The 72,089-nt window shown below is 39.6% G+C and overlaps 4 protein-coding genes and 1 non-coding gene across 6 annotated transcripts in view; 3 read left to right on the plus strand and 2 right to left on the minus strand.

Moving 5' to 3' along the window:
• The window catches only part of LOC125238870 (dihydrofolate reductase), an 8,986-nt gene extending 1,565 nt beyond the window's left edge, over positions 1–7,421 (plus strand). Inside the window, exon 4 of the mRNA XM_048146341.1 lies at positions 7,070–7,421. Within this exon, the coding sequence (XP_048002298.1) occupies positions 7,070–7,258 (189 nt within the window). The 3' untranslated portion in view covers positions 7,259–7,421. The remainder of the gene's footprint in view (positions 1–7,069) is intronic.
• Positions 2,387–6,044, plus strand: LOC125238868 (uncharacterized protein K02A2.6-like). The gene is made up of 2 exons (XM_048146340.1): positions 2,387–2,595; positions 3,250–6,044. Exons 1-2 carry the CDS (start codon positions 2,591–2,593, stop codon positions 6,035–6,037), a joined length of 2,793 nt encoding a protein of 930 aa, XP_048002297.1. The 5' UTR covers positions 2,387–2,590; the 3' UTR covers positions 6,038–6,044.
• A 4,662-nt stretch (positions 7,422–12,083) lies between the features above and the next one.
• LOC125238652 (ornithine decarboxylase antizyme 2) lies at positions 12,084–39,829 on the minus strand. The gene is given in 8 exon segments (XM_048146031.1): positions 12,084–14,524; positions 17,699–17,811; positions 18,828–18,923; positions 20,463–20,569; positions 30,160–30,256; positions 30,258–30,264; positions 31,617–31,718; positions 39,578–39,829. Coding segments are annotated over 8 exon segments (702 nt in total). The 5' UTR covers positions 39,601–39,829; the 3' UTR covers positions 12,084–14,367.
• Positions 39,830–59,319: 19,490 nt separating this feature from the next.
• Positions 59,320–59,393, plus strand: Trnas-gga. The gene has a single exon. It is a non-coding gene; the product is annotated as a tRNA-Ser (tRNA).
• An 11,062-nt stretch (positions 59,394–70,455) lies between these two features.
• LOC125238862 overlaps positions 70,456–72,089 on the minus strand; it is a 1,832-nt gene continuing 198 nt past the window's right edge. Inside the window, exon 2 of one of the 2 annotated variants that reach the window (XM_048146327.1) lies at positions 70,456–71,896. In XM_048146327.1, the coding sequence (XP_048002284.1) occupies positions 70,799–71,896 (1,098 nt within the window). In that variant the 3' untranslated portion in view covers positions 70,456–70,798. The remainder of the gene's footprint in view (positions 71,897–72,089) is intronic. The other variant, XM_048146328.1, reaches the window with a different exon arrangement.

A 72,089-nucleotide genomic window follows, 5' to 3' on the forward strand; every position in this document is an offset into this window, starting at 1 on the left:
TAACAGCAGGTCTACATAGATCACACATCTTTATGACATAAGAAATAAGGATGTGTATGTGTAGTCTATATCGTGGTGGAATAATCTCATAATAATGTGCTAGTGCTGCATATATGTATTATTATTTATTATTTATTTATTAGAAAAAACATGTTTACATGACATTACAGTAAAACCAATACGTCACGAAACTTAGATAACAAAAACCGGCCAAGAGCGTGTCGGGCCACGCTCAGTGTAGGGTTCCGTAGTTTTTCGTATTTTTCTCAAAAACTACTGAACCTATCAAGTTCAAAACAATTTTCCTAGAAAGTCTTTATAAAGTTCTACTTTTGTGATTTTTTTCATATTTTTTAAACATATGGTTCAAAAGTTAGAGGGGGGGGGGACGCACTTTTTTTTCCTTTAGGAGCGATTATTTCCGAAAATATTAATATTATCAAAAATCGATCTTAGTAAACCCTTATTCATTTTTAAATACCTATCCAACAATATATCACACGTTGGGGTTGGAATGAAAAAAAATATCAGCCCCCACTTTACATGTAGGGGTACCCTAATAAAACATTTTTTCCATTTTTTATTTTTGCACTTTGTTGGCGTGATTGATATACATATTGGTACCAAATTTCAGCTTTATAGTGCTAACGGTTACTGAGATTATCCGCGGACGGACGGACGGACAGACAGACATGGCGAAACTATAAGGGTTCCTAGTTGACTACGGAACCCTAAAAAGAGAGAAAATAAAAAGAACTATAATAATAAGGAGAACAATAAAATTAAGGTAGGCTGCATCAGGGACACAGCCGCGATGGATAACGTGAAACGTTGTGTGGACTACCGCTATTGAGGAGGGCATAGTTAGTAACTAAAATAGCGAGGCCGAAGGCCGAGCTCCGTAGGGCCGAAGGCCCGGAGCGTATCTGAGAGGCTCCCAAGCACGCGAGGCCCCAGTCCGAGCTCCGGACAGACTGCTCCCATGCAGAACAATAATAATAGTGTCTAAAAAGCGACGCGGCGGGCTGGAGGCCCAACGCTAAGATTTGGAACCCAGCGAAGGCCGAAGGCTGAGCTCCGCGTAGGGCCGAAGGCCCGGAGCGTCTCTGAGAGGCTCCCAAGCACGCGAGGCCGCAGGCCGAGCTCCGGACAGACAGTGCTCCCATGCAGAACAATAATAATAGTGTCTAAAAAGCGACGCGGCGGGCTGGAGGCCCAACGCTAAGATTTGGAACCCAGCGAAGGCCGAAGGCTGAGCTCCGCGTAGGGCCGAAGGCCCGGAGCGTCTCTGAGAGGCTCCCAAGTACGCGAGGCCCTAGGCCGAGCTCTGGACAGAGTGCTCCCATGCAGAACAATAATAATAGTGTCTAAAAAGCGACGCGGCGTTCTGGAGGCCCAACGCTAAGATTTGAAACCTGTGATATATGTGTACCAACTTATATGTATGTATGTGGGTACGCCTATATTACTTACTTATGTATAGATAGGGTAGTTATAACCATTCAGTCTCGAATTAAACCTCATACGAATCGCATCACGTGTTTGTGTCTAATACCTAGATTCCAGCTCCCTGTATCCTGGACTTTATAGTGGCGACGAGACGATTAGAACCTACGGTCATTACGTGTGTTAGGTATTATAACTTCTTGTTGTGCGCGAGAGAGCGATAACGCAAGTTTTTTTTTTATGGGTGAGGCGGCGGCGCGAACAATGGCGGTCGGCAAGATACCGGAATTTAAAATTGGAACGGATAATTGGAGGCTGTACATAGACCGCTTAGAACAATATTTTTTAGTAAATGAAATTGAAACGACTTTGTATGTGCCAACGTTAATTACAGTGATGGGGGCTGAGTGCTACGAACTTTTAGTGAATTTGTGCACGCCCGATAAACCGTCAACCAAAACGTTCGCACAGGTGACGTCGATACTTGAAAAACATTTACAGCCTAAACCGAGCATCTTAGCTGAGCGTTTTAAGTTTAGACACAGGAAGCAAAGTGCGAACGAGTCCATTTCGGAATATGTGGCCGTGTTAAAGCGTATGTCGAAAGATTGTGACTTCGGTACTTGGCTAGAGGACAGCTTGCGTGATCAGCTGGTTTGCGGCCTGCAGAGTGAGACTATACGCCAGCGGTTATTTACAGAAGAATCGTTGGACTTTGCGAAAGCGTACAAATTGGCGGTCAGTATGGAGGCGGCGGAAAAAGACTCGGCTCTCGTGGAGGGTCGCACGGGACCGGCGAGTGGAACGGGCACCGTGGAGTGCCAAGCGATGACCCCGCGCTGGGCGGGAGGCCAGGCGGGACAGCGCGCGGGCCGCGGGGCGCCTCGCGCGGGCCGGGGCGGCCGCGCTGGCGGCGGCGGCGGCGGCGGCGGCGGCCGGGGCAAGGCTCCGGCGCGCGGCGCCCAGCGGTGCGCGGCGTGCGGCGGCGCTCACGACAAGGCGGGATGCCAATTTGCACGTTACGTGTGCCGGGTATGCAATAGACAGGGGCATTTAAAGCGTATGTGCCCGAATATGGCGGAGCAATACGAAGTGCATGCCAACACTGTGATGAAGGACGATAATATGTTCAGTGAAGATAGTGATGAGGTAATTATTACAACTTTAAATCAGTTATCAGCTTTAGCATATAAACCGATTATTATAAAAGTGAACGTGCAAGGTTTAGATATAGATATGGAGCACATCTCGGACACTGGCGATCAAATATATGAAAGAGGCGCGTTCCTAGCACACAGTCTAAGCTCGTGTAGGTGAACGCGTACTATGCTTGTATGAGTGAAATATGACAGGTTGACTGTTCGCGTTTTTGACAGGCGGTAACTGTGAGGTAACCGAGAGGGGGTGGGCGGCACTTTCAGCGGGGAGCGGGAGTGGCCATACTGTACGATAGTACTCTTTATTATACTGTGATATGGAGTGCGATACGGGCAGCGCCGTTTCGTGTATAAGTGAGAAAATGTACATGGCAGTTTTTAATAAGTTAAAGATAGAAAAGTGTAACTTATACCTACGTTATTATACGGGTGAGTGGGTGCAACCGGTGGGTTTAATAAAACCATTCGTGCGTTTTAGGGGCGTAGAGAAACACTTAGATTTATTTGTTATACGAAACGGCAAAAGTATATTGCTCGGACGCCAATGGTTATATGAATTAGATATAATTAAGGGTTTGATTCCCGTGGCAGAGTACAGTGAAGTGAATAATGTCATCGATTATGATTTTAATTATAGCGCTTTCAGTTCCAGATTCTCTGAAGTGTTTGCGGACGGCCTGGGGCGGTTCAACGGTGGCAAGGTCAGCATCCACCTGCGCGCGGATGCCCGGCCCATGTTCCTGCGCGCGCGGCCGCTGGCGTACGCGCTGCGCGAGCCAGTGGAGCGCGCGCTGGACCAGCTGGTGCGCGACGGCGTGCTCACCCCCGTCGACCGCTCCGACTGGGCCACGCCTATCGTGCCGGTGGTAAAAAAAGACGGTAACATACGTATCTGCGCTGATTTTAAATTGACCTTGAACCGGGTTTTGGAGGTTGATCGTTACCCGCTACCTAGGGTGGAGGATTTATTGGCACGCCTGCACGGGGGAGAACGGTTTAGTAAGATTGATCTGTCGCAGGCCTACGCACAGTTTGAGCTGGATGAGTCAAAAAAATATACGGTAATAAATACGCACAAGGGTTTATTTATGTATAATCGCTTAGTATACGGCCTATCATCTAGCCCTGGGATATTCCAAAGACATTTGGAACAATTATTTTCTGACCTGCCGCACGTGGGCGTATTTTTAGATGATGTCATTATTACTGGTAGCAATACGAAAGCTCACGTAGACAACTTATATAAAGTATTTGAGCGATTGCAGGCGTACGGGTTGCGGGTAAGGAAAGATAAGTGTGCGTTCTTTGAGGAGTCGATTAATTATTTGGGTCATGTGATTAGCAAGGAGGGCGTCCATACGTGCCCGGATAAGGTAAGGGCTATCGTAAATACGCCCGCACCTAGCAACGTGACAGAAGTTCGGGCGTTCATAGGCATGATAATGTATTACGCGAAGTTCATAAAAAACGTTAGTACAATACTTACACCATTGTATAATTTGTTAAAGGCTGGAGCTAAATTTGTTTGGAGCGCGAGTTGTGAAGAAGCGTTTATCAAGGTCAAACAAGTACTAACTTCGAGTGAAGTTTTGGTACACTATTCGGGTTCCCTGCCATTGGTTCTCACTTCAGACGCGTCAGGGGTGGGGATAGGTTGCGTGATATCGCACCTCACACCGGAGGGCGAACGGCCGATCGCTTACGCATCGCGGACGCTCACCCCAGCCGAGCGGGGATACGCACAGATTGATAGGGAAGCGCTAGCCTTAGTGTACGGTATTCGCAAATTTCATCAGTATTTGTACGGTCGTAAATTTATATTGAGGACAGATCACAAGCCACTCACGTATATTTTTGGCGATAAAGTAGGCATTCCGGTGATGGCGGCGTCCCGTTTACAACGCTGGGCTATTTTACTGTCAGGATACAACTATGAAATTGAATATGTACCATCGAATAAAAATTGTGCGGATGCGTTGTCTAGGCTTCCACAGGGGGTCCAAGACCAGAAACAAAAACAGGATGTGACTTACCTTAATTTTGTCGAAGATTTTTTGCCTGTTACTAACGAACAAGTTAAAACGGCCACGTCACGAGACTTAACATTAAGTAGGGTGTTATCGTATGTGCAGTCGGGCTGGCCGACATCGTGTCAAGACGAGGAGATAAAACCTTTCTTATTAAGGCGGCACGAGATGTATGTAGACCGAGGTTGTTTAATGTGGGGTTACCGGGTTGTGGTGCCAACAATTTTGAGGGAAACAGTTCTTAAGCAGCTGCACGTTAGTCATATGGGCATAGTCAAGACTAAGGCCTTAGCTCGTAGTTACGTTTGGTGGCCCAATATTGACGCCGATGTGGAGGCGCAGTGTAGGCAATGTGAGACGTGCGCCGCGGAGGCGCCTGCACCGGCGCACTCGCCTCCGAGTCCTTGGCCGTACTCGACCCACGTGTGGAGTAGACTACACGTAGATTTTCTGGGCCCTTTTAAGGGTAAAACGTTTTTAGTACTAATAGATTCGACTTCAAAGTGGCTGGAAATATTTGAAATGCTTAGGACGAACGCAGGAGCAGTAATTAAAGAACTAAGAGCAACTTTCGCGCGTTTTGGGTTGCCAAGACAATTAGTATCAGACCAGGGTCCGCCGTTCACCAGTAATGAATTTAAACACTTTCTTGACACGAATGGGATAAAACAGTCTTTTTCGCCAACGTATCATCCGGCGTCTAATGGGGCCGCGGAGAATGCAGTGAAATTATGTAAGCGCGCGATTAGCAAAGCTATTAGAGAACATATCGATATCGACGCGGCACTGCAGACATATCTCATGGCGTACAGAAATAGCATGCATAGTACTACGGGAGAGAGTCCGGCGATGCTTTTGCAGCGGCGGTCGTTACGTTCGCGTTTGGACTTGCTCCGCAGCGAGGGGGCGCTAGAAGAGCGAGTCAGGTCGGTTCAGCAGCGACAGGTCGAACATGCAGGTGGTACGCAACGTCATTTCCGGCCGGGTGATGAGGTCTGGGCTCGCGATTACACCAATAATGATAAGTGGGTTAAAGGTACGGTGCTGGGTGCCGAAGGTTCACGGAGATACACCTTGGATAGCGGTAGCGGTAAACCTATTCTTAGACATATTGATCAGATCAGACGCAGATCTAGGTTATCGACTGTACCCTGCCCTGAGGAACTCAGCGAGACTAGAGAGCGGTCGTCAGGGAATGAGGACGGAGTCGCGCGCTCTAGCCAGCAGACGGAAGTGGGCGAGGAAAACGCACAACCGGGTCAAAACGAGGAAGTAACAAGGGCGGAAGCCAATGAGACAAGTGTTGCTAGTGTGCCTCCCCCACGTCCGTCTCCACCGCCACAGCGTCGATCCCCATTGAACCTCAGGCCTTTACCAAACAGAATTCGTAAACTGGAAATAGATTAATTTTTAGGAGAGAAGCGAAAGCCTAATTCCAATAAGCTTTTGTCCTATTAGTACGTGTCCTACAAGCCTAGTAAATCGCCTTGGTTAGCGACAATCTAAATTACATACATGTAACCTGTGACTCTAGTTTTATCAGTTATTAAATTATTTATCTAAACAATAATTACGTAAGACATTAAGTAACAACTGAAGTAGTAGTATTAGTAAGCCATTTGCACATATTTCTTAATATTTCTTACTCATAGTGTTGTGTTCCTGCCGGTGAGTTAGGCTGCCAGAGCTCAATGAGGGTGCGGTGTGCTGGTGATGGAAGGACCTACGGAACTAATTTGTTCCGTCTATTGCCCTTTGAGTCGTCGGAAACCCAAACCCTCCTTGGAACTTGTACACTCCCTTTTGCTGGGTTAAGGACATTTTTTTTTGTGATGCCATCTATGTGTGGTGTAGTGTATGCGCGTTCTTAGGCGGTCGCATTTTAATGTATGGGATGGTATGATATTCTTATATTTAATCTATGGTATTATATATAGTTGCCTGTGAAAAGAAAAGTGCAGGCAGTGAATACCAATAACGTATTTAAATTAGTTTCCTTTTATTGTGCATTAAAGTATGTTTGGGTGAATCAACTTTTTCTTGCTTTTTGCAAGAATTGCCCATACTTATTATTAGCTCTACTTTTGTGAGTTTTAACCTGGCCATCGTGAATAAAGATCCTTATTTTTATATACATTAAGGGAATAATTAAAAAAAAAAATTACAATTAAATCTATATGTGACCCAGTGGAAGAGACACTTTTTTCATACAAAAGTGAGAGACAGCTATGTCCACTGGGTCACTGCTCGAAATAAAGTAATAAAATAGCAAATCCTATAAAACATGATGTATTGCATAGCTTGTATATCTGTTTTTAATATAATAAGTATAAACTAATTACACTAAATACAAATTAAATTTTCTGACCACATGTAGTCGAAGTATGCGTAATTTTGCTGGCAAAGAAAAGTTGATTCACCCATTTACTTATTTTTCAGGCAGCCATGGAGCACCCAAATTGCGGCAAGATCTACCTGACAGAGATTCAGAAATCCTTTGACTGCGACACTTTCTTCCCTAACATTGATAAGCAGCAATTCCACCTTGTTAATGAGGAAGAAATCCCGGAGGAAAGACAGGTTGAAGGAGATATTAGTTACTTCTTTAGGGTATATAAGAGACTTTAAATATGGTTACCAAAACCAAGTTACCATAGAGGAATAAGGAAGGGAAAAGTTGTAACTCCTAAATGCGAGTTATTTGCAGTGTAGGCTTGTGCCGTTTCGTTCGTTGATCGGAGCGCTCCGATCTCGTTCAATCGCTCCCACGAACTAGTTCGCTCTTTTAGGTCTTTTGTTCATTTAGTTCAGCCAGACTAGCGACCACTGCGGTCGGAAAGATCAGAATGAATGGGACCGAATAGTGTCAAAATGATACGAATAGTCCCCAGATAGTAACATTTCGGGCCGAAAGGTTGTAAGTAACCGAAGTTCAATATGAAAACTTGACTTTTTTTGTTGCTCTGCTAAGTAGCTCTCGCTCTCGGTCGGCACAGTCACACACTCGTTCTCGATCCAAACCGCTTGCGCTCGCCGATCCTATACTGAACTAAATGAGCAAAGACCGATTCTCAGAGCACGGAAAGATTCAGTTCATTTCGGTCATTGATGGGATTTTATTCCTAACAGTTCAAGGTTCGTGAACGACACAAGCCTATTGCAGTGACATCTAACGTCAATCACGCGTCAAATAGCGTAAATTATCAGTACCACTACTCCACACTAGGTGTCAACTGTGTTGTGTCTGCCAAAAATGTAATATTAAAACAGTTTACAACTTATATTACAAGCAGAAGGAATAGGGGACTTGACTGTAGTTAAAATAAAATATTTTATACCAAGTATGAACTAAGCATCCGATAATTATGAGAAAAACATGAACAGAAGTTATTTTTAAATCCAATTTCTATTTAATAAGTCAGGTACAAATATATTAAGTAACTGAGTTGACCGTGACGTCACTCAATTCGATTTCATATAAATTCCATATTAGCAAGTCGTTCAAAACGTTTTGACAGTTCTTAAAAAGCTGATTTGACTAGGAGGCAAATAGCCTATTGAAAACAGAGTACTGATTAATACTATTGTAAAGTTAGCTAAAAATTGTTGAGCATTAGACTTTCTGTTCGTCGCGACATCTATTGACAAGTAGCAGTAGGTACTGACAATTTACGCAAGTTGACGCGTGGATGACGCTAGATGTCACTACAAATAACTTGTATTTACTGATGTTTGAGTTACAACTTTTCCCTTATTCCTCTGTGACCAAAACTCAAAGTTACTCATATAGTCATATACTAGAGAATGTACAGTGAGTGCGAAATTGCATGGAGAAATTATGAATGGGGTCAATCGCGTGCATTTTTACAGCTTACTGTACTTCGGGATAGCCATAACGTTGTTGAAAAGTTATTTATAAAAGACAGACAACTGCAGTCATCGGAAAATGTTACCAAAACCAAGAACACAGTATAATAAAGAGTACTATCGTTCAGTATGGCCACTCCCGCTCCCCGCTGAAAGTGCCGCCCACCCCCTCTCGGTTACCTCACTGTTACCGCCTGTCAAAAATACGAAGAGTTGACCTGTCATATTTAACTCATACAAGCAAAGTATGCGTTCACCTACACGAGCTTAGACTGTGCTAGGAATGCGCCTCTTTCAATATATTTGATCGCCAGTGTCCGAGGTGTGCCAAGAACGGGCACAGCCGTCAGCTTCGTCAATGCTATAGATATTCAGTAAAGCAATATATAAATTCACTCCCTGAGGCCTATTTCTCGAAGCTACTAGTTACAAGTGGTTGTCAATGTCTAATATGACAAGTTGGAAAGAGACTTCCGCTTGTAACTTGTAACTTTCAGTTTTGAGAAATGGGCCCCTGGGGCCCGTTTCTCGAAGCTACAAGTTACAATTTACAAGTGGTAGTCAATGCATAATATCAATAAATATCTGGGCGACCGAGCTTCGCTCGGTTCTATTTTAATATATCACGTCTTTAGATAAAAAAACTCTTATAAATACAAAAACAAAAAAAAAGACAAAAAACAAAAACTTAATTTCTGGCCGGGATTCGAAACCCTGACACCTACGATCTATCTGCGTACATTAGACCGACCTCGTACGACTGAGCTAAGCGGAATCGATGCGCGCGTGTCGAAATTAACGACCATATTTTACGTTTACTAACGCGAAAGAAAAACTCATGAAAACTCGAAAATTCGCGTTTTCCGGGATCTAAGGCTACGCTAGATCGATTTTTCACCCCCGAAAACCCCCACATAACAAATTTCAGCGAAATCGTTAGAGCGGTTTCCGAGATCGTCGATGTATATAAATAAATAAATAAATATACAAGAATTACTCGTTTAAAAGTATAAGATATGACAAGTTGGAATGAGACTTCCGCTTGTAACTTTCAGTTTTGAGAAATGGGCCCCAGGGCACGATATTAGATCTGTGAAATCATATTGTTTCAAGTATTTTTAAGTGTCAAAAATCATTCATTCCCATTTAGGCCACAAGGTGGCCGCCTTAGCTTTCCTTGTATTTATTTGTTAAAAGTACGCTAGCATTTTGATGTTTATAATGTTAAATTATTTATCAGAATGTTGTCATGTGATAAAGTTTTGTATGTTAGCATTTAGCAATAAAGTTATTTTTGCACTGTAATCCCTGTTTTAGTTCTTTTTTTCTTTACAAAAATAGTCTGTTCAGAAAAAACGAATCGTAAAATGTATGGGGCCTATACATACGACTCTTCTCTTTCCGAACAGACTAGTAGAAAACATGCAGGGGTCACTTGTACACTGTACAGCCCCACATAGGGGTATATCACTAAAAAGCTGGCCACTGTCGATATAAATAGATAAAAATAAATTAAAATCAGCATATTTGGATTGACCCAATAGAACTCCTTATAGAATTAATAATCCTGTATATAATTTTAGCCAGTTTTTTTAGTGAAATACCCCTATGTGAGCCTGGCAAAGAGTAGATGGAAACTAATTTTACTCAATAGTTGTTGTTGCTGGTAGCCTAGCGGTAAGTGCGTGCAACTTTCGATCCGGAGGTCGCGGGTTCGAACCCCGGCTCGTACCAATGAGTTTTCGGAACTTATGTACGAAATGTCATTATGCCAGTCGCTTTTCGGTGAAGGAAAACATCGTGAGGAAACCGGGCTAATTCCAATAAGGTCAGATGGCAGTCGCTTTCGTAAATCTAGTGCCTACGCCAAATCTTGGGATTAGTTGTCAAAGCGGACCCCAGGCTCCCATGACCGTGGCAAATGCCGGGATAACGGAAGGATGATGATGATATTTGGATTGACCCAATAGAACTTATAGAAATGTATATAATTTTGGCCAGTTTTTTTAGTGAACTACCCCTATGTGAGCCTGGCAGAGTAGATGGAAACTAATTTTACTCAACAGTTGTTGAATGTCCTAAGGCACCCCATAGGCACAGTATAGTAAAGAGTACTATCGTACAGTATGGCCACTTCCGCTCCCCGCTGAAAGTGCCGCCCACCCCCTCTCGGTTACCTCACAGTTACCGCCTGTCTAAAACATATGTCACTCATACAAGCATAGTACACATTCAACTACACGAGCTAAGACTGTGCTAGGAATGGCTCTTTCAATATATTTGATCGCCAGTGTCCGAGGTGTCCATAGGTGCATAGGGCCTCCACAAGATCCTTCCACGCCTTTCTATCTTGAGCCACCGCCTTGGCCTCGTTCCAGCTCAGTCCATATTCCTGAGCTCGTTCTCTACGCTCCGCCTCAACTCAATAGTTGCCACATGCAATAGTTGACATAGACGGTTGTCCCTATTAATTTCTTCTTCACTTTTTTTTGAGGTTACTGCGACATTTTCAACCATGTTGCTATGTACTCGAGTATTTAAATCGCTCCGGCAAACCGTCGCGAATTAACTTACCTTTTTAACCCCCGACGCAAAAATGACGGTGTGTTATAAGTTTGACGTGTCTGTCTGTCTGTGTGTGTGTCTGGTCTGTGGCATCGTAGCTCCCGAACGGATGAACCGATTTAGATTTAGTTTTTTTTGTCTGAAAGCTGAGTTAGTCGGGTGTGTTCTTAGCCATGTTTCATGAAAATCGGTCTACTATGTCGCGATCGGGGGTTTTTTCAAAATTTTAATTTTATGGTTAGGTTATCCTTGGCAATGTTCAACTTCCGCCCCGCGTTGCTCAATATAGTCAACCAATTGGAACCCTAGGTCACTCTACAACCATGTCAAAACGACAAGCAGTAAGAGATTTCTTAGAATAAGATGTACAGTCACCGGCAAAATAAGTGATGATTTCTGTACCTTGTCGCTTTTAGAGATAGAAGTATTTATTTGCTTTCAAGTACACATAAAATTTACATTAAAATGGTAACATGGACCCTAGTATGGTATTGCAAAATCAGTTACAAACTTAAAACTAGGTTACAGTATAATACTAGGTTAGTTAAATCGTTTTATTTTAAATAGGTAGTAGCAAAGAGGATTGAGTATTATAGAGAGTTACTGTCGAAGTAAAATGTGTAATCACAGTGCATAGACTGCCATCTCTTGACACAGGCTTAAAACTTTTGAACCTCAGTTTTGACAATTTGGCCCATATTCTTAGCTTGATTGATATGTGTTAAAATGTCAAATATTAATATTAGCGCCATCTAGCTGAGGGTACGTTTTTTTCTTAGACTATCTGTCTATACGGAGTTATACATTATGTCTTTGGTAGTAGTAATTGTTTGTCAATTTCGTATGACATTTCAAACAAGACGTTAATGTGACAAGGTATACAAATCATCATAATTATATTTATGCCGGTGACTGTATAACGTCACTATGACATAGTTCTACAGTGGCCTCGGGTTCCAATTGGTTGACAGTACTATTTACAGTCAGGAAGAAAATCTTAGTGTGTGTAAATAAAACACAGTTTTGATTATGATTAACTTTAATCGTTATCAATTAATAATACATTTAAAGTTAGTTATTCTACGCACAGCGTGTCCCATTCACTGTCAACAAAGAACAAAGATCGCATAATACTTTTAGTGAAAAATACTGAAACATGGACACGCTGCCAAATTAATCTATACACACCCTTGAGCATAACTATGTACACTATTGATGAACTCCATACTCGTGGTATGTCCACACAAAATTATGTTTGCTGGTTTGTATACATAATCGTGCTCAAGACGGGAAATAATTGTAATACTAAATATGGAAATAAACATAAAACCACTTACCTGCTAAGTATTTTATATATTATTTTACCACTAAATAGCAAAAGTTAATTTTGGTAAATTATTTTTGCTAGTTCGCAGCGTAGGAAAAAAATGTGATTTTATATAATAAAGAAAGAAAATATTTCGGACTGCTGGTGTTTCGGCGACTTGTGTCAACAGTTGTGTACAAAAATCCCGTGAGAGTTCGAAATATTTTTACAAACATTTTTTTGTATTTTTATATATTTTTTAACTTTTTTTTATATTTTTTGTTTTTTTTTTTCGCACTATCCCGGATAGGGTGAATATTAATAATACACGACGACATACATACTTGTTATTACAATAATAATGAATAAAGAAATTATTATAATTTCTACTCCTTCAGATTAAATATAATAATGATATTAAGTTAGCGTATATCCACAGCTGAATTCGTAGAAATCAAATACAATTTTACTCGTTTGCTTGTCAAATACTGTTTTTAAATCGATTCAAATTATTAAAAAAAATAGGCCAAAGACTATCAGGAATAATCAAACTACACAATAATCGATTACCAATGTTAATATCTGCCCTAAAGTTCCTATAATACTTTAAAAACAAGCGATCGAGTAAGATCGATGTATACTTAATATCTAAATACTAATATAAAGACTTGTTGACGCGTTTACTATAATCAAGCCGTGATGAAGTGTTTGAAATGTGCTCATTGAAAATACTACCTCAATGCCTTCTAGATATTTTTTAACTTCTTACCCAACACAACAGACACAGTAACTACAGGTTTATTTATATAAAAAAAAACTGTTGCGGTCAAAAATCGTGTCAGCGCTGTAACTTATATTTTGTAATATTGTATAGTCAAATTTTCTGATTTTTGATCACCGGTAAGAAATTCTTCAAAGATTGTGTTTGAAACTGTCGGGCAAAGTTAGATAGCAAGGCCAACTATTACTAATCACACTACTGCCAAAACCTGATTACATTCGAGATGTTTCAAACAATGCTATTCGAAATAATTTTGAGCAATTGAAGTTTTATGAAGTAACTCATATTATTGTATAGTTTCTGTTTGAGTATAGCATTGCTTGAATATGATAGATGTGAATTCTGTATCGCAGGTCATAGGAGGACTAATTAACTGAACTGATGTTTTTATTTCAGTTGTAAAATAATTACATTACTTGCAAGTTACGTGATATTAGTGTTTGTGACCAACGTACGTTAGATTGAAAGCAGTATGACCATATACAGGCTAAAATAAAAATGACCAGCCTTACTTTGCATAATGAACAATTTTTACGATGGGACCAATGCTAAAATTGCAAAAAAAAAAATGGTCTTCCATATGAGCGGCGTCACGTCAGTCAGATAAAACAACCAATTTTTTTCTCGCTTTTTCAGACTGGTCCCATAATAAAAGTTGTTTTTTATGACCTCAAAAGTCACTATGCAAAGTATAGGTCCTTTTTATTTTACCCTGTATAGACTATCAAAGCTTTCATTTGATAGTTTTTTATCACGTATATTAGTCTGGTGCGGAGCGCTTCGAGCGGTCGGTCTGCGTGACGGTCCAGCCACGACATTGGTCTAAGCGCGACAGCGGTGAGCGGCAACCATACGTGCGAATGGAAAGTCCCATCGCTGCGTCTCGCTCGCAATGTATGGCCGCCACTGCCGCGCTTAGACCGTCGTAACTGAGCCGTTACGGCTCAGCCACGACCATACATTGGAGCGAGACACAGCGATGGGACTTTTCATTCGTATGGTTGCCCCTCACCGCTGTCGCGCTTAGACTGTCGTGACTGAGCCATTACGGCTCAGCCACGACCATACATTGGAGCGAGACACAGCGATGGGACTTTTCATTCGTATGGTTGCCGCTCACCGCTGTCGCGCTTAGACTGTCGTGACTGAGCCGTTAGATGTGGGTGGTTGACTTGCAGTACCTATGTGTCAGTCCCCCTACTTGGTCCACATCCACAGTTACTGCATGTTGTAGTGCAGGAATATATAGTCGGGGCGCGCGAGGTCGGCGGGCAGCAGTGGCGCGGCGGGCGGCAGCGGCGCGAAGCCCATGAACATGAAGGTGCGCAGGAGTGTCGCGCGGTCCGGGCGGGTCTTCAGCACGCAGATTATGCAGCTGCAACAAAAAGAGAAAACGAAATTTAAATTTTGAAAAAAAAAAAAAAAACCGACATAGTATACCGTATTGCTATTTTTACTCTGTGGTTGGTATGATTGCTGTATATTTTTGGTTTGATACTATATATCTGGCTTGTTGTATATTACTATTTAAGTCTATTTATATTCTCTTATATGTGTATGTTTATTCAATTTGTGTGTTGGAAATTAGAATAATTATGATTTTTTATTTCGAAGCACCTACTCTTTTTGATTGTTTTTTATTTCCGCTACCCAAAGGTTGTCTGGTAGAGATCGCTCTTTAGCGATAAGTCCGCCTGTTGTCTGCCTCTATTTATAATCATTTGTTTTGTCTCCACTGTATCTTTTGCTGAGGTGTGCCAATAAAGAGTATTCTATCTATCTATACCAAAACGACGTGGTGGTTATAAGTTTGATGTGTCTGTCTGTCTGTTTGTGTGTGTGCATGTCTGTGGCATCGTAGCTCCCGAACACTCGCAACAGCTTTCAAACAAATAAAATCTAAATCGGTTCATCCGTTCGAAAGCCACGATTTCGACTACAACAATTAATACTATCTAGTGACCGATAGCGCCAACGAGTTGAATGGCGTATCGGTTGACGTGAGTCCCCCAAAGCTTCGATGCCATATATGTAACTCTCACTATCCTCGCTGATAAAATGCCAAAAAATGACAAGAATAAACATTCCAAACTCAGCTTATAGAACATGTAAAATAGTATTTTATACAATCGTGATATAATACAAAGCTTTTCAGTCGAGTACCATTTTTAGCCATAGAAGCTTGCTGAGTGGCCTAATAGTATGGTACGAGAGTGAAAAGCTAAATTATATCACTATTGTATACAATACTTTTTCTATGAGTCATCATCTTCATCATCAATGGACGAAAAAATCATCATTCAAGTTAAAATTAATGTTATAGGCGTCGTTCACCGTTGTATCAACACCGAATTACTTGGCAACCTATTGTTTGTAATAACCGTCTGTGATTGGTCGATAACGCGATAGATAAAAAAAAAATGTGTTTCAGATGCAGACAACTCCGTAGACATGAAGCAAGCTTTTTTAGTTCAAAAGAAGTGTCTAAGAGCAATATGCAATACCCACTACTTGGAACCGTGCAGACCTTTGTTCCAATCAACAAGAGTCCTGCCATTACCATGCATGTACATCAGGGAGTTGGCACTATTTGTTCATCAACATCCGAATATGTTTCCGACTCACGCTCAGGTTTTCCCAAAGTCAACACGGTATAGATCTCGGTTACACTTACCCCTTGCTACGACTCAAATATATAGGCAGAACGCGTACTGTATGAGGATACAAGTCTATAATAAGTTACCAAGTGGCTTCAAAACCTGTTCACCTAAACATTTTAAGAAATTATTGACAGATTGGCTATTAAATAAATGTTTTTACTCCATAAATGAGTTCTTTAATACTGACGAAAATGATAATGAGGAATAATTTAAAAAATTGTATGCTAGTTTTAGTCAAGAATAATTTATCCAGCCAAAATTATGTAATTAATTACTGTTTTAATCATAAATTAAATATAACAAGATCATACCATCCCGTACATTAAAATGCGACCACCTACGAACGCGCTTACACTCCACCACACATAGATGGCGCCACAAAAAATGCCTTGTTGCCACCGATTATTTGTAGATTGGCATTAAGTGTCAATTCCGAGCCGTAAATCTATATCAAAAGTGACACTTAACGCCATCTACAAGTATAATCGAAAGCTACAAGACATTTTTTTTGTGGCGCCATCTATGTGTGGTGGAGTGTAAGCGCGGTCTTAGGCGGTCGCATTTTAATGTATGGGATGGTATGATCTTGTTATATTTAATTTATGTTTTAATGTAAGTATTGTCTATATATTGTATGTTTATGTAGTTCAAATTTAATTGCACGAAATAATGGATTATTTTTGTAATTTTTGCATGCTCAGTTGTGAGTAGAGTAAACTGTACCACTGATTGTATGTTACCATCTATGCACCCACTGTATTCTGGCAAATAAATACTTTGTATCTTGTAAAAATTTGCCAGGTATCGCAAAGTATAGAACTTGTATTAAGTTCTATTTTTTAATTTATTTCAGTTAACTAAAGTGAAGTGTAATGATTGTAATGAAATATTATAGTTGACTAAGTGTCAGACTACCCAACACTGAAAAGTCAGCACACAGAAGTCTGTGGTGTCCTAATTGACAGATTAAAGTCGACGAGTAGAAAAACTTATTTTAAGTGCCACTTTTATGAATAAAATTTACTAACACTTTATGAAGGAAGCGCGTTCCTACTCCTACACACACAGTCTAAGCTCGTGTAGACGAAGGCGTACCATGTATGAGTGACATAAGACAGGTCGACTAGTCGCATTCTTGACAGGCGGTAACTGTGAGGTAGCCGAAAGCGGGTGGGCGGCACTTTCAGCGAAAAGCAGAGTGGCCATACCACATCTCGGTCACTAGCGATCAAATGTATGAAAGGGGCGCGTTCCTAGCACACAGTCTAAGCTCGTGTGAACGCGTACCACGCTTGTACGAGTGAGATATGACAGATTGACTGTTCGCGTTTTTGACAGATGGTAACTGAGAGGTAACCGAGAGGGGGTGGGCGGCGCTTTCAGCGGGGAGCGGGAGTGCCCATACTGTACGATCTCTTTCTGTTTTAAAAAAAATGCTTAAAGAACATTATCTATCTCTCCCTTAGTGATCGTATTGCTATATTTACTCTGTGGTTGGTATGATTGCTGTATATTTTTGGTTTGATACTATATATCTGGCTTGTTGTATATTAATATTTAAGTATGTTTATGTACTTACAAGTCTATTTATATTCTCGTATATGTGTATGTTTATTCAATTTGTGTGTTGGACATTAGAATAATTATGATTTTTTTATTTCGAAGCACCTACTCTTTTTGATTATGTTTGTTATTTCCGCTACCCAAAGGTTGTCTGGTAGAGATCGCTCTTTAGCGATAAGACCGCCTGTTGTCTGCCTCTATTTATAATCATTTGTTTTGTCTCCACTGTATCTTTTGCTGAGGTGTGCCAATAAAGAGTACTCTATCTATATATCTATCTACTCTTTATTATACTGTGGCCATACTGTTACTGTATAAATACTTACTGAGCAACGTGAAGACGCTCTTCAGCGAAGTCTAGCAGCAGCATGAAGCTCTCCTTGCTACCGGCTTGCAGAACTCCAGGCAGGCGCAAAAACATAGTGTTGCCTTGTACCACCTGTAACATGAAGTCGGTTAAAAACGTGTTAACTACTGGGATTTTATGGTATTTTATTTCTTGCCCGTGTGGTGACGGGTTAAGAATTTCATCACCCCCTTTCTTCCCGTGGGTGTCGTAGAAGTCGACTGAGGGATATGGGTTAAATTGTGTCGTAGGCGAGAGGCTGGCAACCTGTCACTGCAATGTCACAATTTCGTTTTATTTCAACCCCTTTTTGCCAAGAGTGGCACTGAAACTTGATTAGTTCATGTGCTCTGCCTACCCCTTTATGGGATACAGGCGTGACGTGATTGTATGTTGTATGTATGTTATTTCAATCTTTCATTTCGAACAGGAGGTAAGAACATGAAATAAAACTATGGAAACGGATTAAATCGCGTATAATGAATTTAAAATTCATCCCGACGTTTCGAACTTTACAGCGTTCGTGGTCAACGGGCGACTGAGGAAAAATTACAATGTGCAAAAGCTACCCACATACAAGAAATATTAAAGAACCATGACCACAAATAATATAGATTTTTAAGGCAGGTTCACACACTATTAATAAAGCTAGTTATACAATATTTAAAAAAATGTATTTTAAATGTTAAAGACAAGTTTATTGATGGCAATATTTTAGCTGTGTATTTAAAAAAAAATCATAGGCATTTAGATGTCAGCGTTTAATAAGCGCTACCCCGCTAAGTAGTTTTTTTTATACTACGTCGGTGGCAAACAAGTATACGGTCCGCCTGATGGAAAGCGGTCACCGTAACCTATGGACGCCTGCAACTCAAACAGTGTCACATGCGCGTTGCCACCCATTAGAAACTTGTACATTCCCTTTTGCTGTGTTAAGTAACTACACAGCAAAAAGGAGTGTACAAGTTCCAAGGAGGGTTCGGGTTGCCGACGACTCAAAGGACAATAGACGGAACAAGTTAGTCCCGTAAGTCCTCCCGTCATCAGCACACCGCACCCTCGCTGATAAAACGCGATGTATATTTCAAAACTGTAGATAAAATACTTACAGCTTCCCAACGGGTGACAGTGTTTTCGGTGAGGAAGATTTTGAAGTCGATCTTGACGGGCTGACGGTCCTTGCGCTCCAGGATCTTATTAACCACCTGGAGATTAGAAATTACAACGTTATTCATACTTATTCATGCTAACTCAACATAAAATTCCATCAGAGATTTAGATGAAACTGCTATTAGCGGTAGCTTTAGACATGCGTCTACAAAGTGTTGGAATAACCTGCCACCACCCGAACCTAGTTCTAATAAAACTGCGACGTCTGCGACCTTTACTTAATTTGAAGTAGTTTTTGTCCGATCAAAAAGCGCAGTGCGCCTAAGCTTGGTCCTCCCCAATAGTCATCCTACCTATATAACCTATATAATATTATGTATGTACCTGTTATGATTGTGTGACGCTGTCCCAGTCGATATGCGGCTAGCGGCTACCAAGTGCTGGAACAATCTGCCGCCACTCGACTTGGCCAAAAGTCTCCCTCTATCTCCCTCTCTCTTTCACACACTTACCGCTTGCTGATGCTGGGTCTGCAGCGCGGGGTGTTCGGAGCACAGGCTCTCGGCGCTGCCGCTGAGAGAGAACTTTTCTTGTTAGCTTTCGATATGCTGCTAGCGGCTACCAAGTGCTGGAATAATCTGCCGCCACTCGACTAGGCCAAGAGTCTCTCTCTATCTCCCTCTCTCTTTCACACACTTACCACTTGCTGATGCTGGGTCTGCAGCGCGGGGTGTTCGGAGCACAACTCTCGGCGCTGCCGCTGAGAGAGCTTTTCTTGTTAGCTTTCGATATGCGGCTAGCGGCTACCAAGTGCTGGAATAATCTGCCGCCACTCGACTAGGCCAAGAGTCTCTCTCTATCTCCCTCTCTCTTTCACACACTTACCACTTGCTGATGCTGGGTCTGCAGCGCGGGGTGTTCGGAGCACAACTCTCGGCGCTGCCGCTGAGAGAGCTTTTCTTGTTAGCTTTCGATATGCGGCTAGCGGCTACCAAGTGCTGGAATAATCTGCCGCCACTCGACTTGGCCAAAAGTCTCCCTCTATCTCCCTCTCTCTTTCACACACTTACCGCTTGCTGATGCTGGGTCTGCAGCGCGGGGTGTTCGGAGCACAGGCTCTCGGCGCTGCCGCTGAGAGAGAACTTTTCTTGTTAGCTTTCGATATGCGGCTAGCGGCTACCAAGTGCTGGAATAATCTGCCGCCACTCGACTTGGTCAAAAGTCTCCCTCTATCTCCCTCTCTCTTTCACACACTTACCGCTTGCTGATGCTGGGTCTGCAGCACAGGGTGTTCGGAGCACAGGCTCTCGGCGCTGCCGCTGAGAGAGAACTTTTCTTGTTAGCTTTCGATATGCGGCTAGCGGCTACCAAGTCCTGGAATAATCTGCCGCCACTCGACTTGGCCAAAAGTCTCCCTCTATCTCCCTCTCTCTTTCACACACTTACCGCTTGCTGATGCTGGGTCTGCAGCGCGGGGTGTTCGGAGCACAGGCTCTCGGCGCTGCCGCTGAGAGAGAACTTTTCTTGTTAGCTTTCGATATGCGGCTAGCGGCCACCAAGTGCTGGAATAATCTGCAGCCACTCGACTTGGCCAAGAGTCTCCCTCTATCTCCCTCTCTCTTGCACACACTTACCGCTTGCTGATGCTGGGTCTGCAGCGCAGGGTGTTCGGAGCACAGGCTCTCGGCGCTGCCGCTGAGAGAGGACGCGCTGCCCCATAGTAGCGCGCTCAACAAGTCTCCTGAAATACAAGCAAAACTTTGTAAGTCTTCTAGACTTACTTTTTTTATTGTTGTCGCAGTTCTTAACGGCTTATTTTTCATCGGTATAGTAAGTGATCAGAGGCGGATTATACAGTTCGTACCTTCAGTCGTACAAACCAAATAAAATATTAAGTATCTGACAACTTTTCATATCATTTCTACAAAATATTTTAGATCACTCGCACAAAAGGCACTGATCTATAGTGATAGATGAGTAAGGGTTGATCCATTGACCCCAGTGACCTTCAGATAGATAGGCAGACGATTACAATAATAAAAAAATAAGGTGCCCATGGCGTGGCGAGTCACCGCCTGCCTCGATAACTTGTGCCAACAATCTTATGACAGGTGTCCGATTTTTTTTAGCCCCGTCTTTTTTCCACCCAAACTTAAACCAGTATTCTATCCATATTATTTACAATAGTTTCCGATGCCTGTTGAAACCGATTCACAGGTATCTGTTCTTTTCATGCACCTGTGAATGGGTTCCAGCAGGCGTTCTACATGACATCAAATATCTCCAAACGTCATCTACGTGTTAGATCTATATCCCCACGCACGCCTTACCGGGCTTGAAAGACCCGAGAGTTTTTAAACGGAGGAACAAATAAAATAATAAAACAGATACCTATGTCCAAGGCTCGGTAAAACGCCCGTCATTTTGCTATCATAACCATTTTATAGGACTCTTAGGAGGCGGAATTGTTCGTAAACAGTCTAGCCTCCTAAATCCTCGTGTACAAATTTTTGTACATTTTGAACTTTTATCGAGTAACAATAACAAGTTACCAAATTGTTCAAAAACAAAACAAATGCTTCCAGGCAGGACACAGGAGACGTTGTAGGGCTTATTTAAAAACTAGCTTTTGCCCGCGGCTTCGTTCGTGTTAGAAAGAGGCAAAAAGTAGCCTATGTCACTCTCCATCCCTTCAACTATCTCCACTTAAAAAATCACATCAATTCGTCTCTCCGTTTTGCCGTGAAAGACGGACAACAAACAGACACACACACTTTCCCATTTATAATATTAGTATGGATGTAAATGTGTGAAATGTTTACCTTACATTTTTAAATAACGGGCGTTTTTTCGAGTCTTGTGTAGCGATGAAAATGGCGAAAGATTAATGTAGTTTCTTTCGACACTTTTCTATAAAATTACATGTAACTTTCGAAAAGACAAACTTGACGTCTGAATAATAACGCACTTGTCATAATTTTGACGCAAAATAACTTCACGTGACATGTACCATAGATTAGCGATACCAATTTATAAGCATTTTTTTTATAAATTTAAACCTCGTTTGGTGGTCACACTGGCTGTTATGAATGTTATAACACTAGGTTTTGCCCGCGGCTTGGCTCGAGTTAGAAAGAGACGCGTTAGAAGAGACAAAAAATAGCCTATGTCGCTCTCCATGCCTTCAACTATCTTCACTTAAAAAATCACGTCAATTCGTCGCTTCGTTTTGTCGTGAAAGACGAACAAAAAAACAGACATACACACTTTCCCATTTATAAATTACAATATTAGTATGGATTGTGCCTGTTTGTATACTTTGTATGAGAGCCATTAAAGACTAACCAGAAATATATCGTCACTACTAGGGTTGTAAATAGAAAAAAAACCAAATGTTTTTTTTTTCAGAATTTGAAAAAAAATCATGAAAAAAAACCGAGCACCCTGGTTTTTTTTCTAAATATGGTTTTTTTTTCAGATGAACAAATAATACGACAATAACGGTTTTTCGTGAGTTGTAACGTGTTTCAATTACAATAACGTACATTTTAATTCAATTAACATTCAGTATACAAACGTTTATTGGGGAATCCCCGATGCTGCGTGTAGCGTGGAGAGGCGGTGGTGTTGTCAACAGTAAATAGTGATAACTACCAACTACAGATTTCGTAAATGTTACTTTTATAAGACCAGAAATTAAAGTTAAAGTTATTTGATTCGTTTAATAGTTAACATTTAGTCTAAAAAACCGTATAAAAGTATTAACTACTTTGCAAATATTGAGATTTCGTACTTTAGAAAAAAAACATACTCCAGAAAAAAAACTGTTTTTTTTCACGGTTTTTTTCATGTTTTTTTTTTCAAGCCAGAAAAAAAAAACCGTTTTTTTGCAACCCTAGTCACTACTTTGAAAAAATCTCGTATCTCACGCTGCTCCTCAAAGTTAAGGGTCCCCCCCACATCTAGCGTCTCGCAAGCGTCGCGTCGGGCCAACTGTATGGGCCAAGCCTGACGCCGCGTCGACGTCGCGCTAAAACACAGTAAGTCTATATGCATTCCATACATACTTACTACAATTTTCTTTTAATTGACAGACGAAGATACAAGTCTATGTCTATAAAAGTAGTGACGATATGACTATTGTCAAGAGGGCGCCGTTATTCTGATGTATGCGGTGACGGTTCAGTTAGTTATTAATATGTTTATTTATTTTTGTGTTTGTTACTGTTTTTCTACTAAATGTTACGTTTTAGTAGAATTTGCCTTATCAAAAAAAGATGGTGTTTTAAATTATTTGACTGATTTTAAGTAATTCCATACTAATATTATAATTTTATCATGTTCATGCAACACATAAACTAGTCGTATTTATAAATATGCAACCAAATAATAATATGGCTTTCATACACAATGGATATACATATATCAAAGTTGATATATATCAAAAATATCCGATATTTTGATATTTATTATAAATATGGGATATTTTCGAACCCTGCTTGACAGCGATCTATTCATCGGGTTAGCTGAAGTTTATAGTTTATAATAGAGATGGGCCGAATATGGAATTTTCGAATACGAATATTCGGCCGAACATTCGGTTCAGCTCTTACCGAACCGAACATTCGACCGAATATTTGGTTACTCCATATTTTTAAAGTGGAGGTTGAGTTGAGGTTAAAACTATTAAGTGATTGATAATGGTTACATAATATGTTACTACAACGATGTTCTAATGATTTAGTGGATAACTAAAACTTAGTTAAAACAACTCTGAAGTATTCTTAACTCTTAAACTACGGTTTTTTACTTCATTACAAAACAATTGTATTTATATTTTGATGCATAATTATCTCTTTTTAACACGCTTTTATTAGGTCGTCGTGTATGTAACTAACTATGTAATGGAATCTGCGGAGGCTAATTTAACCATCTTCCAAGGATCGTAGCGTAATGAAAATTGGCAGCTATATGTAGTTCCGATGACAATACAATAATATGGTACTGTTGAGCTGATCTGATGATGGAGTCGGAAGATATGAACTGGAACTACATGATGGAACATCGTATCATAGCCGTTTTTGGGTTTCTTAGAAAAGTCTTGTAATGAACTTTGACTACTTACAATTAGGTTTCAAGGTCTGATGATGAAGCCGAAAGATATGAACTGGAACTACATGATGGAACATCGTATCATAGCTGTTTTTGGGCTTCTTAGAAAAGTCTTGTAATGAACTTTGACTACGATAAGGTTTCAAGGTCTGATGATGGAGCCGGAAGATATGAACTGGAACTACATGATGGAACATCGTATCATAGCTGTTTTTGGGCTTCTTAGAAAAGTCTTGTAATTAACTTTGACTACAATTAGGTTTCAAGGTCTGATGATGGAGCCGGAAGATATGAGCTGGAACTACATGATGGAACATCGTATCATAGCTGTTTTTGGGCTTCTTAGAAAAGTCTTGTAATGAACTTTGACTACGATAAGGTTTCAAGGTCTGATGATGGAGCCGGAAGATACGAACTGGAACTACATGATGGAACATCGTATCATAGCTGTTTTTGGGCTTCTTAGAAAAGTCTTGTAATGAACTTTGACTACGATAAGGTTTCAAGGTCTGATGATGGAGCCGGAAGATATGAAATGGAACTACATGATGGAACATCGTATCATAGCTGTTTTTGGGCTTCTTAGAAAAGTCTTGTAATGAACTATGACTACGATTAGGTTTCAAGGCCTGATGATGGTGCCGGAAGATATGAACAGCCCCCCGCATAAAAGAAAGATCAACGTTGTATTTAAAACAAGTTGGGTTAGGGTTTTCTTGTTACCCTTAAGAGTAACGAAAAGGGGGGCTCGGGGGGCGAAGCCCCCCGCATGAAAGAAAGATCAACGTAGTATTTAGAATAAGTTGGGTTAGCGTTTTCTTGTGACCTTTAAGAGCAAACAAAGGGGGGCTCGGGGGGCGAAGCCCCCGCATGAAAGAAAGATCAACGTAGTATTTAAGATAAGTTGGGTTAGCGTTTTCTTGTGACCTTTAGGAGCAAACAAAGGGGGGCTCGGGGGCGAAGCCCCCGCATAAAAGAAAGATTAACGTAGCATATTAACGTAGTAAAATAAGTTGGGTTAGCGTTTTCTTGTGACCTTTGAGAGCAAACAAAGGGGGCTCGGGGTGCGAAGCCCCCGCATAAAAGAAAGATAAACGTTGTATTTAAAATAAGTTGGGTTAAGGTTTTCTTGTGATCCTTAAGAGTAAAGAAAAGGGGGCTCGGGGGCGAAGCCCCCGCATGAAAGAAAGGTCAACGTAGTATTTAGAATAAGTTGGGTTAGCGTTTTCTTATGACCTTTCAGAGCAAACAAAAGGGGCTCGGGGGGCGAAGCCCCCCGCATAAAAGAAAGATCAACATTGTATTTAAAATAAGTTGGGTTAAGATTTTCTTGTGATCCTTAAGAGTAAAGAAAAGGGGGGCTCGGGGGGCGAAGCCCCCCGCATGAAAGAAAGATCAACGTAGTATTTAGAAAAAGTTGGGTTAGCGTTTTCTTGTGACCTTTAGAGCAAACAAAGGGGGGCTCGGGGGGCGAAGCCCCCCGCATGAAAGAAAGATCAACGTAGTAGTATTTAAGATAAGTTGGGTTAGCGTTTTCTTGTGACCTTTAAGAGCAAACAAGGGGGGCTCGGGGGGCGAAGCCACCCGCATGAAAGAAAGATCAACGTAGTATTTAGAATAAGTTGGGTTAGCGTTTTCTTGTGACCTTTAAGAGCAACCAAAGGGGGGCTCGGGGGCGAAGCCCCCGCATGAAAGAAAGCTCAACGTAGTATTTAAGATAAGTTGGGTTAGCGTTTTCTTGTGACCTTTAAGAGCAAACAAAGGGGGGCTCGGGGGGCGAAGCCCCCGCATAAAAGAAAGATAAACGTTGTATTTAAAATAAGTTGGGTTAAGGTTTTCTTGTGATCCTTAAGAGTTCCTGTTCCTGTTCAAAAGGGGGGCTCGGAAGGCGAAGCCCCCCGCATGAAATAAAGATCAACGTAGTATTTAAGATAAGTTGGGTTAGCGTTTTCTTATGACCTTTAAGAGCAAACAAAGGGGGCTCGGGGGCGAAGCCCCCGCATAAAAGAAAGATCAACGTAGTATTTAAAATAAGTTTGGTTAGGGTTTTCTTGTGACCCTTAAGAGTAACGAAAACCCCCGCATAAAAGAAAGATTAACGTAGTATTTAAAATAAGTTGGGTTAGCGTTTTCTTATGACCTTTCAGAGCAAACAAAGGGGGGCTCGGGGGGCGAAGCCCCTCGCATAAAAGAAAGATCAACGTTGTATTTAAAATAAGTTGGGTTAAGATTTTCTTGTGATCCTTAAGAGTAAAGAAAAGGGGGGCTCGGGGGCCGAAGCCCCCGCATGAAAGAAAGATCAACGTTGTATTTAAAAAAAGTTGGGTTAAGGTTTTCTTGTGACCTTTAAGAGCAAACAAAGGGGGGCTCGGCGGGCGAAGCCCCCTGCATAAAAGAAAGATACGTTGTATTTAAAATAAGTTGGGTTACGGTTTTCTTGTGATCCTTAAGAGTAAAGAAAAGGGGGGCTCGGCGGGCGAAGCCCCCCGCATGAAAGAAAGATCAACGTAGTATTTAAGATAAGTTGGGTTAGCGTTTTCTTGTGACCTTTAAGAGCAAACAAAGGGGGTTCGGGGGCGAAGCCCCCGCATGAAAGAAAGATCAACGTAGTATTTATAATAAGTTGGGTTAGCATTTTCTTGTGACCTTTAAGAGCAAACATAGGGGCTCGGGGCGAAGCCCCCGCATGAAAGAAAGATCAACGTAGTATTTAAGATAAGTTGGGTTAGCGTTTTCTTGTGACCTTTAAGAGCAAACAAAGGGGGGCTGGGGGGGCGAAGCCCCCTGCATAAAAGAAAGATCAACGTAGTATTTAAAATAAGTTTGGTTAGGGTTTTCTCGTGACCCTTAAGAGTAACGAAAAGGGGGGCTCGGGGGGCGAAGCCCCCGCATAAAAGAAAGATTAACATAGTATTTCAAATAAGTTGGGTTAGCGTTTTCTTATGACCTTTCAGAGCAAACAAAGGGGGCTCGGGGGGCGAAGCCCCCCGCATAAAAGAAAGATCAACATTGTATTTAAAATAAGTTGGGTTAAGATTTTCTTGTGATCCTTAAGAGTATAGAAAAGGGGGGCTCGGGGGGCGAAGCCCCCCGCATGTAAGAAAGATCAACGTAGTATTTAGAATAAGTTGGGTTAGCGTTTTCTTGTGACCTTTAAGAGCAAACAAGGGGGGCTCGGGGGGCGAAGCCCCCCGCATAAAAGAAAGATAAACGTTGTATTTAAAATGAGTTGGGTTAAGGTTTTCTTGTGATCCTTAAGAGTAAAGAAAAGGGGGGCTCGGGGGGCGAAGCCCCCCGCATAAAAGAAAGATCAACGTAGTATTTAGAATAAGTTGGGTTAGCGTTTTCTTGTGACCTTTAAGAGCAAACAAGGGGGGCTCGGGGGCGAAGCCCCCGCATCAAAAGAAAGATAAACGTTGTATTTAAAATAAGTTGGGTTAAGGTTTTTCTTGTGATCCTTAAGAGTAAAGAAAAGGGGGGCTCGGGGGGCGAAGCCCCCCGCATGAAAGAAAGATCAACGTAGTATTTAAGATAAGTTGGGTTAGCGTTTTCTTATGACCTTTAAGAGCAAACAAAGGGGGGCTCGGGGGGCTAAGCCCGCCGCATAAAAGAAAGATCAACGTAGTATTTAAAATAGGTTTGGTTAGGGTTTTCTTGTGACCCTTAAGAGTAACGAAAACCCCCGCATAAAAGAAAGATTAACGTAGTATTTAAAATAAGTAGGGTTAGCGTTTTCTTATGACCTTTCAGAGCAAACAAAGGGGGGCTCGGGGGGCGAAGCCCCCGCATAAAAGGAAGATCAACGTTGTATTTAAAATAATTTGGGTTAAGATTTTCTTGTGATCCTTAAGAGTAAAGAAAAGGGGGCTCGGGGGCGAAGCCCCCGCATGAAAGAAAGATCAACGTTGTATTTAAAAAAAGTTGGGTTAAGGTTTTCTTGTGACCTTTAAGAGCAAACAAAGGGGGCTCGGGGGCGAAGCCCCTGAATAAAAGAAAGATACGTTGTATCTAAAATAAGTTGGGTTACGGTTTTCTTGTGATCCTTAAGAGTAAAGAAAAGGGGGCTCGGGGGCGAAGCCCCCGCATAAAAGAAAGATCAACGTTGTATTTAAAATAAGTTGGGTTAAGATTTTCTTGTGATCCTTAAGAGTAAAGAAAAGGGGGCTCGGGGGCGAAGCCCCCGCATGAAAGAAAGGTCAACGTTGTATTTAAAAAAAGTTGGGTTAAGGTTTTCTTGTGACCTTTAAGAGCAAACAAAGGGGGCTCGGGGCGAAGCCCCTGCATAAAAGAAAGATAAACGTTGTATTTAAAATAAGTTGGGTTAAGGTTTTCTTGTGATCCTTAAGAGTAAAGAAAAGGGGCTCGGGGGCGAAGCCCCCGCATGAAAGAAAGATCAATGTAGTATTTAGAATAAGTTGGGTTAGCGTTTTCTTGTGACCTTTAAGAGCAAACAAAGGGGGCTCGGGGGCGAAGCCCCCGCATGAATGAAAGATCAACGTAGTATTTAAGATAAGTTGGGTTAGCGTTTTCTTGTGACCTTTAAGAGCAAACAAAGGGGGGCTCGGGGGGCGAAGCCCCCTGCATAAAAGAAAGATCAACGTAGTATTTAAAATAAGTTTGGTTAGGGTTTTCTTGTGACCCTTAAGAGTAACGAAAAGGGGGGCTCGGGGGGCGAAGCCCCCCGCATAAAAGAAAGATTAACATAGTATTTAAAATAAGTTGGGTTAGCGCTTTCTTGTGACCTTTCAGAGCAAACAAAGGGGGCTCGGGGGGCGAAGCCCCCCGCATAAAAGAAAGATCATCGTTGTATTTAAAATAAGTTGGGTAATGGTTTTCCTGTGACCCTCAAGAGCAAATAAAGGGGGGCTCGGCAAAAAAGAAATACTTAAATTTTGTTTGAATTAGTTGAAATGTGACAATATTTTTTTCTAATCGAGTCAAACAAAATCCCACTAGCTGAGAGCTTCAAAACAATGTATGGCGAAAGTATGTCTCTCTAATGTCTTCAAAAAGTCCGCAATGGCACATGTCTATATTGTCTATCTTTTACGGATAACTTACTAGGTATAAACATATTTATGATAATACCGTAATAAGAAGGTAGACTCTAGTTATTATTAAGTAGCAATTAGCAATAAGTACACGTTAAGCCACAAATGACATGTAAAATCCGCCTACTTGAAATAAATTTATGTATAAATGTTAAAAGTTATTCATTATTAATGACTAAAAAGTATAAAATAAATTAATAGTTTAAAAAACACTATAAAACACGCTTTTATAAATGCACGTAAAAGCCAAAAATAAATTATGGATCGTTCAAGTTGTCTCTATTTGTGAGCTGAAGTTTAAAAACTATGTGCTTTTAATTATAATATTTGATTGTAAAAGCGTGGGGCGCTGGAACAGGAAAGACTTTCTTGTAAACAAATACTAATCCGAACTTCCTGGCGAATGAAGTTGCATAAGAACATAACGTTTACATATGCCGCCTAAGGGTTACCAAAGAGAACCAAAGATATCTCGTCCACGAACAAGAACTCTGCATCCTGTCACTGTAGACACTTTCCCCTTTTGTACTTTGATTACCGGAAAAAAGCGGCGTTCTAAGTGTCGGTGACTGTTGACTCTCCTCGCTACTAGCGCATATTTTGTCTGAGTTCGACAAACTGGTACTTTGAACACTGACTTTTAATTGATTTGACTGTTTAATGTAGAACCTACTAGTCATGCTGCAACTCCAGTTAGCGCGTCAATCTGTGTAACCTCCTTCCCGTAACATAGCATAATTTGATTTAGCAGCAAGTTATACAAAAAGTCTTGCCTGTTCCAGCGCCCCACGCTTTTACAATCAAATATTATAATTAAAAGCACATAGTTTTTAAACTTCAGCTCACAAATAGAGACAACTTGAACGATCCATAATTTATTTTTGGCTTTTACGTGCATTTATAAAAGCGTGTTTTATAGTGTTTTTTAAACTATTAATTTATTATAGTTTAGCTACTAACATAGGAGCTTATTAATGAAACACGTAAGATATTCATTAGTTATTTACTTTGTTTATTGGGTAAATATTCGGCAATGCAACCAAATTATTCGGCCGAATACGAACATTGAAAAACTTGCCGAATATGCCGAATACCGAATATTCGGCCCACCTCTAGTTTATAATTTCGTGTTGTGTTGTTTTTTTTTTTCAAAGTGGAGAGGACTTACGATTGTTGTCGTCGTGGGTGGGGGTGGATGGGGTTGCGGGGCTCGAAGCCCCGCCGTTCACCCCTCCGGGCGGTGCCGAGTCGTTCGCTGGGACATCAGGACCACCTGGAAACAAAACAATCATTGCAGACGACCGGTCTGGCTCAGTCGGTAGTGACCCTGCCTGCTGAGCCGCGATCCTGGGTTCGAATCCCGGTAAGGGCATTTATTTGTGTGATGACTGATGAGCACAGATATTTGTCCCTGAGTCATGGACGTTTTAATTGTATACAGGGTGTAACATTAATGCTGGTGATCCATTTAAGAGCATAGCCGGTATCGAATAGCGGTTACGAATACCACTTCCTTTTTTTAAAATAAACACCATGAAAATTAAAGGTACTATAGAAGGTAATGTATAAGCCGTAGGATTTATCTTCGGCAATTATGTTACATAGTGTATAAGTATTTGTATCTATATATCGTTGTCTGAGTACCCACAATACAAGCCTTCTTGAGCTTACGGTGGGGCTCAGTCAATCTGTGTAAGAATGTCCTATAATATTTATTATTATTTATTTGACATTTCAATATACTCGTATACGATAGGTATAATTTCTATTAGCAAAGGAAATATTTATATGGATTTTTACACTTATTTACAGAACACAGAAGCTAAGCTAGTCGCCAGATCGCAGTATGTTTTGACGTTCTGATATTATGTGACTTTGTTAAAGCATTTGACTATGTAGATCATGGAATTATCAATGTAAATACGATGATTTTAAGTTTTCTGTCTAAATCTTTTATTGCATCATATTATTCAGCGATGAATTTAAGACTGTGCATATAACGCAGTTTTGTTTTAACTGTAGTACCTAAATCTTGTGGTGTGCTCCAGGGTTCTATATTAGGTCCCTCTTTATTAATCGTAAAATATAGTGCAGATTTTCGTTTCGATACAGACCCCGTAGCCGAATGGCATTTCTGCGAAGCGAAACGCCGCAGAAATGTAGTCTGGCTCTGTCGCGACAATATGCAAGAGCGATAGAGATAGATAGCTACGAAAGAGATATTATCGTGAGCGTTTGTGCATTCGGCCACGCACACAGAATTACAGGAGGTAGTGAAACTTATAATTATCTAAGTTACATCGAAGGTGGAGGCCCATTTACCACAGAAGCCCGGCGCCCAGGCACAACGAGCACTCTGCGCCCGAAGCCGAGAGTCCACTGCACTATAAGACTGATTTTAGTGCCACGCGGACCGTCCGCGCGAGCGATCCCCGCGACCAATTTGTATGAAGTTGATGTTGTCGTCCGCGCGGACCAGTCCGCTTTACTCTAAAACGCCCCCTGAACTTTATAAATATTAGTCCGGTGTGGATCGGTCCGCTTTACACTAAAACTAGCCTAAAGGTGGAGGCGGAGGCCCAAATACCACAGAGGCATACTATATAAAGGTGGAGGTCCACTTACCACAGAGGCCCGGCGCCCAGGCACAGCGAGAAGCACTCGGCGTCCGAAGCCGAGACGGCGGAGCGCTTGCTGCCGGCGGCGCTCAGGGACGCGCCATCGCCGCTGTAACAAACAAATATTATAGTAAATATAATGCATTCTATATTCAAATTCGGCCTCCTGGAAAAGATGGGAGAGGATCGTGGTGTGAGAAGAGCATATGTGGGACACCCGGGTGGAAAACGTCCGCGTGGGCGTTCCAGATATCGCTGGTGCGAGGAGGCTCTGAAAGACTCCGCACTCGGTGTACCCAACTGGCGTGAAGTGGCGCAGGTTAGGGCAGAGTGGCGATCTCTTGTGTCGGAGGCCAAGATCCTTTTTGGGTCGCTGAGCCAGTAAAGTAAGTATATTCAAAAAGTCTTACAACAAGCACTTTTATAGTGGTCCCCTAAGTTGACTGGACTTCAACCAACAATCTTTACACAAGTCTTTTATGGGGCCCAACTCTTGGCCATCAGAAAACGTTCTATTTATTCTGGATTTTCTATTAATTTCAGGGCCCATTCGTTCGCGATCAGAGCCTCTAGTGGGAATTGCTTTTACATTGTAACATTTGTAACGAGTAGCTTTTTGTTCTTCCATTTATTCCAGGTTTGGGTTACAACGCCTGCCTTCGTCTGGATCCCTGGTGAAGTTTCTACATCGTGACTACTTATGCCCTCATGACTATGACTCATCATTTCAGACGGTATCTTAACAAATACATGAGCAATGTGTGCAGAAATAAATGAAAGAACTGTATAATGAAAAATATGACAATACAATGAATTCAGTGTTAAAATGATAGCTAGCGGGGTTGTGGACTGTTATTATTGACGTGAAATGATGAAAACATGTAATAAAAGCACTAATTTTAATTATTGGTAAAAAAACACAAGCTTATTTACAGTCTGATGCTCCTACAATTAACATCATAAAAACATCATCAGTCCTTTTCTAATTACTCAGTTTCTTAAGACTTCATTATCACCTCATAAATACTACTGAAGGTTTATTTTGTAATACAATCGTTTGCCTTTACCAGTCATATTGACTTACGTACTTGCGAGAAAGGGATAAAACATACTCCAACTAGGTAATCAGGGACATTTTTTATGAATGTAAAAAAAATCTTGGAATTGCATTACACTCGGCTGCTTAGCTTGCTGTCACTATATCTACAAATTACACTTAGGTATATTTCTTGCCCAAGAAAAATCTGTTGAAATTACATGGCAATGAAAATTAAGTTTCAACTCAAGTTTCAACATTTCAGCATTCCTAAAGTAGCTATTGTAGAATTTCTCCTTTATTACAAATGTTAAAGTTAAAGAAGCACTATGAATAATAATGTAACCTCTGTGCACGTGCCGCCCTTGGGTAAAACACGTTTACCAGAACACGCGACGGTTCGTAAATAGAAAAGGGTGAAATGCAATGTGTGTGTGTGGATTGAGTGAGCACCCTCCGAAAATAAAAAAAAATATGCTGATCATTTAGTAAAAGTTCTAAAACAATTGTAAAACGAATCTCTGAATTTGTAAAAAGATAAATCAAAAGATACAGCCATTAACATGTGCTCACTCAGTTCTCACAAACTACCAACGAAAACAGTGAATATATTCATTTAACATATAATATTTATATACTAACATTTAGTAAAAAATAGGCCAACCTACCTCTATAAATATTAGATCACCTAGTGACGTATTAAATTTTTTACAAATAGTTTCTTATGCTCACTCAATCCACACACTTTTGAAAAGCCGAATTTTGATGAAAAACATAAGATTTAGACCGCTATTATATGTGTATAGTTTAGTAAAAGTGAAATGGGAATTTGTAAAATACAAAACGAACCACTAACGTGTCAGGTTTTTTTATAATAAATTTTTGTAAGTGCTCACTCAGTCCACACGTTTTGAGAAAGTTAAAAATGTAAATATCTTACGATTTGTAGCACCTAAGACACTCGAAAGTACTTCAACATTTAGTAAAAATTTTTACTAAATATCCACCATCTAATATTTTATATTCGTTGTCTGGTTTTAAAGATATTCAGACATAACTTTTCTCATACAAATGTATCAAGTAGGGTGACTACACTATGTCGGCTCTTGATTTTCCCCACCTTCCCATTGTCATATTGAGATTGGGGAGTTTCGTTCGTTCAATTTTGATAATATTAAACTAATACCATATTAATTATCCATCTGCAAACTGTTTTTAGGTTATGTTCTTGGCCTAGTGATGATGTGTATTGTGTAATTTTTATCGACGTCAGGATAATAACCATATCGACATGCATGCATTAAAAAGGACCTGAATGATAATTGGTAAGAAACAAAGAATATAATACTTCACTAGTAAGAAACCAGAACCTGGTAATCTAATCGCGCTAACAGATGAGCGTACCGGATTTGTAAGTGGGAGCGAGAAATAGTTATTCTTTTCTCGCTCCCACTTACAAATCCGGTAAACTATTATCAAAATTGAACGAAACTCCCCAATCTCAATATGACAATGGGAAGGTGGGGAAAATCAGGAGCCGACATAGTGTGGTCACCCTACTTGATACATTTGTATGAGAAAAGTTATGTCTGAATATCTTTAAAACCAGACAACGAATATAAAATATTAGATGGTGGATATTTAGTAAAAATTTTTACTAAATGTTGAAGTACTTTCGAGTGTCTTAGGTGCTACAAATCGTAAGATATTTACATTTTTAACTTTCTCAAAACGTGTGGACTGAGTGAGCACTTACAAAAATTTATTATAAAAAAACCTGACACGTTAGTGGTTCGTTTTGTATTTTACAAATTCCCATTTCACTTTTACTAAACTATACACATATAATAGCGGTCTAAATCTTATGTTTTTCATCAAAATTCGGCTTTTCAAAAGTGTGTGGATTGAGTGAGCATAAGAAACTATTTGTAAAAAATTTAATACGTCACTAGGTGATCTAATATTTATAGAGGTAGGTTGGCCTATTTTTTACTAAATGTTAGTATATAAATATTATATGTTAAATGAATATATTCACTGTTTTCGTTGGTAGTTTGTGAGAACTGAGTGAGCACATGTTAATGGCTGTATCTTTTGATTTATCTTTTTACAAATTCAGAGATTCGTTTTACAATTGTTTTAGAACTTTTACTAAATGATCAGCATATTTTTTTTTATTTTCGGAAGGTGCTCACTCAATCCACACACACACAAATGCAATTTAACTTTCAAGGACGTGAACTAGCCTGTTAGTAACTAGTAAACTGGAAGAGATGGTTGCCCAGCGGTAAATGAGTGCTATTTTTAATCTGGAGGACGCGGGCTAAAACCCTGGCTCTTACTAAACGAAATGTCAGGGCTGGAAGGTTAAATGGTAACTGCTTTCGTAACTAACCTAACCACAAAATTAAAATTTTTAAAAACCCCCGACCGCGACATAGTGGACCGATTTTCATGAAACATGGCTAAGAACACTCCCGACTAACTCAGATTTTAAACAAAAAAAAACTAAATCGAAATCGGTTCATCCGTTCGGCAGCTACGATGCCACAGACAGACACACACAGACAGACAGACAAACAGACAGACAGGCAGACAGACGGACAGACAGACACGTCAAACTTATAACACCCCTTCGTTTTTGCGTCGGGGGTTAAAAACTGAATAAATGAGGAACAGATATACAAGACAAACCCGAAAGAAAAACTGAGCAAGGCTTCCAGTGCCAGAGGCTGGAATCGAACCAACATCCTTTTCAATCGCGACATGCGACATAGGTTTCCAATCCATATGCAATTGGTAGCTCGGTTATATTTGAATAAGACATATTGACAGTCCGATAAGGAATGAAATAATTCATGTCACACTGATAGTGTCTGGACCGCATAATAATTGTTTAAACAAAAGATATCGATGCTGTTGCCGAGTCTAAACTTTGTACTATGTATATCAAAGATTGCGTATTCTCCGACGACCGGTCTGGCGCAGTCGGTAGTGACCCTGCCTGCAGGGTTAGCACATGATTGCCGCGAGAGTATGTCGCCGCGACATAGACTACCCGTCCTTATGTCATTAATACAGTTAGAAGAAGACGTGTCATCTATCTCGCGGCGACATACTCTCGCGACCATCATGTGCTAGGCCTACTGCTACGCCACGGTCCCGGGTTCGAATCCCGGTAAGGGCATTTATTAGTGTGATGAGCACAGATATTTGTTCCTGTCATGGATGTTTTCTCTGATATAAGTATTTATATATTATATATATCGTTGTCTGAGTACCAACAACACAAGCCTTCTTGAGCTTACCATGGGCCTCAGTCAATATAAGAAGAATGTCCTACAATATTTATTTATTTATTATTTATTATTCTTAAACCATATTAATTATTAATTATGTGTGACGTTCTTGCCTTATGGTTTATTGCAGAATAGTGACGAATTTATGCTGAAATTCAGATGTACATAAACGTATTGGACATGACACACAAGAACCCTTCTGTATAGAAACCTAATACATATATAACCTAACCACAAAATTAAAATTTTGAAAAAACCCCCGACCGCGACCTAGTGGACCGATTTTCATGAAACATGGCTAAGAACACTCCCGACTAACACAGCTTTCAAATAAAAAAAACTAAATCGAAATCGGTTCATCCGTTCCGGAGCTACGATGCCACAGACAGACACACACACAGACAGACAAACAGACGGACAGACAGACAGACAGACAGACACGTCAAACTTATAACACCCCGTCGTTTTTGCGTCGGGGGTTAAAAAATAGCGTTAGTTATATTGCAGGAAAGATACCCGCAGACATACTGCAGCCTTGAAAGTCAAAAACCTTAAAATTTTATATTCTGGAAGGTGAAGGTACTTTACAAGGTTATTCTGTCTAGCCATGAAAGCCTTTATTGAATTAATAATTCTTGAACACGACATTTTTTTTGTAGAATCGTTTAGTTGTTAACAATTTATAAATTAAATAAAAATACGTTTTCAAGGGTTGTATTGTACCATATTGTAACCTTGTAGGGTCCAAGTACCCCAAGTTCTGACCTTACTTAATTCTTCATTTGCAAGTCATGTTTTTTTTTTTCAATTAATTACCAATGTTATACTTTTTACTTTCACGAGGACGGACATTAAGTTATATTGGTAGCAGAATGGCAGACACGATTTCACTTTAAATATTAAATACGTAGTACGTCAACCAATTGGAACCAAACCATAGGCCACTCTACAACCATGTCAAAATGACAAGCAATTAGAGATTTCTTACAATTTGATTTATAACGTCACTATGACATAGTTCTACAGTGGCCTAGGGTTCCAATTGGTTGACTGTACATTCAGTAAGAATATAAATTACTAGCTTTTGCCCGAGGCTTCGCTCGTTAAAATGAGACAAAAAGTAGCCTATGCCACTCTCCGTCCCTTTAAGTATCTCCACTTAAAAATTCACGACAATTCGTCGCTCCGTTTTGCCGTGGAAGACGGACAACCAAACAGACACACTTTCCTATTTATAATATTACATAGTATGGATTCGTTATCTATGTAAGCTACTAGCCAAGTAGCTACAGGTCAGTTCATATGAACTCTGTCGAAAGAGATAATGTCTAGTTAATTTTAAATTGATAAATCAATTAAATCTGATAAATCCCAGTCAGCTGAAATAGAAAAAAAACCTTCATTAGACAATGGAAATGTGGCCTAACCTTATCATACGAATAATTAATATTCTGGATTGCTTACCAGCTGGAACTTGAGAAGCCTCATCATTCGCAGCTCTGACAAACCCTTCTCTACTTAACTTATTAAGACGATACGGTAAGGGTCAATTCTCCATACAAACGCTCTCGAATATTTCCTCCCTGATTTTTGAAGATAGAGCAATGATTTTTTCAACACAGATTGTTATTATTTTTATCTGTGTCGGACCGTTTTGATTTTTTTGATATTCTGCTTTTTAAAGACTAGAGCCAAATTTCCAAAAACGGCCTTTTTCATTGTGGCGCAAAAAAGGTGTGATACTCAAGAATAGATTATTTCATTGTTATTCAGATTCTCAAATTTCGTTCCGATTGATTAAGTTTTGAAGGAGGAAATAGTCGAGAGCGGAACCTCGATTTTAAAGCTTTTTTTGAAATATCTTTTGACTGAGATGTTCTTAATGGACATTTTTTTTTCGATAAATCTATTTAATAACACTTGTATATTTAACTAAAATTCCCAAGTTGAAAGGGGGGCTCCTTTCCATTTTAACATTTTCGCTACCGTATCCTCTTAAATTCATATCGATAAAATGTACCAACCTATCCTTGACATGACTAATTTCTACCAACAATGAAATACGGATAACCTTAAATTGTCTTGATTAAGAAAAGTCTAAACAAAATGTATATTTAAAGGTTTACTTATCTGTGTGGTCATTCCGTAGATAAAAGGTCTCATTATTAATAATTACATCATTATTTAAAAATGTAATGAGTTCACGTGTTTTTCCAAGGAATAAAAGGAATATTTTTCGTCTTTTTCCTTCTGGGACAGCCTTCATTTAAAAGAAATTGACACAAATGGGAAAAGTTCTCGTTTAGCCTCTCGTGCTGCAAATTGGAATGGAAACTTGAGCTAGCAAAGGATTCCAAAAATGAAACACGGAGGCAGTGATTGGTTTTGAGACTGGAATCTCGAGCATTGCAAGAGTTTCAAAGAAAAAGGATTAATTTATACTACAACGTAAGGAAATTAAAAACACCAAAACACTAAAACCCTATACATATATTAGAGGCCATTTCGTGGCACTTTATTACTTTTCTATGTCAGTGTAAAATTGTTTATTATCTGTGTGCTTTCGAATAAAAAATATTCTATTCTATTCTATATTATAACTTTTGAACCAATGATCAAGTATGTTCTTACAATTTTGGTATACACCGTGTTTTTATCGTTTTCCGTTAAATTCGACACGCAATAAGGTTCATCATCAGGAACCAACCTGTATATCGCTTTTCGTTAAATTCGAAAAAAATCTTTTTTTCCTTTCCATACATAATAAATGAATTAATTAGTGGTTGAGGACCTTAATCATAACATTCATAACATTAAAGTCAGTGTCAAGTGACGACAAATGTCAAAAAAATAACATAAGGAAGTGGTAAAGGATGCCACACACGTGTTCAGTAATTTTTTTTTTCTAACAATTCGATAGCCGTAAGAGTTAGGACGCTAGTTTCTTAGAGAAATTAATTGTATTTGACCTAAAGAACCTTCCCTTAAAGTTAACGGAATTCAATAATAATAGGGTATATTGTAATACGAGTATATCTTTGACCTCGATCATAAGCACGTTTACTACGTCAAGTACTTGAAGCCTTGAGGAAATCTTTTTATCGCTAGTTTTGACCCGTATGTATGACTGTATGTACGTCATCGTATTGTACTTATACTTAATATTCATCCTACACATTATCATCCGTCTATTTCAAGTGCTGATAAGAGAGAGCAACAGACGAGTCGACTGATAACAACGCATTGAGGTGACATACACACATTCGATATACCTAAAATACATACCTTGTCACATCTGGTCACATTTGTCACATATTTTGCATGTAGAAATTATTGAATGAAGACAGCGGTTAGAAATCAATCTTATTTCCATTTAATTAAATCGTTTTTTTACCACCCCGACATGTAAAGGTTCTCTTGATACTTCAAAAACGAATGACAAAGTCGCATTTTATCCACAAGAGTGAGTAATTTCATAGAAATTTTAAGCTGGCTAGAATAAATGTTTAAATGATGATTTTGACTCGTAAATGTTAAAAAAATATGAATCAAACTTAATTGTTTGATGTTTTGCAGTTAATATTTTCTACACACTTTCACAAACAACTTAAAAATAACATGAAACCTACTCACCGGCACTTCACGATCATGACCATTCTTCATAAAAAATAAATCTCCAATATACAATAACAAAATACAATTCGTACAAAAATAACAACAAATACAAATATATCACAACCAACGGAATGTTTTAGCTAAAGGGTTTTTTTAACGGTAATTTTATGAAATATATTTTTATGCTGTAAGTTGTATACAGCATATTATTTTTTAGATTTTCTTTTTTTTATTTGGGGGTTTATCGACGTCCGATTTGATTTCCTAGTGGCTACTAACTGATAGGATGAATAAAGATGGAGCCAAATAAGAGTGCCAAAAGTAAAAATAGATGGAAAGCGGCGTAAAAGACGGTTTTAGTGCGAGGCCCGTTTGTTATTACAAAAACAGTAGCGGCCGGCGTCTGTCCGCATGAGGACAAAACACATGTTTTTCTAAATGTGACAAACAAAACTGCCAACGTCACTGAAAATCCTACGCGAAATCCAATAGAACATTGCGGCATTTGACAAGTCGACTGAATTCATATTATATTATTGTAATTTTTACAAGCTTTTATTTAACTTGTCTTGTTAGTTTGGGTCAAAACGTAGAAGCTAAATTTGACCCACTTTTGACCCGGTTTCTGATTGATCAGAAATTTTGCACACAGGGTTTAAAATAATTTGTCCCTGAAATAACAACATTGTGGAAATTACACATAGTTGGAATTTCAAAAACAGGTTTGCTCAACTTATCGGGTTTCACCAGTAAACCCTCGATATGTAAATCACGTGACAATGCAATGTTATGGTATCATGGAGCTGATCTGATGATGAAGCAGAAAGGTGGTCAATTGGTCATAGGCACTCTGTTATGAAACGTCGTATCCCCATCGAGTAAGGGGTTATTAAAACGTCTCGGAGAGCAGTAAATGACTGTTGAAAGAAAGGTACAGTCGGCGATAAAAGCTTGTGCCAAAAATGTCAGTTTTGCAAAATAACTTATTTTTCCCCTCACTAGCTCGGAAACACGTGTTTTGTCCTTTAATACCAGCGGGTAAAAACCCATTTTATCCACTAGTGGGTAAAGTAATTTGACCTTGAATAAAGTCAAATTAACTGCTTCAAAATTGATAAAAGTAGGTGAATCTAGTAATAAAGATGATTTACCACCTGGAACTACTACTGGAAGCAGTGATAAACATATTTTTTGCGTTGTAGTTTCCTCGCTATAGTGAGGGGAAAACTTTTGTGTTACACTCGGGTGCAAATTTATTTTACTTCTCGTGTGTTAAAAAACTCGCAAGTTCAGGATTCTATTCTCGAACCACTCGCTCGTGGTTCAACTATAGAATCCTTTCACTTGCTCGTTTTTCAATTCCACACTCGGCGTTAAAATACAACTTTGCCCCCTTGTATAACAAATAACTATAGTTTGCCACTTTAAAATGGAATTATTGATTACATTTCATTTCTAAATCGGTGCACATCCTGCTGACCCTTTGGCGGACTCTGTATACCCAGTATTTTTTGATTCTGTAAAAAACTTTTAAATTTTAGAAAGGTACGTTGGATTCCAACTAGGGATGTTACGAATGTCGCATGTGTCACATTCGCGAATGCGAATGCGAATATTCAGAATGCGAATGTGCGAATGCGAATGCGAATATCGCTGAATTTCATAAAAAACCAAAATAAAAACCAAGCAATCACCAACAACCCGCTAGGTAAAAAATTTGAAATGCTTACTATTGGTCAAAATGCCGAGTACGAACTTCACGCCGTACGAATTTGACCTATCTGTGCATGCGCGAGTCGACAGTCGACAAGTAGCAATTGGAGCGGCCGGCGCGGGCGAGGAACAAGCTGCGACTTGCACACATTCGCATTCGCAAAACATTAACATTCGCATCGTTTGAAGCGAATGCGAATGTCAATGCAAATGTTTAAAAGAATGCGAATCATTCGCATATGCGAATGCGAATGCAAATATTCGTAACATCCCTAATTCCAACGTATCAATATAGATTTATTATAAAACAAAAATAGTCGATGTAGCTCGGAAAGCGGCTAAGCTGAAGTGGGAATGAGCTATGGGCCAAGATTACCACAGAGTGGCAGCCCAGGCCAAAACGGGGACCCGGCAGACCACGTATGCGATGGCGGAACGAGCTAGACTCCTTTTTGGGAGAATGGCCGAGGACTGCTCAACACAGGGAAGAGTGGAAGAAACGGGGGGAGACCTTTGCCCAGCAGTGGGACATGTCAGGCTCTCAATAATAATATTCATATAACATTTCTTCGAATATAGAGACAGGTGTTTGGACTGACTCCACGAGACAGGCCTAGCCTAGTGTGGTGGTCAAAGGTAAAATCTTTTGTAACACTTTTTGCAAATAAACACTTTTTTTTTTTTTAGGTCACAGGATGACATTACATTCCTATTCCTATCATACATCATAACAAATACAATAATAACTTATAATATCCCGTATTGAAATCATGCCAAAACACTGACGTAATTACAACATAACCATGTCCTTTCTCTTTACATACCAATACCTGTACATTCTACATTGTATATCTTATACAGAAATGTTGTTTTGGCTCAGCTTCATATTTTACTAAATCGGCTTCGTTTTGGCACGTCTTCTTGCCATATTTTTGGTATAGTAAATATTTTGTTTTCTTCTGTTTAATACTTAAAACATAATTAGTTATTCCCACGCCTGCGTAATTTTTGACACTGACCTATCCGATCCATATCGTATATAGATCTAATCACAGATGTCATATATACCATAGATCAAGTAAACGTATCTACTTAGCGTGTCAAATGAAATCAGTGAAATCGTCTGAGTTGTCCGTCTTTACTCGCAGCTTGCAGCTTTCGGGCGTCAATTTTTGTAAGTTGAAGTCAACCAAAACATAAAAAATGCCTCGTTACGTGATATTCAATTGCAACAACATAAAAATTATGAATAATCAAGAGCCTGAGACATTTAAAATTACAGGCAAGAATCAACTTCAGTACAAAATTTGACACGCTCGGCCCCTATACAAATATATGAATTTGTTTCTTCTATCTAAATTAAGTTCTGTGGATCTAATATTTGATGTATAGTAATGTTCTTATTTATTGATATTAATTGTATCGGAAACTCAACAAATAGTTTCTCTAAATGTAGACGGCATTTGCGTCAGTAGTTTGAAAGTTTTATGTGACGCCATGCCAGTGAGTGTAGCATTATTTACTATGGAAGTGGAATATGTGGCGTTAAATAATTAGTCTTTATATGCCTTGAGTGCAACAAAATTTCTGATGGAAATGACCTTATTCCAACATTTCCAACTAAAGCAAGACTCTTTGGGCATGGGAAACCATAGTTTAAGTAGTCAACCTCAATAAAGTATGGTTAATAAACGGGACAGTTCGTTTCGTACTGAGGCGCAAAAATCGCAAATTGCAAAAAAAAAACTCTTATGTCTAGGTCAGACAGCTAAAATGTATGAATCATACATTTTTTTCACCATTCTGAGTCTGGTCCCATACTAAATACTGCCTACGTATTCACTGCGTTATTGCAAATCGCTAAATAAACATCCTGTAAAAATACATAAAAGTTATAAAACACGTGAACATAATAAACTTTAATTTATAATCATTACCGCTTGTGACAGCCCTGACATTATTCGGTTGACAACCCTAGGGGAACCCAAATAAACAAAGATCACGTGTAGAATTGGCGCGCAAATTATTTACTTTATTTTTAAAGACTAAGGAACTATTTTGATCGCTACTGTGACAAGACACAGAAATATTTGAGGAAAAATTCTCGGGTTTTCTGTAGTTGAGTCTGAATTGAATCATTTCTATATTTGGAATTTTTGACCAGATAAAATATTTGAGAGGGGCTTGAAGCCAGGAAATTAGAAATAGATTCTACAAATATACTTCTGTTTGATTGTATATTGATTATTACATCCACACACCTTGCAACCTAAATGGTCGCGCACAGTGCGGTTTCAGAGGAATTTCCTCCCACGAACGCTCCGGCTGTGGAATAAGCTCCCTATCGAGGTATTCCCGATGAACTACAGTATGGGGTTCTTCAAAAAAGGAGTGTACAAGTTTCTAATGGGTCGGCAACGCGCACGTGACACCCCTTGAGTTGCGGGCGTCCATAGGTTACGGTGACTGCTTTCCATCAGGCGGGCCGTATACCTGTTTGCCACCGACGTGGTATAAAAAAAATTACGCCCTTCGTCTACCTGTAGGTATGTATGTAAGTAAAGCCTGACCGGAAATAAATGAATACTAGCTTTTGCCCGTGGCTTCGCTCGCGTTAGGAGACAAAAAGTAGCCTATGTCACTCTCCATCCCTTCAACTATCTCCACTTAAAAATTCACGCCAATTCGTCGTTTCGTTTTGCCGTGAAAGACGGACAAACAAACAGACACACACTTTCCCATTTATAATATTAGTATGGATTGTAATGAGGGCGCTGTTATTATGATGTGGGTATCAGCATAGAGGAATAAGTAAGGGAAGACTCGTACATCAGTAAATGCAAGTTATTTGTAGTGACATCTAGAGTCAATCACTAGTAAGTAATGGTATGTATTTATAGGAACGTAAAAAATAATCTTTTCTCAAACATGGTATGAAATATTGATGTTATGTGCCTTATAATTGGCAGCGAAGTATGATGTTGCAGGTGCGGCTAGGACGATTGATAGATCCCGGCAGAAGGCCGGCAAAGTCTTCTTTTTTAATTTCCAAACACAGATAATTGTGACATAACATCCAGGTATTTAGCCATTAGAAAAAAACTATAAGGGGCTTTATAGACGTGCCGACTGCAACTGGTACGGGCCCTAGACAATAATTGATTTTGGGTGCGTTTTCATACAAAAAATTTTTTTTTCGTTTTTTTTTTATTTTTTTTTTGTTTTTTTATAGGCGTATACGGGGCATTAAAGGGGAACGAAAATTAGATTATTTTTGCGCTACGACGCACCGTTTAGGAGATACAGCCATCCAAAGTTACTATTTTCAGTAGACTTTATTTATTTCATACCATGTTTGAGAAAAGCACTATACATACCTCGGCGGGAAATGGGGTTGCCCGCCTCAGACCTATCCTTCGTCTTCGTCTATATGTCTTCGGCCGGCAACCCCATTTGTCCCGGCCTCTGTAGTAATGTACTAGTATATTTTCGGGTAGTTACGACATTTGTCGGTTAACTAATCAAATAACAAGTGGATCTGTCACTGACCGCCAGTTTTTAACCCCCGACGCAAAAACGACGGGGTGTTATAAGTTTGACATGTCTGTCTGTCTGTCTGTCTGTCTGTCTGTTTGTCTGTCTGTGTGTGTGTCTGTCTGTGGCATCGTAGCTCCCGAACGGATGAACCGATTTAGATTTAGTTTTTAAGGTGGCTCGCTTAGGTTACCCGAAGCTCAGGCTGCGTTAGATGGCGTTAATCTGCAAATTACCAGTCTTATTTTTTTTGTGGAGTCGTACAGGCATTTATATACTTTCAATTATGCTTCGCGAACATTTAATATTAAAATTGACGTATTACAACATACATTCAACTTCTCATTGTAACGTTAATCCCCTCAATGTACATAAATTTACTATTTTACACTATTTTTAAGTACCACTCACACATACAAACAGTGTTTTTGTATCCCTTCTAGTCGATAATTTCACGCGGTGATAGCTTGTTTAAATAGCCTTGCGGTAAATACGTGCCATCGCATGATTTGCATGGAAGTACTGGGTTCGAATCAAGCTAGGACTTTTTCTCTTTTTTTTTTTAATACTACGTCGGTGGCAAACAAGCATATGGTCCGTCTGATGGAAAGCGGTCACCGTAATCTATGGACGCCTGCAACTCAAAGAGTTTCGCATGCGTGTTGCCGCCCCATTAGAAACTTGTACACTCCCCTTTGCTGTGTGTGCACAGCAAAAAGGAGTGTACAAGTTCAAAGGAGGGTTTGGGTTGCCGACGACTCAAAGGACAATAGACGGAACAAATTAGTTCCGTAAGTCCTCCCGTCCCGTCGTCAGCACCCCGCACCCTCGTTGAGCTCTGGCAGCCTTACTCACCGGCAGAAACACAACACTATGAGACACTATTTTTTGTTTTATTATTTATACATAAATGTATATGTACTCGTACAGTAGTTACTGAGCGTTTTCCACAAAAAAGATTAAAAACCTATTCTCTTACATGGTAATAATTTTTGGGTTCGTCGAACTCAGAATTTCTAACATAATTATCCTAATCTGATATTTTAAAAAATTCCAAAAAAGTATAGATAAATTTTAGTTTCTAAACTACGATTCGAATGATTTTTTTTTCTAATTGTTTATTTTCGATGGAGCAAGGGTATTCAAATCGCTTTTGAAATCTTAAATTAGTAAATGAAAATGCAATAGTTAACTGAGTAACGTAATGCTTTAAAAACTCAAGTGGACTTTTTTTATCTAAGGAGTAATTTCGATAAAATATTATATTTAGCGAGGGTATTAAAAGTTGTGTTTTATATCTCAACTTAATAAATAGAAAATCAAAATGACAATAAAAATATCAATAGGTTCTCTAAGATAAAATTGATACCTTCGGCTCTCCATTCTTGCTCGGTCAATAAAAAATACGAAATTTATATACAAAAAAATACAAAAAGTTTATAGAATCCTGGGAATCGAACGCACCTTCACGGCGTGACAGACGACTGTACACCAACGACGCCATTACATAACACGCTGTTCCCGACGAAATTGGGCTATACATATATAATTATTTAAATATAAATAATAATGTCAAATCCATACTAATATTACAAATGGGAAAGGGTGTGTGTCTGTTTGTTTATCCGTCTTTCACGGCAAAACCGGAGCGACGAATTGACGTGATTATTTAAGGGGATTTAGTTGAAGGGATGGAGAGTGACATAGGCTACTTTTTGTCTCTTTCTTACGCGAGCGAAGCCGCGGTCAAAAGCTAGTTTATTATAAATGGGAAAAGCTGGTTACTCTATAATCTGAAGTGGAAGAATTCGTTGTTTCACCAAAGATAATGTGTGTTTGTTTGTTTGTCCGTCTTTCACGGCCAAACGGAGCGACGGATTGACATGTTTTTTAAGTGGAGATAGTTGAAGGGATGGAGAGTGACATATGCTACTTTTGTCTCTTTCTAACGCAAGCGAAGCCGCGGGCAAAAGCTACAGTACAGCACGGGTAGCATGGTCGCGCGATAGACGATAAAATATCAGGCCGTCCCTGTCGCACTATTAGTAAGTGCGATTATAGGGACGGCCAGATGTTTTATCATTTATCGCGCGACCATAATTGCCTGCCTGGACCAGATTATATTGATGATAATTCTTATTTGTAACCATTTAGTTAATATTGTCTTCAGTTACCGCGATAGTTACTCATGAAATAAAAACTATGAAAACGGATTAAATCGCGTATAATGAGTTTAAAATTCATCCCGATGTTTCAAACACTTTACAGCGTTCGTGGTCAACGGGTGACTGAGGAAAAATTACAATGTGCAAAAGCTACCCATATTCTTGTATATAACCATTTAGTTGTTGAAGAAAAACATTCACACAACAATAACATAGGTCAACCAGCTCAGTAAATGCAATACTTTACTAATACTATGCCCACACTATGACCTATGTATAATGTATTATACCAGACGTGTAATATTTTATTTTATCAACAAAGGCATAATAAAGGATTGTATTGTATTTTTGTATGAAAATAAAAAAATAGGAAAGCAATATAGTAATAGTCAAATATTCCATTAAAAAAATAAAAAATACTTAATAAATCCATAAAAGTTCAAATGATTAAAAAAAACTTCGGACTCGAACCCACGATCTTCTGCATCATAGTCGGTCGTTTGACCGAGACGCCATTTCGATTTACACTAGCAGTGTCGAAATACACGATATGTATCTTTATTGACAAAATGCGTCATTATTTCTGAGTCTGCTTGAGTTAAGTAAACCAATATCTTTAAATAATTACTTGTCAAGAGCCAAGTGTCACTGATGACAATGTCAACAAAAAAATGCGCGTAAAAATATGACGGCTCTGTGTCTGTACACAAAAATTTGGCACGCACATTTTCGTAAAATTAATGTGCGGTGACTAAAAAATTCACATGGATTTGTCCATGATTTCTGTATGAAACAATGTATTTCGTTCAATACTGCGACGATGGATAATGTATAGTAGATGTATGCGCATATTTTTATTTAGTTGTAGTGTGCGGTGACTAAATAAATGGTAGATGGAACATCGTTTTTGTATGGAAAGCGAGCCACCTTAATCTTGTAATGAACTTTGACTACGATTAGGTTTCAAGGTCTGATGATGGAGCCGGAAGATATGAACTGGAACTACATGATGGAACATCGTATCATAGCTGTTTTTGGGCTTCTTAGAAAAGTCTTGTAATTAACTTTGACTACGATTAGGTTTCAAGGTCTGATGATGGAGCCGGAAGATATGAACTGGAACTACATGATGGAACATCGTATCATAGCTGTTTTTGGGCTTCTTAGAAAAGTCTTGTAATGAACTATGACTACGATTAGGTTTCAAGGCCTGATGATGGTGCCGGAAGATAAGAACAGAAAAAAGGGGGGGGAGGCTCGAGGGGGAAGCATGAAAGAAAGATCAACGTAGTATTTAGAATAAGTTGGGTTAGCGTTTTCTTGTGACCTTTAAGAGCAAACAAAGGGGGCTCGGGGGCGAAGCCCCCGCATGAAAGAAAGATCAACGTAGTATTTAAGATAAGTTGGGTTAGCGTTTTCTTGTGACCTTTAAGAGCAAACAAAGGGGGGCTCGGGGGGCGAAGCCCCCCGCATAAAAGAAAGATAAACGTTGTATTTTAAATAAGTTAGGTTAGGGTTTTCTTGTTACCCCCCGCAGGTTGCTCACCTTGTCGTGGTGGAGGGGCTTAGTAACCGTGGCTTGGTCACCCACGGTGAAGCGAAGAGGCAACCAGGGCCGGCTTGTTGCTGGGCGAGCCTGGCCCGAGGAGGATGCTCCAAGTGGGCTTCATAAGCCCGCTTGTGACGCATTGGTGGAGGACCGTCGAGGAAGAGGAGTGTCGGTAGTGCGGTGAGCCGTTCTCCCTGTCCTCGGCGGCCGAGGTGGGATCGCAGGGGAAGAGGCCTGTTGGTATAACGGTGCGCCACTCTCCCTATCCTCTGCGAACTCGGCGGGGCCGTTCCGCTGTGGCGGCGTTGGTGGGGCTGCAGAGGAAGAGGAGTGTCGGTGTTACGGTCTGCCGTTCTCCCTGTCCTCTGCAGCCGAGTTGTGGTGCGCGACAGGACCATAGACCTAATCTGTCGCCGGGTACCGGAGAATTTTCTGGCGCCCGTGACTTCCTTGTGGCGGACTCGGGGGGGTCCACCACATATACAAGACGGAAGTCGAAGAGGAAGGCGCGTCAAAGTATGGCGCGCCGAGCGCGGAGGGCCTTCGGGCGTTCGTGGGTGGCTACCGCCGGTGTGGTTGTGGATAATAAGAAAGCTGTTCCCATAACCACACTATAAAGGCGGCGAGGCGGCATGGGGGGTTTTTAGTGGGTATACCGTGGGCCTCATTAGCCTAGACGGGAGTCCCACATAACCACTCGGGTCACCCCTCGCACCCGGGTGGTATGCGGAATGCATTTCCCCCCCCCCCAAAAAAAAAAAAAAAAAAAAAAAAAAAAAAAAAGTTTTCTTGTTACCTTAAGAGTAACGAAAAGGGGGGGCTCGCATAAAAGAAAGATTAACGTAGTATTTAAAATAAGTTGGGTTAGCGTTTTCTTGTGACCTTTAAGAGCAAACAAAGGGGGGCTCGGGGGGCGAAGCCCCCCGCATAAAAGAAAGATCAACGTTGTATTTAAAATAAGTTGGGTTAGCGTTTTCTTGTGACCTTTAAGAGCAAACAAAGGGGGGCTCGGGGGCGAAGCCCCCGCATGAAAGAAAGATCAACGTTGTATTTAAAATAAGTTGGGTTAGGGTTTTGCTTGTTACCCTTAAGAGTAACGAAAAGGGGGGCTCGGGGGCGAAGCCCCCGCATAAAAGAAAGATTGACTTAGTATTTAAAATTAGTTGAGTTAGCGTTTTCTTGTGACCTTTAAGAGCAAACAAAGGGGGGCTCGGGGGGCGAAGCCCCCGCATAAAAGAAAGATCAACGTTGTATTTAAAATAAGTTGGTTTAGGGTTTTCTTGTGACCCTTAAGAGTAACGAAAAGGGGGCTCGGGGGGCGAAGCCCCCGCATAAAAGAAAGATCAACGTAGTATTTAAAATAAGTTGGGTTAGGGTTTTCTTGTGACCCTTAAGAGCAAACAAAGGGGGCTCGCATGAAAGAAAGATCCAGGTAGTATTTAAGATAAGTTGGGTTAGCGTTTTCTTGTGACCTTTAAGAGCAAACAAAGGGGGCTCGGGGGCGAAGCCCCCGCATAAAAGAAAGATCAACGTAGTATTTAAAATAAGTTGGGTTAGGGTTTTCTTGTGACCCTTAAGAGCAAACAAAGGGGGGCTCGGGGGGCGAAGCCCCCCGCATGAAAGAAAGATCAACGTAGTATTTAAGATAACTTGGGTTAGCGTTTTCTTGTGACCTTTAAGAGCAAACAAAGGGGGGCTCGGGGGGCGAAGCCCCCCGCATGAAAGAAAGATCAACGTAGTATTTAAGATAACTTGGGTTAGCGTTTTCTTGTGACCTTTAAGAGCAAACAAAGGGGGGCTCGGGGGGCGAAGCCCCCGCATAAAAGAAAGATCAACGTAGTATTTAAAATAAGTTGGGTTAGGGTTTTCTTGTGACCCTTAAGAGTAACGAAAAGGGGTCTCGGGGGCGAAGCCCCCCCGCATAAAAGAAAGATCAACGTAGTATTTAAGATAAGTTGGGTTAGCGTTTTCTTGTGACCTTTAAGAGCAAACAAGGGGGGCTCGGGGGCGAAGCCCCTGCATGAAAGAAAGATCAACGTAGTATTTAAGATAAGTTGGGTTAGCGTTTTCTTGTGACCTTTCAGAGCAAACAAAGGGGGGCTCGGGGGCGAAGCCCCCGCATAAAAGAAAGATCAACGTTGTATTTAAAATAAGTTGGGTTAAGGTTTTCTTGTGATCCTTAAGAGTAAAGAAAAGGGGGCTCGGGGGCGAAGCCCCCGCATGAAAGAAAGATCAACGTAGTATTTAAGATAAGTTGGGTTAACGTTTTCTTGTGACCTTTAAAAGCAAAAAAGGGGGGCTCGGGGGCGAAGCCCCCGCATAAAAGAAAGATAAACGTTGTATTTTAAATAAGTTGGGTTAGGGTTTTCTTGTTACCCTTAAGAGTAACGAAAAGGGGGGCTCGGGGGCGAAGCCCCCCGCATAAAAGAAAGATTAACGTAGTATTTAAAATAAGTTGGGTTAGCGTTTTCTTGTGACCTTTAAGAATAAACAAAGGGGGGCTCGGGGGGCGAAGCCCCCGCATAAAGGAAAGATCAACGTTGTATTTAAAATAAGTTGGGTTAGCGTTTTCTTGTGACCTTTAAGAGCAAACAAAGGGGGCTCGGGGGCGAAGCCCCCGCATGAAAGAAAGATCAACGTTGTATTTAAAATAAGTTGGGTTAGGGTTTTCTTGTTACCCTTAAGAGTAACGAAAAGGGGCTCGGGGGCGAAGCCCCCGCATAAAAGAAAGATCAACATAGTATTTAAAATAAGTTGGGTTAGGGTTTTCTTGTTTCCCTTAAGAGCAAACAAAGGGGGGCTCGGGGGGCGAAGCCCCCCGCATGAAAGAAAGATCAACGTAGTATTTAAGATAACTTGGGTTAGCGTTTTCTTGTGACCTTTAAGAGCAAACAAAGGGGGCTCGGGGGCGAAGCCCCCGCATGAAAGAAAGATCAACGTAGTATTTAAGATAACTTGGGTTAGCGTTTTCTTGTGACCTTTAAGAGCAAACAAAGGGGGGCTCGGGGGGCGAAGCCCCCCGCATAAAAGAAAGATCAACGTAGTATTTAAAATAAGTTGGGTTAGGGTTTTCTTGTGACCCTTAAGAGTAACGAAAAGGGGTCTCGGGGGCGAAGCCCCCCCCCCCCCGCAGAAAAGAAAGATCAACGTAGTATTTAAAATAAGTTGGGTTAGCGTTTTCTTGTGACCTTTAAGAGCAAACAAAGGGGGCTCGGGGGCGAAGCCCCTGCATGAAAGAAAGATCAACGTAGTATTTAAGATAAGTTGGGTTAGCGTTTTCTTGTGACCTTTCAGAGCAAACAAAGGGGGCTCGGGGGCGAAGCCCCCGCATAAAAGAAAGATCAACGTTGTATTTAAAATAAGTTGGGTTAAGGTTTTCTTGTGATCCTTAAGAGTAAAGAAAAGGGGGCTCGGGGGCGAAGCCCCCGCATGAAAGAAAGATCAACGTAGTATTTAAGATAAGTTGGGTTAACGTTTTCTTGTGACCTTTAAAAGCAAACAAAGGGGGGCTCGGGGGGCGAAGCCCCCCGCATAAAAGAAAGATAAACGTTGTATTTTAAATAAGTTGGGTTAGGGTTTTCTTGTTACCCTTAAGAGTAACGAAAAGGGGGGGCTCGGGGGCGAAGCCCCCGCATAAAAGAAAGATTAACGTAGTATTTAAAATAAGTTGGGTTAGCGTTTTCTTGTGACCTTTAAGAATAAACAAAGGGGGGCTCGGGGGCGAAGCCCCCCGCATAAAGGAAAGATCAACGTTGTATTTAAAATAAGTTGGGTTAGCGTTTTCTTGTGACCTTTAAGAGCAAACAAAGGGGGGCTCGGGGGGCGAAGCCCCCCGCATGAAAGAAAGATCAACGTTGTATTTAAAATAAGTTGGGTTAGGGTTTTCTTGTTACCCTTAAGAGTAACGAAAAGGGGGCTCGGGGGGCGAAGCCCCCCGCATAAAAGAAAGATCAACATAGTATTTAAAATAAGTTGGGTTAGGGTTTTCTTGTTTCCCTTAAGAGCAAACAAAGGGGGGCTCGGGGGGCGAAGCCCCCGCATGAAAGAAAGATCAACGTAGTATTTAAGATAAGTTGGGTTAGCGTTTTCTTGTGACCTTTAAGAGCAAACAAAGGGGAGCTCGGGGGCGAAGCCCCCCGCATAAAAGAAAGATAAACGTTGTATTTTAAATAAGTTGGGTTAGGGTTTTCTTGTTACCCTTAAGAGTAACGAAAAGGGGGGCTCGGGGGCGAAGCCCCCCTCATAAAAGAAAGATTAACGTAGTATTTAAAATAAGTTGGGTTAGCGTTATCTTGTGACCTTTAAGAGCAAACAAAGGGGGCTCGGGGGCGAAGCCCCCGCATAAAAGAAAGATCAACGTTGTATTTAAAATAAGTTGGGTTAGCGTTTTCTTGTGACCTTTAAGAGCAAACAAAGGTGGGCTCGGGAGGCGAAGCCTCCCGCATAAAAGAAAGATAAACGTTGTATTTAAAATAAGTTGGGTTAGGGTTTTCTTGTTACCCTTAAGAGTAACGAAAAGGGGTTGGGGGCGAAGCCCCCGCATAAAAGAAAGATTAACGTAGTATTTAAAATAAGTTGGGTTAGCGTTTTCTTGTGACCTTTAAGAGCAAACAAAGGGGGCTCGGGGGCGAAGCCCCCGCATAAAAGAAAGATCAACGTTGTATTTAAAATAAGTTGGGTAATGGTTTTCCTGTGACCCTTAAGAGCAAATAAAGGGGGCTCGGCAAAAAAGAAATACTTAAATTTTGTTTTGAATTAGTTGAAATGTGACAATATTTTCTAATCGAGTCAAACAAAATCCCACTAGCTGAGAGCTTCAAAACAATGTATGGCGAAAGTATGTCTCTCTAATGTCTTCAAGAAGTCCGCGATGGCACATGTCTATATTGTCTATCTTTTACGGATAACTTACTAGGTATAAACATTTTTATGATAATACCGTAATAAGAAGGTAGCCGCTAGTTATTATTAAGTAGCAATTAGCAATAAGTACACGTTAAGCCACAAATGGCATGTAAAATCCGCCTACTTGAAATAAATTTATGTATAAATGTTAAAAGTATTTCATTATTAATGACTAAAAAGTATCAAATAAATTAATAGTTTAAAAAACACTATAAAACACGCTTTTATAAATGCACGTAAAAGCCAAAAATAAATTATGGATCGTTCAAGTTGTCTCTATTTGTGAGCTGAAGTTTAAAAACTATGTGCTTTTAATTATAATATTTGATTGTAAAAGCGTGGGGCGCTGGAACAGGAAAGACTTTCTTGTAAACAAATACTAATCCGAACTTCCTGGCGAATGAAGTTGCATAAGAACATAACGTTTACATATGCCGCCTAAGGGTTACCAAAGAGAACCAAAGATATCTCGTCCACGAACAAGAACTCTGCATCCTGTCACTGTAGACACTTTCCCCTTTTGTACTTTGATTACCGGAAAAAAGCGGCGGTCTAAGTGTCGGTGACTGTCGACTCTCCTCGCTACTAGCGCATATTTTGTCAGAGTTCGACAAACTGGTACCTACTTTGAACACTGACTTTTAATTGATTTGACTGTTTAATTTAGAACCTACTAGTCATGCTGCAACTCCAGTTAGCGCGTCAATCTGTGTAACCTCCTTCCCGTAACATAGCATAATTTGATTTATCAGCAAGTTATACAAAAAGTCTTTCCTGTTCCAGCGCCCCACGCTTTTACAATCAAATATTATAATTAAAAGCACATAGTTTTTAAACTTCAGCTCACAAATAGAGACAACTTGAACGATCCATAATTTATTTTTGGCTTTTACGTGCATTTATAAAAGCGTGTTTTATAGTGTTTTTTAAACTATTAATTTATTTTTGTCTGAAAGCTGAGTTAGTCGGGAGTGTTCTTAGCCATGTTTCATCAAAATCGGTCTACTATGTCGCGGTCGGGAGTTCTTACAAAATTTTAATTTTGTGGTTAGGTTATTTAACCTGCTTATTTGGTCGAGTAATATTTTCATGCACCCTCAATTTTTTGTTTATAATTATTTAAATACTTAATGTTAAAAAAAAAACTTAAAGATTTTTATACGAATTATGGTCTAGAATCAATAGAATATGTTCTATGGGTAAAGACAGCGAAAGACACTGCCAAGGAGCCACATATTATCAAGACAACAACTCAGTATACGATAAGATATCAAAAACAGGTATCATCAACAAATGCACGTACAAAAACAAATAATAATCACTCCATAAACACTTTGAGCGAATTCAAGGTCACCGCAAATGAATGTAAATTGAAATAACGTTTAAAATAGAGTGCTCACACCGTTATTAGAAATTCAACTTTCAACAAACCAAATACAGATGGAAATAGCACAACAAGGTGCTAACAAGTTCTAGATTGTAAGGAGACTTTAAGAATAAAAGTACAAGGTTTATATTTCATTGAGATGTTTGTAGTACCTAGCCAAAATCTTAATCGACTACGATTATCGTAGCTATTAGGCTTGTGTAGTACATGTAGGTACTAATAGTACAAAAGACACGATTCCCTGCACTGTACTAGACCGAACTACTCCCAAATGATTCTGCTCTCTTAGTACATTTAGTACACTCACACACGCGCAACAGAATGGGAGCGGAGAGACAATGACAGCAAGGCGATCCGTGTGATCCGACCGCAACCGATCATGAACCGACTGACTCGTACCGAGAGCTCGCGAAAACGGCCGATCAGCTCTCGGCTACTGCGAGCGTTACTGTACGCCATATGCACAATTTGTCTCTCGCTCTCTCGGTGTACTACTGTACTAAATGTCCTAAAAGAACGACCTAGTACACTTCAGAGATCGTACTAGTTGGGTGCGATCTTTTCAGTGAACGAGCAGGCACAACTCTAGTAGCTATCTCTCTCGCTCTTCTGCAGTGGTGCGACAGAGCCAGACTGCGTTTCGGTCGCCACGTAGCGTAAAGGATTGTCACGTCGGCTAGACCGGCAGTTGTTGTAGAATTATTAACCTTAATTGAGAACTACTAGTTGATAGGGAAGAAATGTCGTAAGTGCCTTGACGGTGTAAGGAGTTAGGCTGTTTTTGAAATCAGCAGGTTATTATTGTCATGTTTGTAGGTATCGAATCAGATTTCTGTAATTTAGATCAATATATTTGTTTGGCACAATATTATGTCCTGTCATGTAGCGTTCAAACAGTCAGAGATGGGGCTTTTATTACGTTTCATTAAGGGGAAATTCCTTGAAGGGGAAGGGAACATGCAAACTAGGGTACAATTGTGACGGCCCATGGGCAAACCTTACGCCCCGGCCACGACATTGGCCAAAAGGCGACAGCGGCGAGAGACGGCCATAAGTGCGAGCGAAAAGTCCCATTCCCTATTGCAGTGTCTCGCTCAAATCTATACCGATGTCTTGCTGGCATTATAGAATAGAATAGAAATCATTTATTCGTGACAAGTGAAAACAGAAATTATTTACACAACACAAAAATATAGGTACATACATAATAATTGCCACGAAATGGTCCCGACTCAGCATGGTGTTAGCCTGGGAGGGCCAACGCTGATCTTCCGTCGGGGCCATTGCGAGTGAAAACACGGAAAGCACACACACATCACAAACAGGATAAAAAGTTGCAAAAAAGTACACAATTTAAAATAAGACAATATTTAAGACAATATTAAAATAAAGGGAACAAACAATGACAAACATTTTTAAGTGTGAACGCGACCATAATTTAACGTCAACAGCTAACAGCATCTGTGGCAACACACCAATGACGTATAGCTTTCAGCTGAAGAAGCAAAAATAACAAATATGGCCGCAGTTATGGTGGTTGACGCTTATGATATTACTAGCATCTTCCCGCGGCTTCGTTCACGTACTAAAAGTAATTACGATACATTCAAACGTTGAACTTTGGACCCCCATTTCATCCCCCTTAGGATGTGAATTTTGGAAAATCCTTTCTTAGTGCTCCTCTACACCGTATAAGGAACCTACGTGCCAAATTTTAAATCTCTAGGACCAGCGGTTTCGCTATGCGTTGATATGTCAGTCAGTCAGTTTCTTCTTTTATATTTAGATCAGTGACGCTCCAATACTGTGGTAAGGTACCTTTTCCCATGGAACAACGCATTTAGCTCCAATCAAAACCTTGGTTGACTTCACACTGACAAAGGTTCATTTCTCATGGTACCGGGTTTTATAAAGCGAGTGCCTCGGATTATATGACACGGAATCCATAGAAATGCATCTGAAACTTGTGCACTTGTGCACTGCATGTGACGAAGGAGTCTCATGTTTCATGTCTCCGATCACCAATTCATAATTTCGCATGATAGAATACTGTACTATCAGCTGCAAAAGTGCAGTGCGAATTTATCAATGAATTCCTTCATAATTTCTCCGTGCAATTTTGCAGCATAGTACATAATTACATATCACAATTTCAGTGTTTTTCAACCCGTTAATTGCTTAGAGTGGCACAGATACTTGAGTAGTTTCAAGTGCTCTACCTACCCCTTTCGGGAATACAGGCACATGTAGTGAAAATATAAACAAGTCCCTGCGAGTATTTTTATGGCACTATTATACCGTGTGGACCGGGATTTTCACTTTTTAAAATTTTAATACTACCTAAAATTTTAAAAAGTGTGAAAATCTCGAAAACCAGGCGACTTTTACTAAACCTTAATATCGATTTTCTGGACCAGTATAAGGTGCCCTTCTTGGTGGTTAAAAGGTTGTCCATTAATTACCGGGCACCCTGTATACAAGGTAGCAATGGGAAAAATTCACACGGAAATAAAGACGATGTTTTTCCTTCGTATTGCCAAAACATCGTAAGGAAACCGGACTAATTCAAATAAGGTTTAGTTTACCCTTCGGGTTGAAAGGTCAGATGGCAGTCGCTTTCGTAAGAACTAGTGTCTACGCCAAATCTTGGGATTAGTTGTCAAAGCGGACCCCAGGCTACCATGAGCCGTGGCAAATGCCGGGATAACGCAAGAACGATTGCCACGGAAACCGCACGAACGTGTCTTGTTGTTTCGGTCAGTCTGAATACAAGACCAAGTACTGAAGTTGACTAAACGTTTCTGAGAAAATACGATGGAAAATGTACTTGTTTTATGTACCTATTTGCACGACTATTGCGCATATTATGTTTGACACGTAAAAGTCCAGTCGTCGAAATAGTTATTTGTTTTACAAGGGGGCAAAGTTGTTTAACCGCACGAGCCAATATTGATACCCGAGCAAGCGAAAGATTCCAATATTGAACCGCGAGCTTAGCGAGTGGTTCAAAAAGTGGAATCTTGAGCGTTGCGGGGGTTTCAAGGAAACAGACTTTGCTACCGAGTGAAACATAATTTTTTTACCACACCAACACGAACAAAATACTGACTATAAAACATTAAACTAAATCAAATATATCGATTTATTCAATATTTATCTACCAGTTAGCTTAATACATCAAGTTAAAATTTGTATGAAATTACTTTGCACTCTTGTGGATAAAATGCAATTTTGCTATCCGTTTTCGAATAGCAAAGAATGCCTTTATTAGTTGGTGTGGTAAAAACTATATTATTACTAGGTACAGTCTGCAGCAGAGTTTCTAAACGAGCAAGGTGTTAAAATGATCTTGACGAGAGCTAATTGTTGAGAAAATAAGAGTGTCCAGTTCATTTTGAACACCTCGTCTGCTAAGCGACTTTTACTGCTGACGCACCTATAATAATTATTATTTGTCAATAGTTGTCTAGACTTTGTAATCATTATCATTGTCATCATTAAATACCGTAATTCTTTGAATTCTAGCTCAATGCAGTTGCACGTTATTTCTAAGTATTTAATTAATATAAACCTTTAAGCAAAATTCAACCTTTTCCCAATACAATAAGGACTGGCAGATAAAAATGATCTGTTATGATTAAGATTGTATGTAATGTTTTTATTATAGCTTAGTAGTGAGAATTCTGTTAAATTCAGAGTATTGTTTTAGAACCCTTACCACGAGTTTGAAAGAGGCATATAAGTTCTTAGAACAAATTAATTTATCCTCATAGAAAATAATTTAATGTGTATTTTTTTACCCCCGACGCAAAAACGACGGGGTGTTATAAGTTTGACGTGTCTGTCTGTCTGTTTGTCTGTCTATCTGTGTGTGTGTCTGTCTGTGGCATCGTAGCTCCCGAACGGATGAACCAATTTAGATTTAGTTTTTTTTTGTCTGAAAGCTGAGTTAGTCGGGAGTGTTCTTACCCATGTTTCATGAAAATCAGTTGACTATGTCGCGGTGGGGCTTTTTTTCAAAATTTTAATTTTGTGCTTAGGTTATTATACCTACTACTAAAGTAATATGCCTGTAGGAGATTGCAAGATCTAGGTATAGATATGGCATTTAGGATCTAATTTAAGATCTTTTCTTGGTGGTTTAATAAGTCTTCTTCTTCTTCCTCCTACCCTTATCCCACGTTATGTGGGGTCGGTAAAAGAAGTATTGGTCCAGAAATACCATTATAAATTATTTTTAGACCTATACGACTTTGTTCATTCCACAGTTTACTGCAATACATTTCTGGATAATTGAGTAGTGCCATGTAGTGCCAACTATCCTAAATGGTGAATTTTATACAATCATAATTTCATATGTTTTCTTCAACATTATTATTGTAAATTAATTTTTATTAAGCAGAAACGTCTGCTAACGATTCTAAACATTTTTATATTAAAGGAAAAAAAAACCCAAGACGTGTGTACAAAAAGGAAAGGCATGGAAAGATTTGCGAAGTCCGGCGTGGCTTCCGTAGCTCAATTGGTAAGAGCATTGCACGGATTGCAAAAATGGTGCGGGTTCAAGTCCCGCCGGAAGCGTAAATTTTTCCATTTTTTCCTTTAATATAAAAATGATTATTATTGTAATGAAATCAAAATAAAAATTAAAACTAAGTAATTAGGTAATGACAAAAGTAAGTCACACTAATCCTACCATAAAAAGCTTGTATATAAAATATAGTTATAAGCTAATAAAACTAAGCTGTTTATTTGACTTTCTAAATAGCAGTCTCTTATTATCATATCTGCAGATTTGTTCTTATCTAGAGGAGATAATATTTTTACAACATTTCCAAGACATGAGATGAATAGGCTAGTTTCCTACTAGTCAAATCAGCTTCTTTTTATGAACTGTCAGAACGATTTTTTAGTATGGAATTACTATGAAATACTGAGGAGTGACGTCACGGTCAATTCATTTACTTTATATCTTTCTCTTTGACTTATTAAATAGAAATTGTGTTTAAAAATAACTACTATCCATATTTTTCTTTTAATTATGTGGTGCTTTATTTCGTACACTGCATAAAATATTTCTTTTTGTATAGGAAACTAGCCTATTCTATGCTATTTTTTTTTCTTGTCCTTCAATAAGACTTTATTACTGTAAAGATATCACAACATTAGCAACAATGTGGTGCCCATTTACTCAAAACATTTTAGATGTAATTTTCAGAGTAGAGCATAACAATTTATTATTTGATTAAAAAAAAATCTTGAATAAAAAAATAGCCTAGTTTCCTAATAGTCAATCAGCTTCTTTTAATGAACTGTCAAAATGATTTGCTGATATGTGGACAGGAAAATGGAGGCACTTGTACATATTTGTATGAAGAATGGGCCTAATTTGTCTCATAATCTGGGACTGGCAGACATGTTTTAATTGATTTGTTTTGAACACATACATTATTTCCTCCAAGCATACATTGAATATGTGCATTGTGTTGTACTGTTTATTGCATTTGATTATGTTATCTATACTGTTGTTTACATTTTGTAATTGTATGAGGATAATTGTTTAATTACATTGAACATACACAAGCATAATGAATCCATACTATATAATATTATAAATGGGAAATGATGTGTTAAATATAACGGAAAACAAAAAACCATGGAGTAGATTAGGAAACACTTGTTGAGATCACAGATAACCAGTTTGCCGGACAATAATCACCACTACAGATAACAGATTTGTTGATATAATAGGCTAGTTTCCTATACTTTAAATAAAAAGGTATGCAGTGCATGAAATAAAACACCACATAATTAGAAGAATTATATGGACAGCAGTTATGTATAAACATAATTTCTATTTAATAAGTCAAAGAGAAAGATACAAAGTATTGGGTTGGTAAGAAAGTAATGAGCGATCGATTGAATTCCACATAAAATTTTCGAGAGAGTTCTAGAATCTTCTATGGTCGAAAGTATATAAAGGGCGAGTCGCACAGTTTCTCGTCAGTCATTCACTAGCTGTCGCCGAGCTAATATAAGGAAGAAAATGGACGAATTAAAAGTGCATGTAAGGCATTGCTTACTATATGAATTTCAGTCTGGCCATTCAGCCGCCGAAGCAGTGCGTAATATATGTCAGCGTGTTGCTCCTGAAGTTGTGTCTGAGGCCACGGCGAAACGATGGTTCCAGCGGTTTCGTAGTGGCGACTTTTCATTATCAGATCAACCTAAGTCTGGTCGACCGGTGAAGATTGATGTAGCCAAATTAAAAACCTTAATTGAAGGAGATCCGAGGCTAACGAGTCGCACTCTTGCTACCGAGTTAGGCTGCTCTCATGTCATCATAGAAACACATTTACACGAGTTGGGAAAAAACTACAAATACAGTGTTTGGATACCGCACGAACTTGATAGAGATCAACTAAACCGCCGTGCCGATATCTGCATACAACTTCTGTCTTTTCGCCGCACATTCAACTGGTTGGACCATCTTATCACTGGAGATGAAACATAGGTCTTATATATAAATCACACACGCAAACGTCAGTGGCTAGCTCCAAACGAAAAAGGAATAGAGGCACCAAAAACAGAGCCTCACCCGAAAAAAGTTATGCTGTCCGTTTGGTGGGATATTCATGGTATTATTCACTGGGAACTCCTACCAAGTGGAATGACTGTTACCGCATCAGTATACTGTAATCAGCTTGAAAATTTAAACCAAAAAATCTGTCAGAATCGTCCACAGCATGCTAAAGTTTTTTTCTTACACGACAATGCTCGCCCACACATTGCAAAAGTGACTCGGCTAAAGCTATTGGAGCTAGGTTGGAAAGTGATACCTCATCCACCGTACTCTCCAGACTTGGCACCTACGGATTACGCATTGTTCAGATCGCTAAGCAATGCCTTGAATGAAAAAAAGTTCGATGATCAAGCCCATCTACGACAGTACATAGCTGAGTTTTTTGAATCTAAACCTAAGAACTTCTTCGCCGATGCTATTCATTATTTACCAGAACGATGGAGATAAGTAGTAGATAACGAAGGCCGTTATATTTTTGATAAATGATTAAAATAATAAATTAAATAAAAATTACAATATTGGTTATGATTCGCTCATTACTTTCTTACCAACCCAATAATTCCATATTAGCAAGTTGATTTGACAGTTCTTCAAAAGAAGCCGATTTGACTAGTAAGAAACTAGCCTATTGGACAAACTAGTAATCTTTGGCCTCTTTAGAAGAGAAACAGTTTGTGTTTGTTCTATCTCCCTATTTAATTCCTCAAGAGACAAGATTGGGGATCATAGATGCTGGTTTTTTTTTGTGCACAGGTCTTTGTGCAAGGACTCCGAAGGATATCGAAAAGCCTTGCTCATATGCATATCTGTCACCATCTGTTTTCTCTTAGTCGCCTTATACAACTCCCACGGGATGAGATAGGATGGTGTTATTCTCTTTATTGCTGGCATCACACAGCACTGGTGCCTAGAGCTTAATGTAGATATTCTCATGACATCTATAAAAAACAGGGCCAAATAGCAGGCTTTTTTATTCTATTCCATATTGTACTTATGCTTCATTTGAATGTTCATGTGAACATGTTATATCATATAATGTCTATGTGAACTACTAAATAGAAACTACTAAGTAGGTACTTTTGTTTCTAATAAGATGAAACAGCCTTTCACCTAACAGCCACAATTTAAAAAAATTCAAATGAACCTGCAACTGTCATCAATTTGACCTACCTCACTTTCAGAATTTTTAAATGCTACCCTACCAAGACGGAAATTATATTTAGAATCAAATATTACTAATGTACATAGCAGACATATGACATGTGTAAGGCTATAAATTCTTGCTAAAAATATATTATTATCTAAATCTCTTTTTTTTAATTTTATGGTTTAAAATAGTATACACACCTATCAATGACGTTTAATACAATTAAAAGCAGGAAGTACAGTTCTTTAGTAAAGTTGGGAATAAACGAAATCTAAACAAAGGACAGTCGTTTTAACACAGCAATAAAAAAAACGGAAAAGTAGAAATATAACCATTCTTAATTTTGTATATTTCTTATCAAATTGACGTTGCATAAGAAGGGTCGATCAACGTAGCAAACTTTAAATAGCCATAGAAAAGTGCGTAGATAATTGAAATGAAATCACTTACAAGTGGTTTTTCTGTTTCTCCTTCGCTGGGGTTGGTTCCGTAGACGACCCATAAATACTACTACTAAACGATAACTGTTGTATTAACTTCGTCATCTTGGCAAATCGTAGTTAAGCCGTACAAACACTTGGGTGAAAAACGGACGGTCAAAACCGTGAGGACTTGAAAAAGTTACTGCGCAGCGAAAGCGTGCAAACGATTTCACAACAGGGTAATCTGTGATGTGATGACGAATGAACAATTTCAAGTGATTTCGATAAGGTACGAATTGTAAAGACGGTTGTTTACATACAAATCACACGTGGCTAGGTGCTGTCTGAATTTGGCAGCATAATACAATTTTCCATAATGGCGGCCGGATACGTGACGTTTCGCTCGTAATATGTGCGTTCCGTTTCATAAACAATTATTCAGTGTTTAAATTTAAAATTATTTTAATGTAAACGAGAAAAGTAATAAATATTTTTGTTATTTAACGATATCTCTACTTTCACTAAAGAATTTTTAATTTCAATTGGTAGAATAACGAAATCGGTCCAATTTTATAAAATAATAAGGGACAATCAAAATCTATAATAATTTATATTCCTTGTAATATGTATATTGTAAATTGTATATTGAACACAATAAAAGAACTAAAATTAGATTTTGTTATCGCAAGCAACAACAAGAGTTTTCCGATGTAAGTGGAACGGAACGTTTCGTTACGTCACACACAAAAACAGCTGTAGCACAGTGAAGTTAGCCGCGGGCGCAATCGATTTAAAAATATTGATTAAATTTAATACGCAAATAACAATAAGTAAAATAACTATTCATGTACTTACCGATTACGAAATATTAATGAAGGCATACTTGTTTCAGAATCAATACTTTTAAACCTCTGTTCCTGTATCATATAACTGGATGCCGGTAAGGCATACAACGTCATAACTTCACATTCAGATATCACTTCACTTAAAAAAATCACTTATTAGCGTTTTGTTTTCTCACTCTGGCGTACATTAAGCTTTTTTCACTGTTTCTGTATCCTCTAGCAGTAGTTAGGAGCTTAGTTAACGACATTCAGGCACGAAGTTCGGTTTTGGACTGAACAGTCCGCAGAGCGATAAATGTATAGATATAAATTTGTATATGTAACACAACCTCCCTCTCCCTTTGGAACGGACGGGGCTGATTCACAGGGGTGGATTTTGGCCGAATTTGAACATATAATTTCGATTTCGACCGAATAAATTCAAATTTACCTACTCAAATACGTCAAGTGAACTTGACGGTGAAAGCATTTTGCTCATATATTTTCATAAGGCGCTTTGACTTACCATTACAGACATGGCACCATCATCATTAGACCTTGTACAGTCAGCCAAAAAAGTGGTTTACCACTTTTCGACCTTATGTGTTTAAAATAGAGCCGAAAAGTGGTAAACCACTTTCTTGGCTGACTGTACATCTTTACAGATGATTTAAGCAGCGTCTCTGATCGAGCGACAGCGGCGCTTGTGGCTATCTAACCCGATTCGTGATCAGCATGATACCTACCACATCTGTCACGCTCACGAATAACACTAAAATTAAAATCAGGTTCCGCACGAGTGCAATCCTCATTGTGCCTTAATTGCCCGTTTTCATGCTAAGTTTTGAAGCCAGGGCCCCATTTAATAAACAGTACAAATTGTAAATTGTACTGACAAGTTACAATTCTACAAGTTTCTGTTCAATAAAAATTACAAGAATACAAATTTGTCATAGTGGAAAATTTACATAATTGTACGAGTTAAGCTACAGTTTTACATAATATTTCTGTTTAATAAACATTTTCCCTTGACAGGTGATTTTTGACAATTTTGTGAGGAAATGTGCTTTATTGAACATGTCATGGGTTTCACGACCTCATGGCACCACTTCACTATATGACTTCTTCGTAATATGTGTTGAATTTAGTGATTAGCTAAGGAAATCAAGGGTGTATTTGGTTGGCCAAGAATTTGGTGTGGGCACTAGTTTTCCAAGATTCACAAGAGGCTTGGGTTTCACAGTCTAGCACATCGATCAGGATTTTCACTAAACGTTTTCAAATTTAATTATTTTAACCACACGGGTAAAGGCTCTCTTGATTTCGAAAACAGATAGAAAAATCGCATTTTGTCCCCAAGATTGAAAATAAGTTTTATTAAATTTTTAACTTGATCTAAATGGGAAAGCGTGTGTGTCTGTTTGTTTGTCCGTCTTTGGCGGCAAAACGGAGCGACGAAAAGACGTGATTTTTTAAGTGGACATATTTGAAGGGATAGAGAGTGACATGGGCTACTTTTTGTCTCTTTCTAACGCGAGCGAAGCCGTTGGCAAAAGCTAGTTTACCTATAAATGATGATTTTGAATCATAAATAATGAATAAATTGATGGATTTGATTTAGTTTAATGTTCTACAATTTCCCCCCTTGTAAAACAAGGATTATTTCACCCCGTGTGTATCGCTCCCCCAACGCATGCGCGCTGCGCCCGTGACGTCAGCTGTTTACCCCAGGGCACTGCGTGTTCCCATCCCTAACAAGCTATAGTCTCACTATAGGAAAACCAGGGTAAATGGGACCTTTAGTAGAATTTATATTGGCTGTATATCTTGATGAATATAATATTTAATTTCATCAAACATCCTCATGATAAACTATGGTACCATTTTAACTATAAAACTCCCTTGAGACTCAAACACATTTAAAAATATAATATAGGTATGAGTGTGCGTTGCGCTCTCGATATGTAAAGGCGGGGTCGCTACTCTTGAGAAAGATCCTCGAAAATGGATCAAAACATGTCGAACGCTATATCGACTTAACACGTTAGGTCCGACTCATCACACGGCATCAACAGACACATGGCTCGATGTCATTATCACTTCATCGCCAAATCTTGTCACCAAGCATGGTCAGTTCATGGCGCCGGGTTTCTCTCATCATGACCTTATATATGCTTCCTACAAAATCAAGGCTCCCAAACGTAAGCCAGCTCTAATTCATATGCGTAGCTTCGCCAAGATCAATACTGAGACTCTTTTAAAAGACGCCGCTGCTATCGATTGGTCTCCTGTGCTCTCCACTTCTTTAACTGACGTTAAGGTTTCTCTTTTTAACGATGCTATTTTGGGGCTTTTTGATAAGCATGCGCCTGTTCACACAGTTAGAGTAAGGCGTCCTCCCGCCCCTTGGATCACTGAGGATGTCCGAATGGCAATGCGGAAGAGGAACAGAGCTTTCGGGCTCTTTAAGCGTGATCGCACAGATGTAAACTGGAGTGCTTTTAAAGCAGCTCGAAATCGTTGCAACCAGATGGTACGTACAGCCAAGCGACGATTTATTCATCGCAATGTTTCTTCTTCGTCTATGGCCGACGTCTGGAAATTTCTGAGGTCAATCGGCCTGGGAAAGCCCTCCAACAGTTTTAATAGTAGCACATTCTCTCTCAACGATCTTAACGGGCATTTTTCCTCTGCTCCTTCTATTGATACCACTATCAAGGCCACTACTATTTCTAACATCTCTTCTTTGCCTTCCCCTATCACTGACTCATTCTCTTTCAGCCCTGTCTCCGAATTTGACATTAAGGTCGTAATTAAAGCCATCAAGTCGAAAGCCGTAGGTTGTGATGATGTCAGTCGTCACATGATCGTGTCTGTCCTTGACTGCGTGCTTCCTGTGATAACTGACATTATCAACTCCTCACTGGCCAACGGTGAATTCCCCTCTCTCTGGCGTAAAGCATACGTGATACCTCTGCCCAAAATTAGTAATCCCACTGCTCTCAGTAACTTTAGGCCCATTTCAATTATCCCTTTTCTTTCGAAAATCGCGGAAGCGGTTGTTCACAAACAACTTTCGGTTTTCGTTTACTCGCATAACCTTTTAAGCCCTTTGCAGTCCGGTTTTCGCCCAAGCCATAGCACCAGCACTGCGCTTCTAAAGGTCACTGAGGATGTCAGGCGGGGGATGGAGAGTCAAATGGTCACGGTTCTTATCCTAATTGATTTCTCTAACGCGTTTAACACCGTTGACCATGACATTCTCCTTGCCTTGCTGAAACATGTTAGTGTTTCTGAGATAGCGCTGAACTGGTTTGCTGCCTACTTGCGGGGCCGTCAACAGGCAGTCCGAGTTGAGCGGTCTTTATCTGATTGGTGTGATCTAGAGACTGGCGTGCCTCAAGGAGGCATATTATCGCCTCTTCTTTTCTCGACTTTTATAAATTTCATCACTCCTGACCTTGGCTGTTCGTACCATCTGTATGCAGATGACCTGCAACTCTACGACCAGTGTCTCGTGTCTGACCTTCCAGCTTGCATTGCTAAACTTAATCTGGACCTTCTACATATCCAGCAGTGGTCTGAGAGGTTTGGCCTCTTTGTGAATCCGTTAAAGTGCCAGGCAATAGTTATAGGTAGTTCCAAACAGCTTGCTAAATTAGACTTGAACACACTTGTTCCTGTAAACTTTAATGGATCCCCTATACCATTTAACGAAAATGTTAAAGACCTGGGTGTTCTTCTAGATAATACCTTGAGTTGGAGGGCACAGGTTACTGAAATCAGCCGTAAGGTCATGGGATCACTCCATTCTCTTAATAAACTGAAGCACTTCCTACCAATCAAACCGAAAATTGCATTAATTAACTCTCTCATACTGCCCATTATTGATTATGGTGATGTGTGTTATCCGGATTTAAATGGGGAACTTCTCGATAAGTTGGATCGCCTGCTTAACAACTGCATCCGCTTCATATTTTGCCTCCGCAAATATGATCACGTTTCCTCTTTTCGTTCTCAGCTTGGCTGGCTTCCCATTCGACAACGACGCAATAGTCGCTTGCTTTCCACTCTTTATTCTGTGCTCAACGACCCACATTCTCCGGTCTACCTCAAATCCTTTTTCCAATATTATGGAGTTTCTCGCGACCGTCTACTTCGCTCTACTGGCAACATGTCTCTGTCCATCCCTCCTCACCGTACTGGGTTCATGTCACATTCGTTCACCGTGCAAGCGGCTCGTCTCTGGAACGTACTTCCTTATAAAATTAAAAGCGCCCCATCTAAGTTCGCTTTCAAAAAATCCTTACGAGCTCTCTTTGCTAGCAGAATGAAAAACTCTTAGTTTCACATGTTTCGTATATATATATATATATATATATATATATATATATATATATATATATATATATATATATATATATATATTTGGTATGTATAGTTATATGTATGTATATGTATTTGTAAATTATATGTGTACTTATGTTTAGTTTATTTAGTATGCTTTCTTTTATTTCCTTTGTTTTGATTCTACTGTTGAAATTGTAGCACCGCTCACAGTCTCTCTGCTTAGCCTTGAGGTTGACTGGTAGAGAATGCCTTAAAGCATTAAGTCCGCCTTTTGTACTGCAAGATTTTCTTTTGTGCAATAAAGATTAAATAAATAAATAAATAAATAACCCGCTTAAAATATTTTTAAATATGGTACCATTTGATACTTAGGTGCCAAATATTTATAGATTTTTTAATGTAGGTATGCATGTATTCGTAAGCCAATTTTGGAATAAGCAATCCATACTAATACTAATATTATAAATGGGAAAGTGTGTGTGTCTGTTTGTTTGTCCGTCTTTCACGGCAAAACGGAGCGACGAATTGGCGTGATTTTTTAAGCGGACATAGTTGAAGGGATGGAGAGTGACATAGGCTACTTTTTGTCTCTTTAACGCGAGCGAAGCCGCGGGCAAAAGCTAGTATGAAATAAAACTGTATGAGACCATGTGCAGACAACAGACATGCACGAAGCAATGACGAGAGTTTGACTTTACACGTATGTACTCCAAGAGTTTTATTTGACAAGCGCTCTCCACACTCGCGCGCGTATGCCGCAAACGCGAGTGCGGATTATTTCTACTGCGTATCGAATTCACAGTCGCGTTCGCGGCATCGCGCCGTGGCCCGCGATACGCGCGCGACGTGGAGGACGCTATAGGTATCTATCTGTATACTTTGACCTAACTTTTAATGCTACGTAGTAGAGCCATATAGTTACACAAATATTAACCTCAGTGAATTTCACCATTCCCACCTCTACTCATCCTATGGGATGAACGGATGAAACTAATTCACAGAGTTGCCTACACTAATTCTCTTAAGCCATTGTAACAACTTACCCAGCTCAAAACACTCATTGTTTATCATTAAACAGGACAAAGCCTAAAGTACAATAGTTGCTAAGTTACCTAACTAATACACTGTATCGATTACATGGCTACACCGGTTTTGCGACATCGCCGATTCAAAAAATTACGACGGGGCACGTTTTTTATAGTTATTTGTTATACAAGGGTGCAAAGTTGTATTTATTATAACGTCGAGTGTGGAATTGAAAAACTATGTATTCTATAGTTGAACCAAGAGCGAAGCGAGTGGTTCGAAAATAGAATCCTGAACTTGGCGAGTTTTTCAACACACGAGAAGTAAAATACATTTGCACCCGTGTGTAACACAAAACTTTTCCCCTCACTATACCGAGGAAAGTACAACGCAAAAAACGCGTTTATCACTGTTTCCAGTAGTTATTCCACAGGTGGCAAAACATCTTCATCACTAGATTAACCCAGTTTTATTAATTTTAAAGCAAACATTTTGGCTATATTCAAGGTCAAATTACTTTAATCCATTAGTGGATAAAATGCGTTTTTACCCGCTGGCATTAAAGGACAAAACACGTGTTTCAGAGCTAGTTAGGGGAAAAGTACTTAGGTACAGTCGCGTGTCGCGTTCACAATAGTTATTTGTTATACAAGGGGGCAAAGTTGTATTTTAACGCCGAGTGTGGAATTGAAAAACGAGCAAGTGAAAGGATTCTATAGTTGAACCACGAGCGAAGCGAGTGGTTCGAAAATAGAATCCTGAACTTGCGAGTTTTTTAACACACGAGAAGTAAAATACATTTGCACCCGAGTGTAACACAAAACTTTTCCCATTACTATAGCGAGGAAACTACAACGCAAAAAATGCGTGTATCACTGTTTCCAGTAGTTATTCCACAGGTGGCAAAACATCTTCATCACTAGATTAACCCAGTTTTATTAATTTTAAAGCAAACATTTTGTCTATATTCAAGGTCAAATTACTTTAATCCATTAGTGGATAAAATGCGTTTTTACCCGCTGGCATTAAAGGACAAAACACGTGTTTCAGAGCTAGTTAGGGGAAAAGTACTTAGGTACAGTCGCGTGTCGCGTTCACAAACATCTTTAATACTTATTATAAGTCACCATGTAAGAAATATAAATTAGGTACATTTAAGTAAATATTACATACCAAAAGAAAACTTTGGTAATAGTGCCACAATTACCAAAGAAGGGGCTGAAAATCAAACTTAAAATTAAAAAAAAAAACTTAAAATTCTACGAAATAGGTAAAAATGATTAAAACACCATTAGGTATTTACAGTTTTTATAATAATAAATTATTAAAAATACAATAATTATAATAGGCCCGATTCGACTCAAGTAACAGGTAGTGACGTGACCACGGTCAATTTGTGACAGGAAGGCAATAGAATATAGAATTTTTGACGTTTCGTTAATTGTTCACCATTTGTTACTTGCTCGAATCGAATTGGACGTTTTTAGGTGCTAAAAAACTACAATAAAATTGGCTTATAAAATCAACAGCCTAGCGATATATTTTGCGTTTTCGTCAAGCCACAAATTGTGACATAGTATATGGCACTAACACAGTAGTTGTCACTTGTTTTTTTAAATTACCGAAACTATCTATCATAGGTAACGCTTCTCTCTGTAGTAAAAAGGTACGACCTGATTACCTTGACAGGCACAATTGGCTAAACCGCATTTTGGACAACCCAACATCGGGTTCGCATATGGGCAACCACCTAAAAACATATTAGTTTTCGGGCAACCACAACCGAGACCCATTCTAGGCGCAACGCCGGCAAGTTTCGGACAGCCAGATAATATCTGGCTTGCCATTTTAGGATAACCAGCCATTCCAGCCAATACTGGACCGAGTTTAGGGTAACCATTCATAATCGGAGCAGTAAGTTTTGGGCAACCACCCATAAGAGGACTCGCCAGTTTTGAGTAACCAGCTACAAAAGGCGTAGTGAGTTTCGGGCAACCGGCCATAAGTGGACTGGCTATTCTTTGGCACATATTACAAGTTCCTCCACAACGTTTTACATTAGTTGAAGGTAGACTCTGTAATTTGCAGCCAGTCGGTTGCAAGGTTAGTTTTTGACACTGGGCACAAGGTGCTATTTCCTTAGCCATTGGGCTCAAAGACCCACCAATAATGGTTACCGGACTTAAACTTTGTGGAGTTTTCGGACACGAGCAAGTGAAAGTCGAATTTGTCTTTACTTTAACTATAGGAATAGCGTTATTTTTTCTTCTATAAGGCCCTCTATGTCTTACAATAGGACACATGTTTGAAATATCAATACTATCATAAAAATCTTCTAGTTTCTCTTTAATTTTAGGTTTATTAGCTAGCGCTGTTTCTATGTCTTTTAAGATTTCGCTGTTATCTTTGAAAATCTTTCCTTCTGGACGTTTTACTTGTATTATTGGTCCACTCATGGCATCTATGCATGTAAGTTCTTCTTTGATCAGGATGAATTTAATAAGATTTATAAACGATGCGAATGTAGATCTTTCTGGGTCCGGTTCGGAGTAATCTGTTAAGATTTTGATCGACATGTCTATGTCCTCCCATTCAGAGGCATTTTGACAGAACTGGGGAAGTGAGAATTTTTCTCCTGTTAAGCAGAGAACGGGTAACTTTGGCGGGTTTCGAGGACACATTGTGAGTTCAGGGATGAATATTTGAGGCAGTATTAGTTTACCACGAACTATCTGGAAGTAAAGAAATATGTATAAATTAATTAATTAAGGTTGATCTGGAAAATAACAAAAAAAATACTGAATCAGGTAAACTGCACTAGAAAACTACGAGTAATGTGGCGAAGCGGTTATTCATTCCTTATTTGTTCATTTTAGTTATTAATAAATTTAGGTAGGTACTTTCTAGAGATGTTTTTTTGAATGC

Source organism: Leguminivora glycinivorella, chromosome 24 (assembly GCF_023078275.1).
Source record: "Leguminivora glycinivorella isolate SPB_JAAS2020 chromosome 24, LegGlyc_1.1, whole genome shotgun sequence".
In the NCBI taxonomy this organism is placed as follows: Eukaryota; Metazoa; Arthropoda; class Insecta; order Lepidoptera; family Tortricidae; genus Leguminivora; species Leguminivora glycinivorella.